Genomic DNA, 61,139 nt, shown 5'->3' on the forward strand with positions numbered 1-61,139 from the left:
CATCAAAATCCCAGTTTCTCACTTTGCCAGTTTATCTCAATTTGTTGGCTTTGATCTTCCTTTCACAGAGAAAGCCCTTGTTTAAAAAGCACTTCGGAATACTCCTCATGAAATGACACAATGCAGTGTTATATCAAAACAAAACTAACTCCACACAATCGTATTTGTCAAAGTGAAAATATCTTGGAGTGGGTTTACACCAATGGGTGGAATCCCATCTAAAGATTTCTTCCTTTCAGTTACATATATAGATATAAACAGATTTGCCCAGTTTCTCAGAGGTGCTGTTATCAAAACATGTTCACACAGAGTGGCCACCATCTCACCATCCAAGGACCCAAACACTTCTTGGACTCACTTTTTTCACACATCAATCCACCAATCAGTCCTCTCGCATGATCTCAAGCTTCCTGTCACTTCTCATTTCAATAATTCAACTTGTTCGTGCTCAGATCTTTCTGACCTTGGCCTGTTACACTGTTCCAATCAAACTCAATGCAATTCAAGGAACACCCTCACCTTCTGACTTAACACTCACTGGTTTCTGATTTAACACTGAGATTAACCATTTTCGATAATTACTTTGGCCCCTTGTTCTAAATTGTGATCGTTTCTGGTGCCTTGTTTTGGTTCTTTCTTTTTCTCTTCATGTACCCAGAGGGCTGCTATGAAGCCATTCACACCTCATCCAACTCACCTTTTATTACTTTGCTACACTCAGAGCCACATAACTTGTGCCAATCTATTCTCTCCTACCCTCCTCCCCATTGCAGACTTGCACATTTTTCCTTTGTGCCTGCTCTTCCAATTCAACTGACTCTGAATCAATTGCACTTCCATCTACCATTCTGCTGAAAGATTATTGATCTGAAAATTACCTCCCCCACCCCAGTGCTGCCTCACCTACTGAGTATTTTCAGCATTTTCTGCATTGATCTCAAACATCTCACAGCCAGAGTACTTTGTACTTTGCGCACCATGGTTACTGGTGCAATATAGGAAATATAGGAACTTAATAAAGGAGCAGGCTATTTAGCCCTGAAGTGTGATTGTCTATATGGGATCTTTGCCCAATATCCCTAACCATCTTTGGCTAAAAACAAGCTGTCAATCTCAGATTTGAAATTAACAAGTGACTGAACAGTAACTGCCATTTCTGGGGTAGACATGTTTCCGAATTTCACATCTAAAAAGACCTGGTTTTAATTTTTAGGCAATGCCCTTTGTCGTGGACATAGAAAGATTGGAGTTGGGTTAGTCCATTTGGCCCCTCAAGACTGCTCTGCCATTCAATATGATACTGGCTGCTCATTGAGCTCAGTACCCTGATCCTACCCTTCCCCTGTATCCCTTGATCCCTTTAGTCACAAGAAGTATAGCTACCTCCTTCTTGAAAACACATGATGTTTAGCCTCAACCACTTTCTGTGATCATGAATTCCATAGGCTCATCACTCTCTGGGTGAAGAAATTTCTCCTCATCTGTCCTAAAAGGTTTACCCCTTATCCTCAAACTGTGATCCCGGTTCTGGATTTCCCTACCATCAGGAATATCCTTCTTGCATCTAACCTGTCTAGTCCTGTTAGCATTTTATGTTTCTGTGAGATCGAACCTAGCACCCCCACTCCACTCCCCACCCCACCCCCCGCACCCCCATTCTCCTGAACACCCAGTGAATACAATCCTAACTGATTCAATCTCTCCTCAAACGTTAGTCCTGCTATCCCAGGAATCAATTTAGTAAACTTTCGCTGCACTCCCTCTATAGCATCTAAGAACATCTTTCCTCAGGTAAATAAAGCAAAGCTAGATACAATATTTCAGGTGTGGCCCTGTACAATTGCAGCAAGATATCCTTGTTCCTGTACTCAAGTCCTCTCACTATGAAAGTCAACATACAGTTTATCTTCTTTATTGCCTGTGCACCTGCACACTTGCTGTCAGCAACTAGTGCACAAACACACTCCAGCCATGTTGAACATTCCCCTCTCTCAATTAATAGCCATTCAGATAATAATCTGCCTTCCTGGTTTTTGCTATCAAAGTGGATAACCTCACAGTTCTCCACATTAAACTATCTGTCATGATAGTAACTGGCAGAAATAATCTAATCTCTCTCTCTCTACTCCCACAATTCCCATTACTGTATTGAAAACCTCAATTCTACCATCTTCTAAATTCCATGGAATTTAATCTTAGTTTGCATGATCGCTTCGAGTGTTCAGGAGAAAGCAGCCTAAAGTAACATCAGATTTAAAGCACAGAAACGGGTCCCTCAGGGTAATTCATCTATTTCCCTGGTTCCTTTCCACAGAGGGATTTTGACACAAGCATTATTTAACTTTCTTTTAAATCAGTGTTGTCTCTAAAAGGAGTATCTTAATGAACATATTGAGGTTCTATACATTAATAATATACATGTCATTTCTGAGCTGCAAGTTGTAGAGTGTGGGAGACAGAGAACGTTTGATAGCCTCTGTCTTCGGGCTTCATTGAAGTCAATTGAGCTTGATGAAATTACAATTGTGAAGTGCTCAAATCAGAATTAATAACTAACCAATCACCACTGCCAAGATCCTCACCCCCTCCTTCTAGATTACCAGCAGTGCCGGAGTGCTCTCAGGGTTTTCTGAGAACAAGTTGTGTTTGATTAGCAATAAAGGCTTGACCTGTTGCTGTGTGGTGAAGAGCAGGTCAGCTGAACAGCTTAACCATTGACTGAGAGAAGACAATAAGATTTAGATTTAGATTTAGATTACTTACAGTGTGGAAACAGGCCCTTCGGCCCAACAAGTCCACACCGCCCCGCCGAAGCGTAACCCACCCATACCCCTACATGTACATCTACATCTACCCCTTACCTAACACTACGGGCAATTTAGCATGGCCAATTCACCTGACCTGCACATCTTTGGAGTGTGGGAGGAAACCGGAGCACCCGGAGGAAACCCACGCAGACACGGGGAGAACATGCAAACTCCACACAGTCAGTCGCCTGAGGCGGGAATAAGAGGTCTTTCAGAACTTCAGTGCTTCGAATGCTTCAGACAAAGGTTTAAGCTGCAGTCAGGAGCATTGCTATAACTCTTTGATTTATTTCCGAGAATCATTACCAAGTGAGTAAAAGCAGCGAAATATTGATTTCCAAATGATATTCAACCCCTGTTTGATATCAAAAGCCAACCCTAGTTTAACCTGCCCTCTAGGTGTCTTCTTTATTGCTGCAATATGTTTTAATGGACAGTTCCCCCAAGGATTAATAGATATCAAAGGGAACAATTCCTTGGTAATAAAGTTGTGAGCTGTACAACATATTAAAATTAGAAGGTGCAGATGTGCAGTGGAAAAAAAAATCAAATTATGACTTTTTAAAATTTGTTGCAATGGACTATATAAAAGAAATTATATCTGCCAGACCTTTAAAACAAACAGTTTATATTCTGGTACTTTAACTTCAAATCTAATGTTTTGACAGCACTGTCTGTCAGGGAGTCCAAATGACTCTTAAACGCAAAAGTTGATTTTCAACCAAGCAGAATAACGAATCAGATCAATGAATGTGTTTGATCTAAGCCCAAATTTGAGGCATCAGCTGTCTGCAGGCACATTTTTTTAGCTGAATGTTGCGTGGAAGGATGTGGCAAAGGTTTGCTTTGCCAAGAGGAATTCCAAAAAAATCAGTAAAATGTAAACTTCATTCGGGTACCATCAGCACATAGATATTAATATTTCTTTACAAGTTAGTGAGAAAAATCACTTTTGCAGAGACACCTGGGTGAATATGTGCACATGTCATTAAAGATACATCTTAATAAGGGGTACAGTAACCTAGACTTCATAAGACCATAAGACATAGGAGTGGAAATAAGGCCGGTCGGCCCATCGAGTCCACTCCACCATTTAATCATGGCTGATGGGAATTTTGGGGGTATAGAGTACAAGGGCAGAAAGCTTACAACTAACACATAGAAGACACTGGTTAACTTAAACTGGAGTACAGTGTACAAGTCCTGGACACCACACTATCGAAAGAATGTGAACACATTGGAGAGAATGCAGAAGAGGTTTACCAGAACTGTTTCAGCGATGAGGGAATATTGGACAAGTTGGGACTGTTTCCCTTGGAGAGGAGAAGGCTGACAGGAAATTGAATGTAAGTTTTCAAAATCATGAGGACTCTGGACAGAGGAGATTGTGAGAAACTGTTCCCACTTGTAAATGGATCAAGAACCAGAGTTTCAGTTTTAATGTCTTTTGCTGAAGAAACAAATGAATAGTTAGGGAGCTAGAACATATGACCGAGGAGTCTGGTAGAGATGGGTTCAAACGGGCATTAAGTGGATTATATAAATAGAAACCATGTACAGGATTAACAGTAAGTAGTAAGACAGGAGATTTGCACAAAGTTAAAATGTTCAGAGGGTCAGTGCAGACACAACAGGCTGAATGGCACTTTAAGAATTCTCTGATTCTGTGATTTCTGTAATGGAGGAAACGTAGCAGCCAATTTGTGCACAGAAAGTGCACACAAGCAACAAAATGATAATGGTCAGCAAATCAGTTTGTTTAGTCATACTGATTGAGGGATACATTTTGGCCAAGACACTGAGATGCTCTTCTTCACAATAATGCTGTGGGATCTGTTATATCCACCTGAGAGGGCAAATGAGACTTCAAGCTTAATGTTTCATTCAAAGGATTGCACTTCAAACAGTGCAACACACTTTCAGCACTGCACTGGGGTTTCAATTGCGATTATTATTCTCAGGTCCTCGAGTTAAATTTGAAACCAGAACCTTCTACCTCATAAGTGAGAGTGGAACCCACTCAGCCATTTCTGCCAAGGTTCATTTTGAGGTGTAGTTGGAACATCACCACCTACAAATTCCCCTCCAAACCACCTACCATCGTAACCTGGAAATGTATCACCGTTCCTTCACTGTCACTGGGTCGGAATCCTGGAACTTCCTCCCTCAGGGTATTTTAGGTGACCCTACTTTCCACAGACTGCAGCCATTCAAGAATACAGTCAAGAGTGTGGTGCTGGAAAAGCACAGTAGGTCAGGCAGCATCCGAGGAGCAGGAAAATCGACGTTTCAGGTAAAAGCCCTTCATCAGGAAATTCAAGAATGCAGTTCACTACCAACTTCTCAGTAGCAATTTGGGCTGGGCAATGAAGTTGTCCTCACCAGCTTTATTCAAATCTCAAGAACAAACAAAAGTAACTCACTGTTAGAATGTAGGAAAAATCGACAGCCATTTTGTACGGTATGTTGCCACAAACAGCCGTGTGATAAAGACAGGATTTTTTATCTACCATAATGTCATTTGAGGTACATACAAGGGATCTTAAGGTACAGTTGGCAGTTTCCCTGTCTGAGTCGGAAACTATGAATTTTTTTCCCCATTCCAGGATAAATTGGCCAATGAAGGTGCAATCAGAACAAAGCCAAATAAATCAATTGTCAGCCAGCAAATCTTCCCGCACATTTGAGTGGCTGACAGTAAAAGGGAGGATATTCCTGGTCAGCCATGTGATGAATAGAATGCTGGATCCTCCACCATCATTATCTACAGCTCCAGGCCACACAACATACATGTAAAAGAGTGTGTTACCATAGCAATTAAGACTCTTTGATAGGACTTGTTGACTGGACTGGTGGTGTGGGTCAGATTAGTGATCAGATAAGATTGGAGTCAAGTCCCAGTCTGGCTGGGATGGATACAGGTTCTTTGTACTACCCCAGGTGGAGAATGTGACATTATGGGTAGGTCCTGTGTGTTTTGGCTGCAATTTGAGGGATGGAGATTGTCCAGGGCACCGGGGAGAGGCCTGATACTCTGTCAGGGTTGAGTTGGATCTAAAGTCCACTTGGGAAAACAGGTCAGGCCTCCATTTTGCCTCTCATCTGAAAGATGGCACCTCTGACAGTATAACAGTCCCACTGAGATCCCAAACATTCTCTACCGACATTAAAATTTCAGTGGAATTGTGTGCTTTGTAAATAAATCAAAACATGATATTGTCCAATTAAAGTTTTTCTTAATTCACATCACCATTTGTAAAGGGAGGGGGAGACAGTGGTGTTGTGTTGTGGTAATGGCACTGCATTAGCAATCCAAAGGCCAAAGCTAACATTCTGAGAACGTGGTTCAAATCCCACCATAGCAGATGTTAGAATTTAAAACTCAGTTCATAAATGTTGACTTTAAAGGTATTCTCCTTATTAGTAACCCATCAAACTACGATTTATTGCCATAAAAACCTATCTATCTCACCCATGACCCTTCAAGAAGGAATCTGCCATTCTTACTCACTACCTTCTACATGTGACTGCAGACCCACAGCAATAGGGTAAAAACAATGACTGCAGATGCTGGAAACCAGAGTTTAGATTAGAGTGGTGCTGGAAAAGCACAGTAGTTCAGGCAGCATCCGAGAAGCAGGAAAATCGATGTTTCGGGCAAAAGCCCTTCATCCCTTCAGGCACTCTGCCTTTATTTCTGATGATGGGCTTTTGCCTGAAACATCGATTTTCCTCCTCCTTGGATGCTGCCTGACCTGCTGTGCTAGACCCACAGCAACGTCAACTATTAACATTTTGACAGAATGCACCTTAGAAATTAAACAAAACCTTATTGTAAATGTTATATCTGATTTTTTTTTCAACTTTAAGACTAAGAGCTGGTTGCCCTAATTGTACAGAGACCATAGGTCTTGCTGTTACTGTCCAAGCAGGGTTTATTTTTTATTCAATGGAGGAATATGGATGTCACTAAGTGGGTCAATATTTCTTGCCTGTTCTTAATTGCCTTTGAGAAGTTAGTGGTGGGCTGCCTTCTTAAACTGCTGCAGTCCCACAATGCCCTTGAGGGAAGGATTTCCAGGATTTTGATGGAAGTAACACTCTTACCAAATCAGGATGGTGATTGACTTGGAGGGGAATAGACAGATGGCAGTTCCGATGTATCTGCTATCCTTGTCCTTCGGGATAGCAGTGATCAGGGGTTGAGAAGGTGTGGCCTAAGGATTCTCGGTGAACTTCTGTAGTGCATCTTGCAAGTGGTACACTCTGCTGCTACTGTGCACCAGTGATGGATGGAGCGAATGTTTATGGATGTGGTGCCACATTTTGGCTGAATAGAATACAGACATTAATGTACAAGCACAAATAATAGCATTTCTTGTGAAGTAAGTTAAGAGAGCCTCTATACTTCACTCATCTCCTTAAGATGGTTCTTAAAATGTTGCTTACTTGTCCTAATATCTCTTTATGTGACATTTTAGCTGATTATATTCCTGTGAAGTGACTTGAAATTTAAAGGCACAACATGAATGCAAGTTAATGTTGTTGTGAGCACTAGGGATTTGTCTAATGTAATTTTCATCTGTAAAAGTAAGGTTGATAGGCAATTGAACATTGTCCCCAGTGGATACAGAGGCTGACAAATGATAATTGTGTACTCTCCAGCCTGAATTCAAGTGGTTCAATGGCTCTGGTAGGCCAAGGACTCTTCATATTTCTAGGAGACCATAAGCTATAGACATGCTTCGGATCATCCATCATACACCTCTACATTATATCATATGGAATACTCCCTTTGATCACACATTAATCTCAATTAAAACATATAACATTTCCTGTGATTAACACTTGTGAAATGTAAATTGAATTAACTGGTTCTTATATCATGTCCCTTTAAATGTCCCTTTAAAGTCAATGAAGTCTGTTAATAGCTGTAGTCAGTGTTACTCTATAGGCAGCTACTGTATTAATAGCAGACACACTGTTTCAGTAAGGGGCAAATAGGATCAGCACACCAGGAAGAAAACCTCTGTTGTTCCAATCATGCCATGAGATCATTCACATCCACCTGGAAAAGCAGACAGGGCCTCAGGTTAATGTAACAGCCAGGAGATCCAACCCCTCAGTCATGTCAGCTGTGGCTGAGTTAGGAGTGAGGGATTGTGGGTTTATTGTTCTTCTCCAGGATGTGAGGAACATAGTAGTCCAGGCTAATGCTCCAGTACATACTGGGCATGTGCTATGATATGGTCTTCTCTATGTCAACACAGACATTCATGTTCTTACTGACACGGGTATTTACACTAATCAGACTTGCATATACAGTCTGGATTATATGCTTACTTGGATTTCTATTACATTTTATACAGACTTGGCTGACTGACTGACTATCTGACGGGCTGTCTATCCAAATAACTAATTAACAGACTGGCTGTACAGACAGGAAGATTTATAATTTGTAATAAATTATCTTTAATCTGAGGCCATCATGATGTCAGCAAGCTGTCTTCAAGATATAGTGCATTTCCCAGATCTGTGTAACAATACAAATTGTTGCAATGTCTGAGGGGCTTTGACAAGGGATGTTAAAACTTGTCTAGTCTCTTAAGCATATGTTAAAGATCCCATGACACCAGAAGAGTTGGCCCTCGCATTCTGGTGAATATCTATTCCTCAATCAACATCACAAAAATAGATTATCTGGTCATTATCATATTGCTTACAGTGAGCAAATTTGATACCACTCTTCCCACATGACAGTGACTACGCTCAAAAAAGTAAACTATTGGTTATAAAACACTTTGGGATATGAAAGGTGTTCTATATCTACAAATGCTTCTTTTCTAATAACTGCTTTGGGAACAGCAGAGTAATCTAGATACCCACGTCTCTGCAGCAAGATTTGAAACCACAACCTTCTTGGTAAATCATTTTCAGCTTCATTAGTTATTTCAGACTTGCACCTCTCACAGTTCTCCTTTTCATGCATTTCGTTATATTTAGCTACAGGTAATTAGTAAGCAGAAGTGTTCACTGTGGAACTTCCATTTAATCTGCTTGGGAACAGTGTTAATGGATAGAGTCAGTAGTTATCGTATTGTTCATGCCAAACCTGCATTATCATGCAACAGCAGGTTAAATTACTCACTGCTTTACTAAAGCACAGATGTGTTATATCCAGCTACAGGCTTCCAATATTAATTGTATCTTTGGAACAGAGAAACTAAAATTCAAACATCTGGTTATTCATTAATCATTTAACTTGATTTTTCTCGACTCCCCCGTCAACGCTAAAAGTTATGGGAAGATGAATTAGTGTCATAAAACAGATACCCAAAAACTAATAATGGCAGCTACTGAAATTCTGCAGTCGAATGTGTGAAATATTCCCTTTTTAAAAGATGTTTTTGGGCTTCAGTGAATAAAGGGAGATTGACTTGATGTCACTGAGCTGGTTAGCATATTGCAGTGACTTCAGCACAGTGCAAGACCGCCATCTAGTGAAAAAGCACCAGCCATGCAGCATTAATACCAAAAACAACTATTGTGTTTAAATGCCATAACCTCCCAGACAATTTAGCTTTATTTCTTGGCTAACTTCTCTCCATTGGTAGAAGGGCAGCAGATGTTCTTTTCCACCTGGGTCACTACACCATGAGACTGAAGCTGGGAAGGTATCCAGATATTGTGATTTGCATAAGTTCCACCAGACAGAGCCAGCAGAACAGCACAGAAGAGGAGTGTGCAATCCCGCCCATTCTGTGGCTGCTTGCTGTTTCAACAAAACACAAAAACTGCCACAAACCTGCAGGCAGACAGGATACAGAGTCAGTCGGCTTTACACTGGGCACTGTCTATAGTCCCACAATGACCAAAATATCCAGGGAGGGTTAGTTCCTTCATGTGATGTGGGCCTTACAGGCAATCCAGCATTCAATGGTCATCCCTAATTGGCCGTGTGGAGTTGGTGGTGAGCCACCTTAGTCATTCCAAAGGGCAGCTAACAGTCAACCTCACTAGTCTGCGTCTGAAGCCTGACCAGTTAAGGAGGGCAGATTTCCTGCTGAAAAGAATGGACATCAATAAACAAGATAGTTTCTTTAAACAAATTTCACGGTCATCTTTTCAAGCAGAAGCCTAAAATTCCAAATGTCTTAATTAACTAAATTTCAAGTCTCTGCTTCTGAAGTCAGGCTTCTGAATTATTATTCCAGCAGCATAGGATCCTTTAATTAAATCATGGTTTTATCTTTACCCCATCGACCCACCATAGTTCCATTAATACACTATCCTCATAAAAATCTCTGGTTTCGCATTTTAATTTGACACCTCCCCGCCACCACCCCACGTCAATGCAGTACAGTATAAACAACCACAGTGCAAAACAGTTACATCATTAAATGAACATGGAACGGGAAAAGACTACAACTGAGTAATCTTCCAACATAGCTGTATCCTCCAAAGATTCAAAAGAGAAGCAGCAGTCTGCCAAGAAAGAGAAAATTATAATCCCTAAAGTTACTACTTTATTTCACAGCTGGTGCCTTACACTTGAAGCTTGACAATTTAATATTCCACAAACAACTATTGGTTGCACTGTTTGCAAAGTAATAAATTACAGAGAATTTACCAAATGGAAACTGGCCAGTCAGTGGAACAGATCAATATTGGTGTTTGTGCTTCACACAATCCATCTCCTGTACTTCTTCACTTCCCCTTATCAATATGTTTTTGTATTTCTTCCTCCTTCAAATATGTACCTAAACACGCTTAAAAATACATCTATTTCCTATGGAATCAAGAAGAATAATCCAAAATAAGAGGCCGCCATTTGGCCCATCATGCCTCTGCTTGCATTTCAAAGGAGTCAACCAATTTGTCCCACTCCTCCACGTCATTACCCATAGTCTTGCAAACCTGATAGTAAGAACACTGGCTAGTCAACTATATTTTTGGAAGTCATACATTCACTGAATAAAGAATATTGTGCAGTAGTTCAGAAAGGGTTTGGGATGTTATGCTATGTCTCGGGGGAGTTGATGGCCTAGTGATATTATCGCTAAACTATTAATCCAGAAACCTAATATTCTGGGGACCTGGGTTCAAATCCCACCATGGCAAATGGTGGAATTTGAATTCAATAAATATCTAGAATTAAGAATCTTACAACTACTATAAATCCATTGCCGATTGTTGATAAACCCCCATCTAATTCACTAATGTCCTTCAGGGAATGAACTCTGCCATCGTTACCCAGTCTGGCTGACATGTGATTCCAGACCCACAGCAATGTGGTTGACTCTCAACTGCCCTCTGGGCAATTAGAATGGGCAATAAATGCTGCCTTGCACCTTCATCCAATGAATGAATAAAGATCTCACCATCAGTATGCCAATATATCTTTCAGAGAAGTGCTCATAACATCATCACTTTACTGTAGCACATACCCTGAGGACATAAAGGTCTCACACTCCATCTTACCTCAAATGGAAACATGCTCCTCTGTTGTAACATTGTAGTTCAATATTAGCCCAGACCCTTATGTACCCGAGGCATACAATAGTTAGTTATAATCGATGTCTTGGATTCTGCAGTACCATGAAATCCACCTCTAGTTTCTTTTACTGTGGCCAATATCATAAGCATTACCATATCAGGTAAACACACTTTGGAGACAAATACACACAGCAGAGTGGGAGGATAACCCTTTTAGTCTGCACTTGTAGTAGGGCTCTTCAATCAGTGGAAGAGATTCAGGCACATACTCTCTGTGGTTTTCTGACAAGACTCATATTTAAAAGGAGCTGCACGTTGTGGCCCCTCTTCCACCAGACATAATTTCACTGATTATCAACAGTGATCCTCAAGCCCATGCCAGTTCCCCGAACAGCACAGCTTTTTACTCCACAGTGAGGAGGCATTAAAGTCAGAGAAATTAGTTTTTATTTTCACAAGGCTTTGCCTTGAAGCAGGATGTGACAGGAAGGTCACAATCCGAAAGACGGTCATGGCATACGGTGGTATCACATGAAATTGCACAAAGTGTGATTATCAAAATGGAGATGAGGTTTAAATTATCATTGAATTGCCACAGCACCAAGGGATCCAATGTCACTTTGTATTGTTGGATGAATTCCATATGAGTCACCTCTGGCAAAACAAGCCCAAATCGTAGTCAGTGAAATGTTAGAACTCAAGTAATGAAATTTGTATTTAGGGACCATTGTTTGTCATCTCTACTCTTTGCTCAGTGACTAACTGCACTGTCTCATGTGATAATAAGTTCCTAAAGCCAGGGCTCAATAGTTTAACCTGCCTATGATCATGTTGGGAAGGATCCCAACCACTCTCCATTAGAATTATGAACTGTCAGAATAAAACAAATTAAACTCCAAGTCAGCAATCAGCAGCAAGCTGACCAGATCCACATGTACATCTACTCTACTAAGCACATATAATGTTTTTACAAAGTTAACAGAACAAACATTTCTAAACCCATATAATCCATTAACAGGAAGTGCAAATTGATGGAATTCTGAATCATTTAGAGTCATAGCGATGTACAGCATGGAAACAGACCCTTCAGTCCAACTTGTCCATACCGACCAGATATCCTAACCTAATCTAGTCCCATTTTTAAGCACCTGGCCCATATCCCTCTAAACCCTTCCTATTCATATACCCATCCAAATGCATCTTAAATGCTGTAATTGTACCAGATACCACCACTTCCTCTGGCAGCTCATTCCATACACACACCACCCTCTGCATGAAATATTTGCCCCTTAGGTCCCTTTTAATCTTCCCCCTCTCACCCTAAACGTATGCCCTCTAATTTTGGACTCCCCCACCCTGGGGAAAGGACCGTGTCTATTTATCCTATCCATGCCGCTCATGATTTTATAAACCTCTATAAGGTCACCCCTCAGCTTCCAATGCTCCAGGGAAAATAGCCCCAGCCTATTCAGCCTCTCCCTGTAGCTCAAATCCTCCAACCCTGACAACATCCTTGTAAATCTTTTCTGAACCCTTTCAAGTTTCACAACATACTTCCTATAGCAGGGAGACCAGAATTGCATGCAGTATTCCAAAATGGCACAACCAATGTCCTTTACAGTGGCAACATGACCTCCCAATTTATACTCAATACTCTGACCAATAAAGGCCAGTATACCCAATATTTTCTTCAGTACCCCAACTACCACCATTCCACTTTCAAGGAACCATGAACCCGCACTCCAAGGTCTCTTTGCCTGGCAACATTCCCCAGGAGTGGAGCTGGAAAAAGCACAACAGGTCAAGCAGCAGAGGACAAGGGGAATCAATGTTTCAGGTTGGAACTTTAAGGCTTCTCCTCTCACACTGCTTGACCTGTTGTGCTTTTTCCAGCACCACTCTTTATCCACTCTGAATCTCCTGCATCTGCAGTTCTCACTATTCCCCAACACTCCCCAGGGCCTGACCATTAAGTATAGAAGTCTGTCCTGATTTGCCTTTCCAAAATGCAACACCTCACATTTATCTAAATTAAACTCCATCTGCCACTCCTCAGCCCATTGGCCCATCTGATCAAGATCCCATTGTACTCTGAGATAACATTCTTCCCTCTGAATGTTTTAGCATTGCGAATGTGGGATCTGCAAAATTAGGGACCACCGATCGTTTAAAGAAACACAAACAAATTAGGCCAAATGGCTTCCTTCCGTGCTACAAATTTTTGTGGTTTCCTGAAATTAATTTATTTAGTTGAAGCTTTGGAGACTATGTTTCCTTAGGAACATAAGAAAGCCATTGAACACATCAAACTGATCTGGCAATTCAATTAGAGCATACCTGATTTATGTTTAACCCCATTTTAAATCTTCTTAAATTCCATTCACTTGTAATTCCTTTGCAGAATCCCAGTTTTGTATTCTGACTGTAAACTTCAACAGCTCTCTAGAAGGTGGGAATATAAGGATTTGCTGCCCTCTATGAGAAGAGGTGTTTCCTCATGTCAACCTCGCATAGCCTGGTTCTAAGTTCCACTGAATCATGGGATTGTTATGATGGAGAAGAAGACTGCGTCCTGTCTACATCACGTCTCACTGAATGAGAATTATGCCTCAGTGTCATTCTCCTGCCTTTTTCCTGTAACTTTTCACCATACCCTCTCCTCGCCAAGCCCCAATGGAGAAATCAGCTTCTGTCTAATAACCCTGTCAATGCCATCTTAAACACATCGATTGGATCACCCCGTAATCTTCAATCTTTGAAGGAAGGCAAGCCTAACCTGTGGAACCTGTTAACCCTTTTAACACCAGTATCTTCCTGGTGAATCTGCACTGCTCTAAAGTCAAAATGTTGTTACTGGGAGAGAACGGACTAGACACTTGAAAAAAGCCCTGGTTACTAACTTACAAAGTCAGAAATCACATGACACCAAGTTATACTCCAACAGATTTATTTGAATCACAAGTTTTCAGAGCACTAATCCTTCGTTGGGTGAAGACACTATACTGTTTGGGGACAGGAGAAAATGAGGACTGCTGGAGAGTCAGAGTCGAAACACGTGGCTGGAAAAGCACAGCTGGTCAGGCAGCATCTTAGGGGCTTATGCCCGAAACGTTGACTCTCCTGTTCCTCGGATGCTGCCTGGACCTGCTGTGCTTTTCCAGCACCACACTCTCGACTCTGACTGGGGACAGACGAATGAGTGGGGATCTGAATGAAAGATGTAAGATTCCAAGGGGACTTAACGGGGTAGATGTTTTCCCTCGTGGGAGAGACCAGGACATGGAAGCACTGATTCAAAATGAGGGCTTTCCTATTTAAGATGGCGGTGAAAAGAAATTTCTTCCCTTGGAGGGATGTTAGTTTGGAATTCTCTTCACAAGGGATCATAAGAGGCTGGCCCAATACATATTTTCAAAACTTTCAAAGATTTCTGACCAAAAAGGAACAAAAGGTTATGGAGGGTGCGGGGGCAAGCAGGAGAGTGGAATTAAGACCATAATTAGATCAAAGATGATCTTATCAACGGACTGAATGGGCTCATCGTGCTCTTATTTCTTATGTTTTCATTACATAATATTTATAAATGACTGAAGGACAGAGATTGGCATCAGGATTTTGAAGGTACTAAGAAAAAGTGACTTGGAATCAGAACCAGCCAGTGAGGGCCAGGAAAGTTGAAAAGGATTTCAAAGATACTGGTGGATAAGGTGACTGTAAACTCATGGAGGGGGAGGGAGAGAAAGAGAAAGGGAGACAACAACAACTTGCATGTCAGTAAAACCTTTACAATAGTAAGATATCCCAAGGTGCTTTAAGAGAGCCATTATCAAACAAAATTTGGAACCATGCTACAGAAAGAGAACTTGTCATTGTCCAGTGGGGGAGCACCACAGTAGGGTGGCATGGTGGCTCAGTGGTTAGCACTGCTGCCTCACAGAACCAGGGTCCCAGGTTCGATTCCAGCCTTGGGCGACTGTCTGTGTGGAGTTTGCACATTCTCTCCGTGCCTGTGTGGGCTTCCTTCCACAATCCAAAGATACGCAGATCAGGTGAATCAGCCGTGCTAAACTACCCACAGTGTTAGGTTCATCAGTCAGAGGGAAATGGGTCTGGATGGGTTACTCTTCGGAGGGTTGGGACTGGTTGGGCTGAAGGGCCTGTTTCCATGCTGTAGGGAATCTAACCTAATTAAAGTAAATGAAAAATAACCCAAACAAAGAAACAGGTTTTAAGGAGCAACCTAAAAGAGGAGACAGAGGTTCAGTGAGGGAATTCCAGACCTTGGAATTTAGACGGCTGAAAGCTCAGCCATCAATGAAAGGGCAATTACTTCCTTCCACAATCACGGAATATCCTTCACAGAAGGTTCACATCACTGGCTAGGCCAGCATTCATTGCCCATCCCCAATTGTGCAGGGGGCAGTTGAGAGACAACCAAACTGCTGTGGGTCTGGAGCAAGTCAAGATGACAGTTTCCTTCCTTATAGGACATTATTGAACCAGATGGGTTTTTCCTAACAATGGTTTCATAGTCAGCAATAGACTTTTAATTCCAAGTATTTAATGAATTCAAATTCCACCATCTGCCATGGCGGGATTTGAACCAGGTCCGCAGAACATTACCTTGATCACCAGATTAATAGTCTAGCAATAATCCCACCACCTCCCCAACTAAAGGCTGGGAAGCACAAGAGACCAGAATTAGAGCAGAACAGAGGTTCCAGATGGTAGTTGGCTGTGAGGAGATAGGAAGAAGCAAGACCATGGAGAATAATGAGAACACATAGGAGATCCTTAGGATCAGGTAAGATCAGAGGGGTGGAATCTTGTGAAAAAGAATGATCATATGAAGGATCTGAGAATTACAGAGGTGGTAACAGGGTGATCATAAATGGTCTCACCTGTGATTCAGAAGGAAATGTGTTCAGGTCTCACCAAAAGACTCCAGAACAAAAATACAGAGCAGGTGCTGAAGGCGTCATCTGTCAAATAAGCCATTGAGTTGAGATTGCACCTGCCTTCTCAAGTTGACATCAAGGATTTTGAAGGAAGGTAAGGGAGTTTTGGAGCTGGTGTCCTGGATAACAGCTATTGCTCAAGCAAAACAGATGAACTGGCCATTATGAAATTGCTGGATGTGGGATCTTGCTGTGCAATGACGGACTGCTGCATTTCCTGCTTCAGAAGAACTGCATTGGCCATAAAGTATTTTGGAACATTGCAAAAAAGAAGGGCAATTTTTTACATACTTAAAATGAAATATATCAATGATTAATGCTCCATTTGTTCCTGTGACAAAGCCTTAAGGGAGATATCGCTCCACTGTTACCTCCTGCCTCCCCCAACCCCACCATTCTAAAATCCTCTGACATAAATCAGTTTCACGAAACAAGAAACAATAAATTATACTCATGTTCGTTTTACTTGCATTTATCTTGTCAAATGGCTTCTTAATTATCTGCCAGTTACTATGAGAATTCCTAGTTCAAACACAATCACGGAAAAATAAACTTGATGTCAGTAAAAATATCAGGGAGTTAAAGAAGAACTTGCTTCACTCCAATGTCAATTTACTCAGTTACTGCAGCTCACCTTCTAAATTCACGTCAAGTTGCACAGGGAGCAAATTTATGTCCAAGCGAGGTAAACTCTAATGCTGCTTAGTGACACTTTATAGACATAAATTTGACTGTGGTATTTGTTTATTTCAATAATTTATGTGTACACTTTGTACCCGCATAACTGTAATTGCATTCAGATGACCGTGGGTATAATTAAACATACAGAACTTGTCAATTGTAAAGCTGTAACTAAAATAATCTGTCACAGTCTTGAAGATGTGCTTTCTCCCATTAGTCACAAATGATTAGCTCTCAAAGTATTGATGATTAATGCACAGAAAATTAATGTATCAGTTGTCCAATGGTTCTGCACATAGAACCTTCCATACAATGCATCCTAAGTTCAATTCCTCGTCTGTGTCAAGTCAGATGATTTATTTATGAAGACAGAACAATTGCCCTCTGCACTTCTTGGCTAAACAAATGAGGAAAAATGCTTCTTATTCCTGATTGTTATCATATAATCCCTACTGTGCAGTAAGAAACCATCCAGCCCAATGTGTCCAGACTGACCCTCCAAGGTGCAGCCCACCCAATCCCACCAGCCCCCCCCACCCTATCCCTGTAACCCTACATTAAATATGGATAATCCACCTAGCCTACACATCCTTGGACACTAGAGACAATTTATCATAGCCAATCCACCTAACAGGCACATCTTTGGACAGTGGGAGGAAACCAGAGCACCAAATGGAAACCCACATAGACACGGGAGGGAACTCCATACAGACAGTCACCCAAGGCTGGAATCGAATGCAGGTAACTGGCACTGTGAGGTACCCACTGTGCCAATAGCTAGAAATCAAATGAAGTAATTTAATTATTCCAAAAAACTAGGTAAGAGATTGCTAAGCCTCTTGGTGAGATACATGTAACATCAATAGCCATGGGTGAGGTGCCAGAAGACTGGAGGGTGAGGAATGTGGTGCCATTATTTAAGAAAGGTAGTAAGGAAAAGGCAGGAAACTATAGACTGGTGAGCCTGGCGTTAGTAGTGGATAATTTGTTGGAGATGATCCTGAGGGACAGGATTTACATGTATTTGATGAGGAACAGTCAGCATATCTTTGTGCGTGGGGAATCATGCCTCACTAATTTTATGACTCTGGCTGAGAGGCAGGGCATTACCTATTGTGTTGCAAGTGCTCCTCAAAGTAATATTGCGACTGGAAAGAAAATATTATGACATTGAAACAACTGATCTTCCCACCCAGATTTGTAGTTTGAAAGGAACAGTCAGACATTGAGTCCTACAATGTGGACAAATTTAGAGGAGATATTGTAACATATGGCTGGCGAAAGAATTTAAGATGATAATGCAGTACAAAGAAAGACTTGAATACATATAGCTGTTTAGGACCTCCCAAAACTGCTTTACAGCTAATGAATGGCTTTTTGAAGTTGATTCACAGTTGCATTGTGAAGGAGCTGTAGCCAATCTGCACTCAGCAAGCTCCCATAAACAGCAATATAATGGATAAACCATCTATATTTTTGTGGCATTGATCAGGAATAAATATTACACAGGGATGATTCCTCTATTGTCCACTATATGAATTGAACGCTGGAATAGATCATCAGGCTCCTTGAGTCTGCTCTATCATTCAATAAAACCATGGCTTAGTTAATTGTGGCCTCAACTCCACATTCCCACTCGCTCGAAATCCTTTGTCTCCCTATTAAACCAAATAAGTTCCAATGACACAGTAGAGCCGCGCTTCACAGGAGGATCCACAGCACTGAGGATGTCACCCAGACAGGGGATGAAATGTCTGTAACACAATTTCCCAGCTCGACGAACAAACCCACAAGTACAACCATCACCCAAGCTGCAAATCTTCACACAAATCTTGAGCAGTATTAAGAAAATGAAGACTGTGCATCACACTGGCTGCAATGGCAAAAAAATGGTGGCAGCACAAAAGCAATCCCAGTGATCATGGCTTGACATAAATCTGAAATCTGATCACCAACCCGTCAAGATCGTGTGGACAATTCTGGTGTCCGAAGGTTCACATGTTAGCCAAAGTCACACACCTCTGTCTACCAGAGTATATTTATCAAGTCCTGTGGCAATACCAAATTGGCAACAGAGTAACCTAGGAGTCCCACATCAAGAATATTTACACAAACAGCAGACATTCATTGGACATTCATGTGCTTTTATAATGTGCCATACACATTGATTGTTAATATGCAAATCCTTCCAAAACAGACAGGCAGTAAGAATGGGAGATACTCCCAGTTAACCATTCTTGATGCAGAGACGTGCAGCTTGAACTTTAGCCACTGACTTCAAGTTAGCTCCAAGGAAAGAACAACAAGCTATGGAAGCAGATGTAAGCATGGGCCCCATCTGACTCATGTATTCCTAGGTCTGAGAAACCTCAGAAAAAAATATTATTTCATGACTCTCAGATTCCATTTGTTTTAATTAGGGAAAATAATAGTTCACTTGTTTCATTCAAGATCAGTGTCTTCCCAATGTTTAGGATGGTTTATTAGAGCTGGCCTAATTACAATTGTAATCAGAGAATGAGATGAGACCAATTCGTTGCTTTAACCAGTCAGAGACGACAGACAACTCCATCTCAAACTCCACAGATGCTGCCACTAAATCCATTTAGCGGCAGACCTGGTATAATAATTTAAATTGAGCTGATAAATTGAAAACACAGACGTTACAGAGCTTGGTTGGACCCACATCGTAGTGCAATGCATAATTCTGCTGTGCACAGTACAAAAGTAATTCAGTGTAAAAAACCTTTATCACAATAATACTGAGGTGATGTAACCATCATGGGAAGAATGCTGAGGGGTAACCAGACATAAGTATTTAAGAACATGAAAGTTTTTGATAGTGAAAATCTAGATAAGACAATCCCACACGTGGACCAGAACTAAGAGGCATCTTATTCACTGTCATTCAGGAATCATTACTGGGACCCTTGTTGTTTGTAATAGATATAAATGATCTGGAGGAAAATGGAGGTGGTCTGATTAGTACGTTTGCGGGAGACACCAAAATTGGCGGAATTGCAGACAGTGAGGAAGATACAATGGGATTATAGATAGATGCAGATTTAGGCAGATGGAATTAAACGGACTAATGTGAGGTGATGGATTTGGAAGGATCAAATTCAGGTGCAAACTACGCAATAAATGGCAGAACCCTACATTGACATAGAGGGATCTGGGCATACAGGTCCACAGATCCCTGAAAGTGGCAGCACACATGGATACGGTGGTCAGGTTGGCATACAGCATTGGATGGGATATCGAATGTAACACTTAGCAAGTTATGTTGCAGCTGTATTGAACTTTGGTTCGGCCACATTTGGAATATTTCATACGGTTCTGGTTGCCACACTACCAGAAGGACATGGATGCTTTGGAGAGGGTGCAGAGAAGGTCTATCAGGATGTTGCCCAGACTGGAGGGTTTTACTTATGAGGAGAAGTTGGATAAATTCGGATTGTTTTCACTGGAAAGCTGGAGGCTGAGGGGCAACCTGATAGAGATCTACAAAACAATTAGAGGTATAGATAACATGGATAGGCAGAGGTTTTTTCCCAGGGTGGAAAGTTCAACTACAAGAGGGCACACCTTCAAGATGAGAGAGGAAAAGTTTAGGAGAGAAGTGTGGGAAAAATCTTTCACTCAGAGGGTGGTGAGTGTGGAGGACATGGAAGCAACGTTTAAGCATATGTTGATAGACACATGAACAGAAGGCGATCACAGGGATAGAAACCACGCCTGGGCAATAAGTAGTGGGTCTAAATAAGGACTAGGATTCAGCAGAGGCTTGGTGGGCTGAAGAGCCTGTTCCTGTATTGTGCTGTTCTTTGTTCTAATAAATCCAACCAGGAATTCAGATAAAATACATTTACCCAGACAGTAGTGAGAATCTGGAATTTGCTACCACAGAGATTTGTGGAGATGAATACCATAAAATCACTTAAGAGAAAACAGAACAAACACAAAGGGATAAATGAAGAGAGGTTTATGTTGAAGGGGGCAAATGAAAAGGAGTTGCATGGGAGGAGCAGTTTGATGGGGAGCTCAAATACTCACATTGGCTAGTTAGGCTGAAAGATCTGTTTCTATGCTCAGTGTTTAAGTAAGTTAAACACCTGCCAAATATCACTCATTTCTTCCTTTTGCCATCCTAAACTCACATTAAAATTCAGCAACTTACGAAGTAACAGCAGGCTTAAATAAGTAAAGTCCTATTGCTGTCTTTTTTAATAATTTTATTAACCTTCAGATTGATTTTGTGCACCATCACATACAAGAGATTAATTAAATTATTCTTCCTGTCTTCATCTCTTCTAATTGAGGTGGTTTTTAATTCACTCTTCCCTTTGAAAAAATGATGGCACGTTTTCCCAAAATTGCTTGTAACCAAATTCCTTAAAATCAGATTTTCATTACTTACAGTGTGGAAACAGGCCCTTCGGCCCAAACAGTCCACACTGACCTGCCAAAGCGCAACCCACCCATACATTTACCTCTTCACCTAACACTACAGGCAATTTAGCATGGCCAATTCACCTGGCCTGCACATCTTTGGACTGTAGGAGGAAACCGGAGCACCCGGAGGAAACCCACGCAGACACAGGGAGAATGACTGTGTGGAGTTTGCACAGTCACCAGAGGCGGGATTTGAACCCAGGTCTCTGGCGCGGTGAGGCAGCAGTGCTAACCACTGTGCCACCGTGCTGCCAAACTGGAATTGGTTTATGTGGATTACTGTCCAATAAGTCAATGTGTAGTTGAGGCTCTTTCAGATGGATGTACCCAAAAGACAGCTTTCATAGGAGCTTAGAGGCAGTCAAATTGCTAATGAAGGGCTTTTACCGGAAACGTCGATTTTCCTGCTCCTCGGATGCTGCCTGATCTGCTGTGCTTTTCCAGCACCACTCGAATCTAAACTTTGGTTTCCAGCATCTGCAGTTCTTACTTTTGCCTAAATTGCTAATGAAGGTCTAGTTGTTGTGAGCTGAGAAGCTATTCACTTTACAAGTGAGACAAAGGTTTTTATAAAAGATGTTTTAGCATTTCGATAAGCCTGGAGCTCCTTAATCTTCTGGTGTTATAAACATACTCAAACAACAGTCAATGCAAAGTAATTAAAGCTGGTGTAAACCAGCAGTTTTAGTCGTACAGCTAGGACTTTGGATTGAGACATTCATTGATCAAAACCACTCTAATGATCCCTCTTCAGAAACCATTGTGTTTCTGTGTAAATGAGTGAAGTCATGCCAGAATGGATTTTAATGGTCTTCTTTGTTCAGAACTGCTGGACTTCAGAACTTCATTTTGGGTTGGATGGAATGTACATGTTCAGGACATCATATTCCAAGAGGTAATGAATTCACTTTTGTCCTGATAATTGCTGGACATTTCTGGAAAAAAATTGCTCCTTCTGTGTTCAGTAGCAGCCATTCTAAAATCCAGCAAGTGTCCATTAAAGAAAAATTAAACAAGATAACATAGTATTTTTCTTTAAAGTAGGATCTTCCATTTTCTGAACTCTGGGTATAACTGTATGCTTAAATAACATGACAGCAATTAAAAGGAGTTACTTTTTCCATCACTATATTTCATATTCTGGTCTAATGAAGGAAATGTATGCATCTGCCCTCAAATATTTTGCCAATGGAGATAGGAGGAAAAATATTTTCATGCAGCAAGTGGCTGGGATCTGGAACGTACTGCTCGGGACATTGATGAAGGCAAATTCAATTCCTTCAAGAGGAAATTGGATCATTAACGGAACAGGAAGAATGTGCAAGAGCATAAGGGGAAAGGAGAGGAGCAGCAGTTGGTGAATTGCCCCTTTGAAGAGCTGACACAGTCACAATGGGTTGGATGACTTCTTTCTGTGCAGTAACTATTCTGTGATATTGGGAAGTTGGCAATAGGTTGGAATCGGTGGAAAACTCGATCTTCCACTTGCCATCATTTTACCCTTTAATACTCCATTCTATCCCTAAACTCTTAAGCCTCCTGTACAGTTTCATTGATGGTCAAGAAACAGTAGCTCAAAAGACTATAGCATACAGGAGCAGAATTAGGCCATTCACCTTATTGAATCTTCTCTACCATTTGGTCATGGCTAATATGTTTCTCAACCCCTTTCTCCTACCTTTTCCCCATAACCCTTAACGTGCTTACAAATAAAATCATTAGATCTACCACTTTATAGTCTTATGCCTTCAATATTTGAACTCAACACGACTAGATTTTAATGACTCATTTTCACACAGACATTGTATAATCATTTGTATCTCCTCTGGACCCAACTCCTGTTTTCTTATATCTCAGGTTAGCACCTTCCTTTAACTGGATCTGTACATGTTTAAACCCTGCTCAATCTCTAGCTTCTAAGGTCATAAACTTGGGACATTAGTTTTGTCCCTCTGTTCACAGGTGCTGCTGATTTTTTTTCCAGCATTTTTTGCTTTTATTTCCAATTCCCAGCATTCACAATAGTTTGTTCTGGTCTCAAAAACAAAGCATGTTGTCAAGGTTTGGTGGTTAACTGCTCCCTGGTACTTTCTCCATGGAAACATCTCTATAAATCAGAGCTCACTTGCCAACCAAGAAGCACATTATTCTCAAATAGAATGAGCAGCATACTGGCTCAGTGGTTAGCACTACTATCTCACAGCGCCAGAAACCTAGGTTCAATTCCAGACTCACCCAACTGTTTAGGGTTTGCACATTCTCCCCGTGTCTGCGTGGGCTTCCTCTGGGCACTCCAGTTACTTGCTGCAATCCAAAGATACGCAGGTTAGGGGAATTGGCCATAGTGGTTGGGGATGTGTAGGTTAGGGGAATTGGCTATAGTGGTTGGGGATGTGTAGGTGAGGCGAATTGGCTATAGTGGTTGGGCATGTGCAGGTTAGGTGAATTGGCCATAGTGGTTGGGGATGTGTAGGTTAGGTGAATTGGCTATAGTGGTTGGGGATGTGTAGGTGAGGCGAATTGGCTATAGTGGTTGGGCATGTGCAGGTTAGGTGAATTGGCCATAGTGGTTGGGGATGTGTAGGTTAGGTGAATTGGCTATAGTGGTTGGGGATGTGTAGGTGAGGTGAATTGGCTATAGTGGTTGGGGATGTGTAGGTGAGGTGAATTGGCTATAGTGGTTGGGCATGTGCAGGTTAGGTGCATTAGTCAGGGGTAAATATCGAGTAAGGGTAGGGGAAATGGGTGGGTTACTCTTCAGAGGGTCGATTTGGGCTGAAGAGCCTGTTTCCACATTGTAGGGATTCTATGAGCATGGGTTCTGGTTTTTGTTGAGATTAGAAATTCTTGAGAATCTGGCCTGATGAGTCACACAGAAAGCTTTAACAGTGTATCTCTTTTCTCAACAATGCCCAACTTTAATCATTAAGCCACTAGCTTATATTAATATGGCTAACTTTGTGAAAGCATCTTGATTGGATCATGGAACTTTATAAAATAATAAGGGATCATTCAGTCCATCATGCCTGTGCCAGCCCTTTGAAAGAGCTACCCAATTATACCCATTCCACTGTTTATTGCCCCACTGCATTCTAATGAAGTTGGCAAATGGGATGTAGAGTCATAGAAATGTACAACACAAAACAGACCCTTCAGTCCAACCTGTCCATGCTGACCAAATATCCTAAATAAATCTAGTCCCATTTGCCAGCACTTGCCCATATCTATGCAAACCCTTCCTACTCCTATGCCCATCCAGATGCCTTTTAAATAATGGAGTTGTACCAACCTCCATCACTTCCTCTGGCAGCTCATCCATACAAGCGCCACCCTCTACGTGAAAAGGTAGCCCCTTTGGTCCCTTTTGAATCTTTTTCTCCTCACCTTAAACCTAAGCCCTCTAGTTTTGGATTCCTCCATCCTGAGAAAAGGACTTTGGTTATTCACCCCATCCATGCCCCTCATGATTTTATAAACCGTTAAGGTCACCCCTTAGCCCCCTATGCTCTAGGGAAAATAGCCCTGCCCTATTCAGCCTCTCCTACAGCTTAAACCCTCCAACATCCTTGTAAATCTTTTCTCAACTCTTTCAAGTTTAACATCTAACCTATTGAGACCAGAATTGCACACAGTATTCTAACAGTGGCCTAACCAATGTCCTGTACAGCTGCAACATGACCTCCCCACTCCTGTACTTAATGCACTGACCAGTTAAGGTAAGTGCACCAAACACCTTCTTCGCTATCCTGTCTGTCTGTGCCTCCATCTTCAAGGAACTGTGAACCTGCACCCCAAGGTCTCTTTGTTCAATACTAATGGGGCAAAATGTAAAGTTATTCACTTTGGAAAGGAAAACAAAAGAACAGAGTGTATTTAAATGGGGAAATACTGCAGAAAGCTGCAACACAAAGGAATTCGGACATACTCTTGTGCATGAAACTCAGAAGGCGAGCAAACAGCTTGAGCAGGTAATCAGGAAGGCTAATGGAATGTTGGCCCTTATAATGCATTCTGGTATAACGGGGCAGTTGTGTTCCTTTGCAACCTCATGCTATAGAAAATCACACTATGGAAAACCATGATAGAAAATCACGCTATGGAAAACCGCTATAGAAAATCACATTGCAGATCACAATAGAAAATTGCTATACTCATTCAGTGGAAAGTTTGTGTTATCCAAACAGCGTCCACAATTCATCAATCGCATTATAGCCAATTAACATTGATGAAATGCACGTTATACCAGAACGACCTATATTTGAAGGGGTTAGAGTATAAGATAAAGGAAGTCTTTCTGCAACTGTACAAGGTGCTGGTGAGACCACATCTGGAGGACAGAGAGCAGTTTTGGCCCCTTATTTAAGAAAAAAAAAGTTATTTAATTGGAAGCCTTTCAGAGAAGATTCACCAAGATGATACTTGGTGTTGAGGCATTGCCTTATGAACAAAGGTTAAACAGGTTGGGACTCTACTCATTGGAGTTTAAAAAAAAAGAGGTGATTCTTAAGGAGCTTGACAGGATAAGTGCTGAGAGGATGCTTCCTCTTATGGCAGAGTCTACGACCAGAGAGCTTTATCTCAGAATAAAGGGGCACCAATGTAAGACAGAAATGACAAAGAATTTCTTCATTCAATGGTTGAGAGTCTTTGGAACTCCTTGTCAAAGAGAGCTATTGACCAGAGTATAGTTAAGGTTGAGGTGGACTGATTCAATTCAATTCAAACAGTTTTTTTGTCACATGTACTGGAGTACAGTGAAACGTTTATACGTCGCCACTAACATTGCTATCTCAGGTACAAAAGATACCTGGGTACAGCTTCCTCAGTTACTTGATCATAGAAAATAGAGAAATAAAATGTCAGCATTGCAGAAATGAAAGTTTAGAATAGCGGCCTTCTACCAGGACCACAAAGGCACCTAGACTCCAGTCCACACCAGGCCTCGGATCCAGACCACACCAGGCTTCACCTTGGGAAATTGTTCTGGACTCACCTCAAGACCCGAAGACCAAACTGAGGCCACATCAGGCCTAAAGACGGCCACACCAGGCCGAGAGGATGCCATGTCACTAGGCCGCCATCCCATGCCAGAAGGCTACCACAGTATGCCAGGGGATTGCCACAGGAAGCCACTACACTAGGCTGAGAGGCTGCTCCTCATTGTGTCTGCACTGAGGCTGGGGGTCGAAGGCCTGGAGTCATCCCAGAAGCTGGGATTCGAGCCAGAGGCCAGGAGTTGCCAGAGGCTGGGAATCAACCAAAACCAGCAATTGTTGGAGGCCAGGAGAGAAAAAAAACACACAAAGAGGGGACAAAAGGAGGAGAGAGGAAAGGAAGAGCAGAGCGGACAGGCTCCGGCTGAATCATCCCACTCCGCCGCCATATTGATGCATTAGTGCTTGATCAGTAGAAACTTCAGGGTTATGGGGAAAGAGGGAGTGAAGAGTGTCAGATTAAACATAATCCTATTGAATGGTGCAGCAGGCTCGAGGGGCCAAATGGCCTACTCCTGCTTGTATTTCTTTTGGTTTTATGGAAGGCTCTAAACTTAAACTATTCACCTGCTTTTTCTCCCTTTAGAAACTGTCAAAACCACTACAAAAGTCTGAAAAATGGACAGAAAATACTGGACATACTCAGTAGATCATGCAGCACCTGTAGAGAGGGGGAAATGGAGTTAACATTTCAGGAGAATGTTTACTTGTCATATAAAGATCTACTGTACATTTTTAATGTTCTGTTTTCATACCATTTGGTTGTGTCTGTATCATATCAAAACTCTACCACCAGATGGTAGTGTTCACTTTATAACTGATGTATTCACCTCTTTACAAAGCTCAAGAGTGCCACCTGCTGCCAGAAACTCTTATAGCATGAACGTGCATCACTTCTGAAAGAGCTAATACCTTATCACCATATGGGAACCCAAGTGTAAGTTGTTATTGGACTGAAATATTGTCCTTACTCAACCAAAATAAAGATGAACCACTTAACTACAGCCACTTTAGTCTCACATGAGTCATGAGTAAATGCTTGGAAGTTTAAACAGACTTTTTGAGCAGCTAGTAGAGATTTCATACAAGCAATGTCAGTGTTTGGTCGTTTTTCTTTTAAAGGGTTGTTGATTTTTTTACATAGAAGTAAAGTTGTGCATTTACTGTATGTGAATTTTCGGTAGGTATTTGGATAATCGGATAGAAGCTTATTTGAAGAAAGTGGGTATGTGTGATATAAATGAGAATGCACTTGCATGGATAGAAAGCTGGGTAATAGACAGCAGGACAGAATTAAGAGTAATAAATGCTGCTTAGTTCAGGAAATGCCTGCAAATAAGGATCATTACTGAGTCTTCCATGGTTAGTCTACACTCATGTAGAGGGAGCACAGTCTAACTGAAATAAATTATTTTAGTTAAATTGAGGCAGGTAGCACACAATATTCCTGTATTCCCTTGTGTAAAAATGATTAGGGTATGATCTAAGTGAGAAATTTAAGCTGATGAAAAGATTCAAAAGGGTTGATAGAGAGACACCAGCAGTGTGGGGAGAAGAAGATGGGAGAATGTTCAAATTAGAGCCAGGCTTTCAGGCATCATCAGGAAGCACCTCTCCATACAATGGGATTGGAAATCTGGAACTCCATACCCTCAAGCAGCTATCAAGGCTGGGGGGTCAATTGAATATTTGAAAAATGAGGTTGAAAGTTAAGGTTTTAGGGTTATGGAGGTGGGGCCAAGACACAAATCAACCATGATCTGAATAAATGGAAGAACATCATCATGGGGCTGTTTCCTGTCCCTATGGGATTTTCTACCCCGTTTACACACCTTTGCATTTTCTTGCTAGAGCCCTAATGGGTTGGGTTTTTGAAATGCAGCAGCATTTCAGTGCTTTTTTTTTGTCCTTCACAGGATCAAGAGGAGGTCTGTTAGACCCTGGAGCTTATTCTGCAATTTGTGACTGCTCTGCTACCCTATCCCTAAATGTTTCGGGCTGCCAAAGTCTACCAATCTCAAATATAAAATTAGCAGTTGATCTAACATCAATTGCTGTTTACGCAAGAGTGTTCCAAATTTCTGCCACTCTTTGTGGAATGTACAAACCTGTGTGATCCTGCAAGCACCAAGAACATGTAGTTCAGGCCAATTGAATATTCCAGAAATTCTTGCCTTTAACCTCACAACCTTCCTTAACCAGCTTCTTAGTCACATGATATAACCATTCAGTTCATCCAATAACCTCATTGAAGTTTGAGGTTTCAGAGAATCCAACTTTACAATTCTGATTATAAAGTACTTGCCATCTTTGAGAGTCAGGCTGTACCAAAACAGTCACAGAGTCGTACAGCATGGAAACAGACCCTTCGGCCCAACTCATCCATGCCAACCAGGTTTTCCAAATTGAAACAGTCTCATTTGCCAGCATTTGTCCATATTCCTCTGAATCTTTCCTTTCCATTTACCTGTCCAAATGTCTTCTAAATGTTGCAATTGTACTCACCTTTACCACTTCCTCAAGCAGCTTATTCCATATACATTGTTGAAAGAGATGAGCTAAATCAGTCTGTGTGAAGGAGATCATCAGTCTGAGTCCAGAAATTCCAATGAAAGATACATCCTGGTTATTACAGTGCCAATAGCACAAATGTTACTGTTATTAAACATTGTTGAAGAGACAGGCACATTACCAAGTCTTTTCTTAACATAGAAAATAGCTGCCGGAGTAGGCCATTCAGCCCTTTGAGCCTGTACCACCATTCAATATGATCATTGCTGATCATGCAATCTCAGTATCCCATTCACACCCTCTCCTCATACCCCTCAATCCCTTTAGCCACAAGGGCAACATCCAACTCCCTCTTGAATATATCTAATAAATTAGCCCCAACAGCTTTCTTTGGGAAAGAATTCCACAGGTTTCACAACTTGTTGAGTGAAGGGCTTCTTCCTCATCTCAGCCCTGAATAGCTTACCCTTTATTCTTAGACCATGACCCCTTGTTTTGGACTTCCTCAAAACTGGGAATATTCTTCCTGCATCTAGCCTGTCCAGTCCTATCAGGATTTTGTATGTTTCTATGAGGGTCCCCCTCATTCTCCTAAATTCCAGCAAATCCAAGCCCAATCAATCCAGTCTTTCATCATATGTTAGTCCTGTTATTCCAAGAATCAGTCTGATGAACCTTCACTGGACTCCCTCAATAAAAAAGTTCTTCCTCAGACTAAGAGACCAAAACTGCACACAATACTCAAGGCGTGGCCTCACCAAGGCCCTGTATAACTGCAACAAGACATCATTACTCCAATACTTGCAATTAAGAACATGCTGTTATCTTTCCTCGCCACCTGCTACACCTACATGGCAACCTTCAGTGGCTGTTCCACCATGACACCGCCATTGCACCTCACCTTGTCCTAAACTGCCACCATTCAGATAATAATCTGACTTCCCATTTTTGTGACCAAAGTGGATAACCTCACATTTACCCACACAATATTGCATTTGCCAAGTATCTAACCACTCAGTCAGTCTGTGCAAGTCACCTGCAGCCTCTCAGCATCCTCCTCACAGCACACATTGTCACCCAGCTTAGAGTCATCTGCAAATTTGGAGATACTGCATTCAATTCCTTCTTCCAGCATCCATCAAGATAAATGCATTTTTTCAATCCCTCAGCCAGAGCTGACTTTCCAGCATCTTTTTCCTCCTAAAGTAATATTCTGACTGTTTAAAATTTGGCAGGTTTTTTCCTAAATGAGTGCAAGATGAAAAACTTCACCTATCTCACTTCTCAGCAATATTAAAGTCTGTACTCCCAATGTAAATATTCACTAAATACACTTCTAAAAGCTCTGGACCAATATACAGCCTAGTTTGCTTGACTTTTGTGGTGAGAACATTGCTGGAGTCATTCATAAAGGAGATAATTGAACACTTGGAAAAACAAAGCTCAATTCACCAGTCTCAGCACAGTTCCATGAAGGGAAAGTCATGCTTGACAAACTTACTGGAGTTCTTTGAGGATGTAACCAGCAAAGTGAATAATGGGGATCTGGTAGACGTGGTATATCTAGACTTCTGGAAGGCATTTGACTAGATGCGGCATAAAAAGCTGATCCAGAAGGTTACATCCTAGGGGGTTAAGGGTAGACTATTAACTTGGATAGGGGATTGGCTGGCTGATAGAAAGCAGAGGCTTGGGACAAATAGGTCCTTCTCAGATGGCAAACTGTAATTAGTGGGGTACTACAGGGTTCAGCTCTCAGACCTCAATCATTTGCAATCCATGTAAAAGATCTGCAGGCAAGGAAAGATTGTAACATAGCAAGGTTCATGGATAATACTAAAACAGATGGGAAAACAGGAAGTTATGAGGAGTTAAAGAGTTTACAGATTGATATTGATAGGAGAAAAGGCCAGAATCTGACAGATGGAATTCAGTATGAATAAGTGTGAGATTGGCCATTTTGGCCAGAAAAATAAAAGAGCAAATTATTATTTAAGGAGTGGATTCAAATTGTATCAGTGCAGTGGACATCTTTGTGCATGAATTGCAGAAAGTGAGTATGCAGCATTGCATATAATAAGATAAGCAAATGGAACCTGGCATTTATTGCAAAAGGACTGAATTATAAACATAAAGAAGTGTTGTTATAATTATGTAAGGTGGAATGTTGTGGTTTCCTTACTTGATTGTGGCACTAGAAGCAGAAGGAGCACCAGATTAATTCCAGGGATGAAAGGGCAGCCATATAAGAAGCAGTTGAATAGCTGGGTTTATACTCAATGGCGCTGAGAAGACTGAGGGGGAAGCTGACTGAAGTACATAAAATGCAAAAGACATTGAGAAGATGGTGATGGAACAGACGTTCCCCCTCTGTCTTAAACAAGAGGGCATGGATATAGAGTGCATAGAGGTAGAACTACTCTCAGATGATCATAAATCTGTGGAACTCACTATCCAAGAGTGCAGTGGAGAGGCAGTATCAATCAATAGATTCAAGAATGAATTTTGTTTCCAAAGAAAAGAAAGATAAAGGACTAGGGGAGCCAGCAGAAAAGTGGAACTGAGACCAGGACAAGATCAGCTACATTCACGTTGAATGGCGGAGAGGGCTCAAAGCACTGAATTGCCGACTCCAGCTCTCAATTCCTATGTTCCTACATCTCCAATTTTTGTACTATGGTCCCTGGTTCTTCATTCGCCCAAACAGAAATTGTTTCAACTTAATTTCCCAGCTTTTTGGCTGCTAGTCCAATGTATAACTAGCAATTATCATAGCCTAGTTATGCCTTGGTATCTGGCTATCCTTCTACATTGTGCATCAGCATCTGTATTGGCAAAGAAGTTAACAACAAACAGAGTGTGTCTATGATGAAAACAATTTTACTGCATCAGAGCTTAATGTTGAATGAAGCTTATCTAGTGATAATAGAACCATTGAAACTATATGGCACAAATAAGGAAGCCAATTAGTGCATCCCTTAAGAGCTGAATTGAGGTTTTAAAATCTGGAGTGATGGGCATTCTGTTAATGAGCAATTGCAGAGGTCAGAATAGATACTTGATGCTGCTTCCAGATAGTAAGCATCTGAAGTGTTTTAGATATTTTAATTCAAATAATTGATTCATTTCTCAACACCTTTTTTTAAATGTCAATCGAGCCTTCCCTTCCCCCGACACAACACATTTCTAGGTGAACATCTCAAGCTCCTGTGGGCTCGTTAAATGAGCTGTTAAAAACTGCATTCATTGTAAACTTTGTATAATATTAAACGTAGCAGAATACATTACAGAGCTACATAGGCTTTCAATCAATATTTCTATAACAGATGGCAAAAGTTCAAGTCTTAACATTTAAATTACTGCCTTTCAGACATCAGACATGCACCTCCATGTCAATAAAATACATTGCATTTTTTTTTAGCTATTAATTCATCTACGCTTGGTTTATATTGAGTACAAATTAGTCTTGTTTTTCTGGGCTTCAAGATAAACAATGTTCAAGATAAACAATGCATACTCAAATTACACAATTATATTGATTACCTAATTAAACATTATGGATATTAGCTGTGAAAAATAACATCTTTCCTAGTGTTAACTTCGGCCCATAGCCAGCGCAAGGGCGACTATTCAGCCAAATGATGAATCGGTTTTGATGTTGTATAATGCTGTGATAAGAAAAAGGCTGGTAGTTATACAACAGCACTGTACAGCTAATAAAATACCTTTGAAGTGTTGGAACTACAACTGGGAGGAGTGTGTGCAGGAGTTCAGCGTCACTGTGAAACACACTGGGAGGAGTGTGCAGAGAAGCGCAGCAGGTCAGGCAGCATCCAGGGAGCAGGAGAATCGACATCTCGGGCATGAGCCCTTCTTCAGGAATAAGGGCCTGAATTCCTGAAGGGCTCATGCCCGAAACGTCGATTCTCCTGCTCCTTGGATGCTGCCTGACCTCCAGCACTTTTCCAGCAACACATTTTCAGCTCTGATCTCCAGCATCTGCAGACCTCACTTTCTCCTCGGAGTGTGCAGAGGGTCAGTGTCACTGTGAAACACTCTGGGAGGAGTGTGTAATGAGTCAGTGTCACTGTGAAACACTCTGGGAGGAGTGTGCAGAGGGTCAATTCACTAAGAAACACTTGGAGGAGTGTGCAGTGAGTCAGCATCACTGTGAAACAGACTGGAAGGAGTACGCAGCGGGTCAGTGTCACTGTGAAACACACTGGGAGGAGTGTGCAGTGAGTCAGCGTCACTGTGAAACAGACTGGAAGGAGTGCGCAGCGGGTCAGTGTCACTATGAAACACACTGGGAAGAGTGTGCAGTGAGTCAGCGTCACTGAAACACTGGGAGGAGTGTGCAGTGAGTCAGCGTCACTGTGAAACAGACTGGAAGGAGTGCGCAGCGGGTCAGTGTCACTATGAAACACACTGGGAAGAGTGTGCAGTGAGTCAGCATCACTGAAACACTGGAAGGAGTGTGCAGCGGGTCAGTGTCACTATGAAAGACTGGGAGGAGTGCGCAGTGAGTCAGCATGACTGTGAAACACTGGGGAGGAGTCTGCAGTGAGTCAGCGTCACTGAAACACTGGGAGGAGTGTGCAGCTGGTCAGCGTCACTGTGAAACACACTGGGAGGAGTGTGCAGCGGGTCAGCATTACTCGAGCAGATGGGGGTAGCAGGATCTATAGGAGAGGGGCAGTGGTGGTGTGAAATAAAAAAAACATTGGCAGAGAGTCTGTACTGGATTAGTGGTGCTGGAAGAGCACAGCAGTTCAGGCAGCATCCAACGAGCAGTGAAATCAACGTTTCGGGCAAAAGCCCTTCATCAGGAATAAAGGCAGTGAGCCTGAAGCATGGAGAGATAAGCTAGAGGAGGGTGGGGGTGGGGAGAGAGTAGCATAGAGTACAATGGGTGAGTGGGGGAGGGGATGAAGGTGATAGGTCAAGGAGGAGAGGGTGGAGTGGATAGGTGGAAAAGAAGATAGGCAGGTCGGACAAGTCAAGGAGACAGTAACTGAGCTGGAAGCTTGAAACTAGGGTGAGGTGGAGGAAGGGGAAATGAGGAAACTGTTGAAGTCCACATTGATGCCCTGGGGTTGAAGTGTTCCGAGGCGGAAGATGAGGCGTTCTTCCTCCAGGCGTCTGGTGGTGAGGGAGCGGCGGTGAAGGAGGCCCAGGACCTCCATGTCCTCGGCAGAGTGGGAGGGGGAGTTGAAATGTTGGGCCACGGGGTGGTTTGGTTGATTGGTGCGGGTGTCTCGGAGATGTTCCCTAAAGCGCTCTGCTAGGAGGCGCCCAGTCTCCCCAATGTAGAGGAGACCACATCGGGAGCAACGGATACAATAAATGATATTGGTGGATGTGCAGGTGAAACTTTGATGGATGTGGAAGGCTCCTTTAGGGCCTTGGATAGAGGTGAGGGAGGAGGTGTGGGCACAGGTTTTACAGTTCCTGCGGTTTACCTTCGAGAGTCTGTACCTATCTGACCATAGTATGATGTGATAGGAAAACAGGTATGTGATTCGTGGGCATTTTTTCCACATCTTGTTTGATTGGCCCAGTGGTTAAACTCAGGAGCTGCTAAGAGTGAAGAACAGACCACTTCAATGAATTATATATTAGGTGTGTGATCAGCAGACAGGAAGGTGAGACAGTTCATCAGACAAATAATAGGAACCAGAATTTAGCTCCTGGAAGAAACAGCAACCAATTTTCACACAGCAAGACTGATAATAGCAAAATAATTCATTGCTTGCTACTAGCTGAAATTAAACGATGACCAACCAGTACATCACCGGCATCCAGAAACTATTTTTCACTCTGATGACTGGAGTGTGCTAAATGCAAACACAAAAAAGATGACATTGTCTGGATGATGTCCTTGAATGAGACCAGCTCTCAGCAAAAAGCAACTTTAATTACCAGCTGCAATGAACGAAGACCTGCTGTTAACTATACTTGGCTAGACCTATAAATTATAGCAAATTGACACATTTACTGTCATTCTCATTTAGTGATGTCAGGTTGGGGAGCTGTACTGAATACACGAACGGTGTAATTAGGTCCAAGCCTCCTACTGTTTCTAATCTATATAAGTGATCTGGATTTGACACAAATAACAGCTGTTACTGAATTTGCAGGTGAAATTAAACTGAAGCATGGAAAGGGACTAGTCGAGTCTAATGATGAAGTAGCTAAGGAACTATGGAATGGACTTCAATAAAAGTTTTTAAATTGAGCAGAGCTACGATGGTTGGACTTCCACTGCGGAAGCTAAAAGTTGCGATGTATATTAGAAAACAAAGAGAGATTTACTCTTTATGAGTAAATTGAAGCAGATGTGAGCATAATCTGCGATGGGTGGTAAACTCAATTTGACAAAGTCCAGTCATTGCAGAGAAGGTAAAATGTGTATAAACAAACACTTGTGAGCTGCATTTCAAATAGGTAGATCAGAAGCTGTCGATGGTGGAGCTGACAATGATCTTATCAGGCTACTTACTTATTGCTGCATTCAGGTCTCATTGATAAGGCAGACCAGTTAGCTTTACAGCTGGCGAGCTGGCCGCAATGATCATTCTGAAGACGATTACGTTCGAGGACAGCTTTTAATCTTTAAGCCCGAAAGAACCATTGAATCATACAGTAGAGAGGAAACCCTTCAGTTCATTAAGCCTGTACTGCTAAAAATATACTATCACCTACACTAGTGGAACTTTTCTGCATTAGGTCCATAACCTTGAATGTTATGACACTTCAAGCTCTCATTCATGTACTGGCTAAACATCTCAACTACTCAGGTAAAAACAATGACTGCAGATGCTGGAAACCAGATTCTGGATTAGTGGTGCTGGAAGTGCACAGCAGTTCAGGCAGCATTCAAGGAGCAGCGAAGTTGACGTTTCGGGCAAAAGTCCTTCATCAGGAATAAAGGCAGGGAGCCTGAAGCGTGGAGAGATAAGCTAGAGAAGGGTGGGGGTGGGGAGAAAGTAGCATAGAGTACAATGGGTGAGTGGGGGAGGGGATGAAGGTGATAGGTCAAGGAGGAGAGGGTGGAGTGGATAGGTGGAAAAGGAGATAGGCAGGTAGGACAAGTCATGGGGACAGTGCTGAGCTGGAAGTTTGGAACGAGGGGGAGGTGGGGGAAGGGGAAATGAGGAAACTGTTGAAGTCCACATTGATGCCCTGGGGTTGAAGTGTTCCAAGTTGGAAGATGAGGCGTTCTTCCTCCAGGCGTCTGGTGGTGAGGGAGCGGCAGTGAAGGAGGCCCAGGACCTCCATGTCCTCGGCAGAGTGGGAGGGGGGAGTTGAAATGTTGGGCCACGGGGCAGTGTGGCTGATTGGTGCGGGTGTCCCAGAGATGTTCCCTAAAGCGCTTTGCTAGAAGGCGCCCAGTCTCCCCAATGTAAAGGAGACCACATCGGGAGCAACGGAGACAATAAATGATATTAGTAGATGTGCAAGTGAAACTTTGATGGATGTGAAAGGCTCCTTTAGGGCCTTGGATAGAGGTGAGGGAGGTGGTGTGGGCGCAGGTTTTTACAGTTCCTGTGGTGGCAGGGGAAAGTGCCAGAATGGGCAGGTGGGTTGTAGGGGGGGCGTGGATCTGACCAGGTAGTCACGGAGGGAACGGTCTTTGCGGAAGGCGGAAAGGGGTGGTGAGGTCTTTTTGAAGGTGGCGGAAATGTCGGCGGATGATTTGGTTTATGCGAAGGTTGGTCGGGTAGAAGGTGAGCACCAGGGGCGTTCTGTCCTTGTTATGGTTGGAGGGGTGGGGTCTGAGGGCGGAGGTGCGGGATATGGACGAGATGCGTTGGAGGGCATCTTTAACCACGTGGGAAGGGAAATTGTGGTCTCTAAGGAAGGAGGCCATCTGGTGTGTTGTGGTGGAACTGGTCCTCCTGGGAGCAGATACGGCGGAGGTGGAGGAATTGGGAATACGGGATGGCATTTTTGCAAGAGGTAGGGTGGGAGGAGGTATAATCCAGGTAGCTGTGGGAGTCGGTGCGTTTGTAAAAAATGTCAGTGTCAAGTCGGTCGTCATTAATGGAGTTGGAGAGGTCCAGGAAGGGGAGGGAGGAGTCAGAGATGGTCCAGGTAAATTTAAGGTCAGGGTGGAATGTGTTGGTCGCACACCTCTGCCCTCAGACCCCACCCGTCCAACCGTAACAAGGACAGAACACCCCTGGTGCTCACCTTCCACCCTGCCAACCTTCGCATAAACCAAATTATCCGCCGACCTTTCCGCCACCTCCAAAAAGACCCCAGCACCAGGAATATATTTCCCTTCCACACCCCTTTCCACCTTCTGCAAAGACCGTTCCCTCCGTGACTACCTGGTCAGGTCCACACCCCCCCTACGACCCACCCTCCCATCCTGGCACTTTCCCCTGCCACCACAGGAACTGTAAAAACCTGCACCCACACCTCCTCCCTCACCTCTATCCAAGGCCCTAAAGGAGCCTTCCACATCCATCAAAGTTTCACTTGCACATCCACTAATATCATTTATTGTCTCCGTTGCTCCCGATGCGGTCTCCTCTACATTGGGGAGACTGGGCGCCTCCTAGCAGAGCGTTTTAGGGAACATTTCCGGGACACCCGCACCAATCAACCACACCGCCCGTGGCCCAACATTTCAACTCCCCCTCCCACTCTGCCGAGGACATGGAGGTCCTGGGCCTCCTTCACTGCCGCTCTCTCACCACAGCTACCTGGAGGAAGAACGCCTCATCTTCTGCCTCGGAACACTTCAACCCCAGGGCATCAATGTGGACTTCAACAGTTTCCTCATTTCCCCTTCCCCCACCTCACCCTAGTTCCAAACTTCCAGCTCAGCACTGTCCCCATGACTTGTCCGGACTTGTCCTACCTGCCTATCTCCTTTTCCAACTACCCACTCCACCCTCTCCTCCCTGACCTTTCACCTTCATCCCCTCCCCCACTCACCCATTATACTCTATGCTACTTTCTCCCCACCTCTAGCTTATCTCTCCACGCTTCAGGCTCCCTGCCTTTATTTCTGATGAAGGGCTTTTGCCCGAAACGTCGACTTCACTGCTCCTTGGATGCTGCCTGAACTGCTGTGCACTTCCAGCACCACTAATCCAGAATCTCAACTACTCACCCAGGCAATGCGTTCCAGACCCCCACCAGCTTCTGGATGAAAATGCTTTTCCTCAAGTGCCCCCAAACCTCTGCTTTTCACTTTAAAATTATGCCCCTTGTGATTGATCCTTCAATTAAGAGGTACACAGTCACTTCCTATTCACCCTGTCCATGACCCTCAATCTTACATATCTCTATCAAGTCCCCTCTCAACATGCTTTATCCCAAAAAAAAATCCTGAGTTTATCCAGACTGACTTCATAGGTGAAATGCTCCATTCGAGGCAACATCCTGGTGGGTCTCCCCCATTGCAATCACATTATTCCCACAGTGTGATGACCAGAATTACACACACAACTCCAGTTGTGGCATAACCAAAGTCCAGTACATTTCTAACATGACCTCCCTGCTCTTATTGTCACTGACATGATTGATAGAGGCAAGCACACTGTACATCTTCATTAACTACTGTATTAACCTCTCCTGCCACTTTCAAGGATCTGTGAACAAGCACCCAACATCGATTTTTCTCTTTGAGTTTCCTAGTGTCCTGCCATTCGAGTACTCCCTTGTCCTGTTCCTCCTTCCAAAGTACATCAACTCAATTCACAATTATCAGGGTTAAATGCCCTCTGCCATTGATCTTCCCATCTAACCAATCTGTTTCTAGCTTCCCAAGATAATACCTTCACCCTCACAGTCAACCATCTAGTAATCTTCACGTCATCTGCAAACTTAGTTATCATCCCTCACACAATCTCATCTACATCATTTATGAATGTCACAAACAATAAGGCACCCAGTAAACCACTGCACGCTGGGCTCCAGTCACACAAAGCTTTCCTCCACTGCCCTCTGTCTCCTATTATTGAGCCAATTTTGGATCCAGCTTGCCAAATTACCCAAGATACCCTATCCAAGTCAAAGGTGCAGCCTCCTGGCTGCTAAAACACAGATTGTTAACTTGGCCAAAAGCAAGGGATACTGGTTACATTGACTAATTAAAACTCATAAGTCATAAAATCCAGAAACCAGACACAAACAGCAACTAGGTACTAAACATATTAGCAGAGTGAAAAGGACACATCCTCTCAACAGCCATTCTAGACAAATGTACCTCAAGAACTAAATGAAGGAGGGTTGCATATTAGTAACCAAGAACTAAAGGTTCAAGCCTAAAACAATGGAACAAAACATTAACAGGACATTTAGAGATTAACAAAACCATCCAAACCATTGGTAGCCATTAAACAGGATCTCCTGATTAGCTAAAGCTATAGAAAGATCCAGACACTAGGGGGAAAAAAGATATAAAACTAGGATTTATCTGTAGATTGAGGAGGAGACTGGTTTGGCAAGAGGCAGAGAGACACAGCTGCTTTGCATTCCCATGGAGACACAGAGAGAAAGCGACTGTGTAAATCTTTAAGAGACTTGCAAAGTATTGTTAGCTTATGGAGGCCAAAAGGATTTGAGACGGTATTGTTTAGCATTTGAGGTTATTGTAGCTAGTTTGTTTTTATATAAATATTTTTATTGAAAAGCTTTTTAAATCTTTTACAAAACATTTATATACAAAGAAAAACAAAACACCATCAAAACAGAAAAAAAGTACAAAGAAGGCCTTAATATAGTATGATTGTTACTGAACAACCCACTATTCTACCAAAACAAACCTAACTAAAACTAAACTACAAACATATTGAAAAAAATACTAGTTTAAATTACATTAAAGTTATTTAAATTAAATAATGTTTTACTACTTTATTCTATCTTACTCATCACACTGAGGCTCCCATCCCTAAGTTTACCCCTGACAGTACACATTCTTTTCCTTCCAGTCTCCTCTTCTCAGGGCCTCACGGGTATCCATAAAGATTCCCACAGCTATACCACCACAGCCTTGACTAACATTGACGACAAGTCAGTTTCAATATAATTTTAAAAAGGCCGCCACGTTCTATAAAACTGTTACGTTTTGTGGGGCACCATATTTGTGAGGTAATCTTGGGGGACATGCTCTATCACCCCATAAGACCTGGTGGTTTTTCTGACTTCCAATTTAGTAAAATGTTCTTCCACGCACAGTCTTTTCCCATGTTCCGTCAGAGGGGGCAAATTTGGCAGCCCCAAAAGAAGAATTACTGCATCCATGTTAATTTCAATCCCCAGAATGTCCTTTAACTCCCTTACTATAGCACTCCATAACTTGTTAATAAAGCAAGTAGTAAAGTTGAGGCTGTTTGCATTGATACCAGCTGGTGTTCATAGTGATTGGCCATTTTGGTATTGTGGGACACATGGGAAAATTTATTAACACTGGTTGGATGTTATTTAACCTGTTTAAGATGGGACTAGACAACATCTGGTATCCATGGATGGGCTATAAGAAATGACGATCATGTCCTCCAAAGTCAAACCCACCAGTTTGTTATCTTCAGAATTCAGCCTGAGCTGTAATTAAGAGGGTAACTATCCTACATGAGAGTCAGGATTCAAGTGAGTAATTCAGGAAATAGGCAACGGATCAGAAACTGGCCCTTCAGCCTTGGTGTTCTACAGGCACAGCTAGCAAAGTACAAGCTGGAAGAAGGTAGCAGGATATAGAGAGATTGAGAAAGTCTGCCCTATTGGGAGAGAGGGGTGGCAGTCAGGTGTTTCCTCTTGTGTGGAAACCCAAGAGATGTTGGCAGCTGTCAACACCCCTACATATTCCACTACCCCAAAACGACTGCCAGGTGCTGAAAAAGTACCTGGAACAAGCACCAGATGTTGGGGTCAGCAAACCAGGGATAGCCATAATACACAGGTCTAGGAAACTCTAGCACCTTCTAGTGGCCTGACTGTAAAGTGTTAGAAGTCACCATGCTCTAGTTCAGCATGTCTTCGAGAGGCTGCAACAAGAATTTAACTGAAGCCTTACCCCAAATATGGACACTTCTCATCCCTTAGTAACATGGGAGGGAAATCCAGTAAAGGACCCAACAATATGCTCACTGGCAAAGTGGAATGAATGCCCCCTCAACCAACATTAGGACACTTTCAGACAATACCCAAATAGACAGAATTCTGTGGCAACCCAGATTGGCCCTGGATCATGGGTTTCATGACCAAAGGCATATGACATGAAATACATAAATTAGGAAAGAATGCCACTAAAAGAATGCCTCAAAAATAACCACAGCTACAGTGATAGCAGGCATTCTAGAAGAATCCCGTGTCAGCTCGCTGAAATTAGATCACTGCAGAAGCAATTAGAAATCACTGCTGACAAACTGGAAAAGTTAAAACTTGTAGTTAAGAGCAGGACACCAGAATACAAGAAAGCCTAATCCACGAGTCAAGTCCATTCCCAATATGAAAAGGGAATCAGGAACCAGAAAGCAGCCCGGGCCAACATTGATAGGTTACAACAGTAATGTAAGGAATTGCAGGCAGTAGTAACAGCGCTGCACAATTGTAATACAGGAAAAGTCGAAACTGTTACTACTGGAAAACACACAAAGTACCAAAAAAGGATTAGTTGATCGAGAGAACCAGCTATTGGCCTGTAATGGCTTAAGATGTGCCTTTGGGGTAGTGTCAAACATGGGAGACAGTGAGGGATCAATACAGGTCCCATATACATCCACCAGGAACATATTACAGGGACTCCTTCTGCTTTTCCCCAAAGCTGCAGACCCATCAGCCCCCTGCCCTCTCCCAGAACCCATGCACCCCAGCACAGAAGTGACCAAAACCAGGTTATCCAGTTGGTCAGTATTGCTAAGATGGTCGCTGTTTTTGATGTTACATCTGACCCATACTCCTTCTTTGATGAAACTTATCAGCAAGGGATATGATGAGGAGGAACAAACCAGGCTTGTCATTATATACCTTAGTACATTCAGCTCTGCCATTTCCACATAATACTGACAGCAGAATGGAATGAACAATGCTAACAGAATTAGCTGCCATCGGCCACCATCGATGGGGAAATCCATAGCTGGCTTGCATAAGTGCCAACAGAAGTAGGGAACGTCCCATTTCTTTTGCCTGCCAGCTGTAGCTCCAATTCACTTGCATATTCAGGGATATGGACCAATCCCAACTCACTAAATCAACGAGTAAATTGGGTACATGCTATTATTACAAATGTTACTGACAGCAGAGACCATGCACGTGAGGCATTTGACCCATAATACTGATGCCTGGGCTCTGAAAACTAGTCCTGTGTGGGAGAGGGACATTAACGAACAGGACAATGTGAAGCAAACAGTCTGCCTAAGTGCCCTTAACACAGCCAGCTTCCCATCTCCAGCCTAGAAGAACAAGGGATGATGTAGAAATACAGGAGACCAAAGAATAACCTCCCTCCATACATGTCTCTTGCCTCAGAAAACAGCACTCCCACAAATAAACCCCAAGCCCAATACAAGCTATAACTGGCCAAACTGGCCATTTCGTTTGGGACTGCCAAACATCTAAGATTCCAACCTGACAATGGGAAGATGGGCCAATACCCAGTGTACTATCTGGCAGCAATAGTTAGAGTGAAAACAGGCTGTGTCTTATATGTTGACGATCATAAAGGCAATAATGGAAATAGCTTTCAAGCTCCCCAGCCACAAGTGCACAAGCCACTGAGCTTGCTGTAGTCACTTAGGTGGTAGCTAATCAGGAACAGCTCCTGCCACCACTAAACATCCATTCTGAAAGCATGTACATTTCCAACAGCCTCACAGATTTCCTTCCACTCTGGGGAAAATGGGGTTTCATCTCTGCAGATGGAAAGCCCCACCCATAAGGCTACATAAATGAGCACAGAAATAAAAATTGGCACAAAACACAGTCATGCCTATTTCGACTGCAAGGTTCACCCTTCCAAATACAAGGTAAGGCAACAAGTTACAGTAGTGCCTCGATATACAAACGACCCCATTCACGAACAAACCAGTTTGTGAACAGGATTGTATGTAAAATTTTGCTTCAACGTACGTACGAAATTCAAGGTATGAACGAAGGTACAAACGCAAAAAGCCCGTGGTTTCATTGTCATTGTTCTGCTTTGCTATGCGCGCTTTGAACACAAAAGCTCTCGGGCCCCGCGTGATCTCATTCAGTTCATCTTTGGCGCACGCGCTGTGAGCATCATTCTTTGCTACGTCCAAGCATTCTTACACTTTTTTTTGTTTTTTGCATTAAATTAGCCATCATTATGGCTCCCAAGAAAGTGAAAAGTGGTAGCAATAGTGGTGTTAAGAAGCCTAAACGTATTACTGTGGAAACGAAGAAGGAAATAATAGCTAAACACGAGAATGGTGCTCGCGTATCTGATCTCGCTATGCAGCACGACATGGCGAAATCGACTATCTGTACTTTCCTAAAGAACAAAGAGGCACTAAAAGGTAGCTAACGTAGCTAAAGGAGTGACTGTTTTAACGAAGCAAAGGCCTAAATTGTTCAACGAGGTTGAAAAATTATTAGTTTGGATAAATCAAAAAGAACTTACTGGAGATAGCGTTACCAAGACTATAATCTGTGAGAAGGCTCTACACATACACCGTTATTTGTTGGCGAAATTACCAAGTACAAGTACTGCTAGCATTGAAGAATTTAAAGCCAGCAGAGGCTGGTTTGATAAATTTCGTCGACAAACTGGAATCCGTAGTGTAATAAGGCATGGAGAAGTGGCTAGTTCGGACAAAAAGGCAGCGGAGGACATTGTGAAGGAATTCAATAAGTTTGTCGAAGATGAAGGTTATGTCTCACATCAAGTTTTTAAACTGCGATGAAACTGGACTTTTCTGGAAAAGAAAAATGCCCAAAAGGACCTACATAACCCAAGAGGAGAAGGCACTACCAGGCCGCAAACCAATGAAGGACAGGTTAACGCTTTTATTGTACGTGAATGCAAATGGGGATTGCAAGGTTAAGCCTCTGTTAGTCTACCACTCTGAAAATCCTCACGTTTTTAAACGCAGTGTGTTGAAGGCTACATTCTCGATAATGTGGAGGGCAAATAGCAAGGCTTGGGTCACACGAATGATTTTTATGGAATGGTTGACTGAAGTTTTTGCACCAGCTGTCAAGGAATATCTTTAAAAAATTAATTTGCCACTTAAGTGTCTTCTAGTAATGGACAATGCTCCTGCCCATCCTCCAAATTTGAAAGAAGACTTGGACATTGAATACAACTTCATAAAAGTAAAGTTCCTTCCTCTCAACACCACTCCCCTCATCCAACCCACAGACCAGCAGGTCATTGCAAGTTCAAAAAAATTATATACGAAGGCTCTGTTCACCAGGCGTTTCCAGGTCACCAACGACACAGATTTGACCCTTCGTCAGTACTGGAAGGACCACTTCAATATCCTCCACTGCATAAGCCTTATTGATAAGGCATGGAACAAGGTCTCTTTCCGTACGTTGCAGTCGGCCTGGAGGAAACTTTGGCCAGCTTGTGTACCTGAGAGAGGCTTAGAGGGTTTTGAGGAGAAGACATCAGTAAATGTAGTGAATGAGATTGTGACCCTGAGCCAAAATATGGGCTTGGAGGTCGACAAGGATGATGTGGCGGAGCTGGTGGAGGACCACAGACAAGAACTCAGCACAGAAGATCCTGTTACAATTCAACAAGAGCAGGTGAAGGTTATGCAGCAGGAGCATTCTGGACAGGAGGAAGAAGAGAGGGAAGATGTATCAAGTGTTCAAATCAAAGACATTTGTCGCAAACGGAGTGAAGTGCAGGCTTTTGTTGAGAGGCATCACCCTAACAAAACTGTGACCAACAGAAGAGTGGACATTTTAAATGACAATGCGATGTCCCATGTTCAGAAAATTCTGCAACAAAGAAAAAAAAAGGTTTCTCTGGATTGTTTTCTTGTGGCATCACCAACCTCCAAGAGACAAAAAAAAGAGAGAAAAGACTCCAGAAATAGCTGAACAATGGGAAAATTGATTCAGTTCACGAACCGAGTCCTGGAACGGATTAAGTTCGTAAATCGAGGTGCTACTGTATAATCCAAGTTTACAAGCCCTATGCGTTTCTAGCCCCCAGAGTTTCAGCCCACAATCTATTGTGAATAAAGTTAGCCCTCAGAATATGAATGGTTGCTGGGCTCAGGTGAATTGGACTGGTACCATGTAAATCAAATTAATTCCTATTCTGCCCAAAATAACTCCCACCACTTTCACAGTATGCTCAGGGGAAATAGTTTGCAGTACCAGCCTATGCAAGAAGGTCCCAGTAAAGCCCCAGGATTCTCCACCCAGAGGCAGACCACAGCACCACAGACAGATATATAACTAACTGCAAGAAAATTTTAAAACTAAAAAAGAATAATCACACACGAGGGGTAATATCGACACTGGCGAGTGCATGCCACCAATCTTTGGGAGATGCTGACAAGAGACCCAGTTGTTCCAAATACTGCCAAGAATTAGGACTCATGGTTTGCCTCTTTCAGGATAGGAGGTATATGTTTCTTTACTTCACAGGTGACATGTTGTTCCTGCTACAAACAGCCTCAGGCACCTAAGTCCCATAATTTTGAGGGAAGGTGGGCTGCATATATTACCAGTGGTGAGGAAACTATTGTCCCTCAGAATTCCTTCCAATAAAGGTGCTCTTGGAGCAAGAATAGCTAGCATGGATCATTAAACAGATTGCATGCCTGATCAACTGGATTGAAATTTTTGGTGACCAGGTGCGAGATGAGAGCAATGATTTAACGTAATCTATTTGGATTTCAAGGCTTTTGAAAGGTCCTGCATGAGACACTGATAGTGAAGTTAAAAGCCCATGGACATTTGGCAAATTGGATCCATAATTGACTGAACACCAGGAAGCAAAGGGTGATGACTGGAAGCCTGTATTCAGTGGGGTCATTTGCTGTTAATAGTATACAGTATATAAATGATTTATACAAATGTAGGTTCGTGTGTGCGTATGTGTGTGTGTAGGAGGATTGATCAGTGAGTTTGCAAACAAAATGCAAAGTGTTGGGGTACAAAATATTGAGAGGAATAGCCTTGGATTACAGGAGGATACAGATGGTCTGTTCAGGTGAGCTGATGAGTGGCAAATTCAATTTTGGATAAGTGAAAAATAATGCATTTGGGCAGAACAAATAAGGCAAAGGAATTCATGGTGAATGGTAGCACACTGAGGAGCACTCAGATCAGACAGACCTTGGTAAGCATGCCCATTGGTCCCTTAAAGTAGCAAGGCAGATAGGTAAAATGGTCAAGGTCGCATATGGGAGACTTGCTTTTATTAGCTAAGACAGAGTTTAAGAACACAGGAGATTACACCGAATCGGTATAAAATCTTGCTTAGACCATGGCCAAAGTATCATGTGCAGTTCTAGAAACCACATTCTTTATTGCACTGGAATGGGTGCAGACGAGATTTACCAGGATGTTGTCTGGCTTGGAGAGTTATGTAGAGATTACTGTAGTTGCTTTCCTTGGAGCAGAGCAGACTCAAGAGGGTCATCATTAAGATGCATAAAATTATGAGTGGCATAGATATGGCAGACAGGCAGAAACTTTTCCATTTGATGGAAGGATCAATGAACTGGGGCATAGATTTAAGGGGCAGGCAGTTTAAATGGGATGCAAGGAAAAATATTTTCACCCAGAGGGTAGTCAGAATCTGGAACTAACTGCCTAACAGGTTGGTAGTGACAGAAACTCAACATTTTACTAGTTAAAAGAGCCCTTGCAATGCCAAGGCATACAAAGCTATGGGCCAAGTGTTGGAAAAAAGGATTAAAATAGTTAGGTGCTTGTTTATAGCCAGCATAGACTCAATGGGCTGAAGAACCTTTTTCTGTGTTGTAGACCTCTATGACCTGACATGAAAATCTCAATAGCTTACCACTGACAGCACATTTCCTGTATGGGTGCTCCTACTGCAGCCAGCACAACCCCTTGATGACAAAATGTAGCACATTGAAGGAAATGGCTCTGAGGCATGTTCACAGAACAGTGGATAGATCAGTTTAAATTAGATGCATTCTTGTTCCAGCAATGAGCAAATCTCAGGTACCACTGTTGTGCACAAAAGCAGATTTTTCTCTTCCAAGTGGCTTCAAACTTACACTTTTATTTATGGAAGTTTGTAACCTACCCTCCTAATAGCAGTAAAATCTAATACCCAAAATCATGCTTGCCCACCACAATCCAGAGCACTGTTCATTATCTGGTCATCAGGGTTGGTCAATGCAATGAAGTGTGGGGCCAGCTAAGCAGAATTTTTGCAAAGAACTGCTACAATATCTTAACAGTTATATTGATCTGGAACAGTCAAGCAACAGGAAAACCTTTATATTGGTAAGCAAAGCTGATTCTGTGGGTGAAACTCCAACACGATTTCTGGATATATTTGGAATCTCTAAACTTTGTTCTTAACTATTTTAGACTTGCCAAAATCCAGTGCGGTCTCAGGGGACACCACCCACCCCACCTGACCATATTCTACATTTCCCAATTAGAAATATGGAAAAAGAACTTTTTTTTAAAGCTTACATTTTTCAGATCACTTAACTGTTTTGAACTCCAGGGAAAACAGGCCTAGAGTACACAATCTCTATTCAGGACAATCCCCTCATCCAAGAATCAATCCAGTGGATCTTTGTTACATTTGCTTGAATGCAGGCCCATCTTTCCTTCAATAGTTCAAACAGAAGAACTGCACATGTGGGCTCATACCAGGTCAGGGTGTCAGGCTCCTTCTTTGCCCAGTTTGGCCAATGAAATTTCAAACCTGCAATGAGTCAGTCCTGCAACTGTGCTTTGAAATGACCTACCAAGCACTTAGTTGTACAAAACACAGCAGTTCAACACCATCTCACAGCTAGTTATAACAGGCCCCTCAAGTCTGCTCTGCCATTTCTGGGATTACGGCTGATCCACCATTTCACACATCTACTTTCCTGCCCTTCTCCCATAACCCCAAATGCCCCTACTGATCAAGAATCTATGTTTCTCAGCTTTGCATATACACAAGGCTGCAGTCACAGCTCTCTTTGGCAAGGACTTCCAAAGACTATCAACCCTCGGAATCCTCCTCCTCTGTTTTGAATTGGCACCCTGATATTGACCATGTTTTTTGGTCCTAGACTCTTCCTAGAAGGGGAAACATCCTCTCAGCATTCACGCTTAAGAATACATTTCAATGAGATCATATTTCATTCTTCTAAAGATCATTGAATAGAGTTCCAAGCTGTTTAGCCTTTGCCCATATCAGTACACCAGAAACAAACAGCTTGAAGATCCAGAACTTAGACTACCATGTGGTTCTAAACTTCAATTTTAGAGGTTTCCATCAAATATGAATATTTAGCAGGTACCACCTGATTAGGTGCATATTGCATTTAGGTAAAACAAACAAGGGGACGACTTATACAATGAAAGGAAGGGCCTTAGATAGTGTTGTAAAACAGAGAATTAGGAGTTCAGGTACATAATTCTTTGAAGTTTACATCACCTATAAACAGGGTGATTAAGGCAGTACTTAGTACACTTGCATTCATTATACAGACCTCTGAGAATAGGAGTCGCGACATTATGTTGAGGCCTCTTCTGGAGTACTATGTCCAGTTCTGGTCGCCCTGTTATAGGAAGGATGTATTTAAGCTGGAGGGGATTCAGAAGAGATTCACCAGGATGTAGAGTTATTTAACATTGTCTTTTGTACCCAGGTGCAGTGAAAAAGTGAATGATGTTGCCACATTCCAACACCATCTTGGATAATAAAGTACCGAATAAAATTGTATAAATGGCAAAGTACTGAAAAAAAATTAATATTAATTTAATATTAATTAAACTGAAATAGCTTCAAAATTTCATCTTTCCTCTCTCTGTAGGCTTCATGCTCTCTGCTCCTCCAGTCGCCATTGTCCGACATCGCCCCTGGGGCCCTGACAACTCCTTTTCTGCTGCCATCAGCACCATTGCTTCTGCCGCCTCAGAGCTGGAGACTATCATGCTGCACCTCCTCCGACACTGGACATCAACTGATTAGTCTTCTGGTGCCACAACCAGAGATGGTGATACATGGGGCTTCAGTGTCCCACAGGAGGACACCCCATGCAACCAAAATAAAGAAAAATGTTACCCAGCTTGCCAGGAATGGAGGGTTTGCATGATAAGGAAAGGCTGGGTAGACAGACTTTTTCCCCACTGCAATGTAGAAGTTTATAAAATCATGAGGGCGGGGAATTAAGACTAGTGGACATATTTTTAAAGTGAGAGGAGAAAGATTTTAAAAAAGACTAAAGGCAATTTTCTTTTAAACTGTGGCGTGTGTGTGTATAGAATGAACTTCCACAGGAAGTGATGGAGGCAGGTACAGTTACAATGTTACAAAATAATTAGAAAAGTACATGAATAAGAAATGTTTGGAGGGATATGGGCCTAGCAGAGCGAGGTGAGACTACTTTAGTTTGGGATTATGGTCTGCACAGACTAATTGGACGAAAGGGTCTCTTTCCATTCTGTCAGACTCTAGTTTATGGCATTCTTTTGACCTAAGAGTGTTACATTTGCTGGCAAAAGTCACTGCATTTCAAATAAATTAGTTTCATACAAGTATAATCTGAAATTTGCTTCAATAAATTAAAAATATTGATTAACATTAAAATCCATCATAACATATTCCAAGGCACAAAAACACCTTGGTCTATTGATAAGTTTCACATACCAGTTAGAATCATAATGTAACCATTTTCTATTCCAAGTGCTAGCAGTAAAAACATGGAGAAGCGATTTGAGCTACTTTAAAGAAACCATTTTAAAACCAGATCTGGAAAATTAGGAGATGGTGGTTTTATTGCACACAACTCTTTTTTAAAAACAAACTAAGGATTTAATCCTTAGCTGTTAAGACCTGTGAAAAAAAGCAATCACCAGAGATCAGAGAGATGTACAGCACAGAAACAGACCCTATGGTCCAACTCGTCTATGCTGGCCAGATATCCCAACCCAAATTAGTCCCACCTGCCAGCACCTGGCCAATAGCCCGCCATGATGCTTTGTGAAGTGGAATTAGAGGGGTAGAACCAGCCAGCCCTTGGGAATGGGTAAAGGGGGCAGCAGGACCAGCTATCAGTGCTTTTTTTCATTCTCCTCGCTGACCTTGCTGTGTCTCTAGACACACACCCTTTGGGGTTGAAGGCATCGACCCTGTCTGCAACCTCACCCAAGGCAGAGAGATACCTCCACCAGACAAGCAACAATTCCCTCTGGAGTAATTGGTTAGGCATTTTGGCAGGGGGAGGGGGAGAAACACACGTGGAGGAGAATGGTTGTGTAATTCTTCAAGTACAAGTACCCTATAAATTGTTTCAGGGTAAAGATTTACAGTGTCCACTCCAGTTTTCTTATATTTTATATCATAGCATAGAGCTTATGTTGCAAAGTATTGTACAGATTGGGCAAGTGATTGTTTTTTCTGTAATAAAGTTCAAAATTACCAGGGAACTCATATCTGAGTCCGTCTGATCTTTCTTTTTCGGTCTTGGGGATACTGCCAAATGTGTAGGTACCAGGTGGCCATTGTCCCACCAACAAGAGGGAATCCCCCAGGCATTTGTGGTGGTCACAATTACTGTGTGGAGATACGTTCCAACTCGCTGGTCAGGCTATGAACAGTTAGTTCAGTTCAGCACCCTCTCTCCAATGGAGTTGCTCTAGTGCAGCAGTCTGGGTCTTTGAAGTTTCAGAGCCTACTGGACAGAGCCCACCATAGTAATCGGCAAACCCCAGACACCGACCGGAGTGTGAAATAAAGCAAAGAGGTCCTTCCACTCATGGCAAACAGTGGAATTCGAATTCAATCAAAACAAAAATATGGAATTAATAGTCTAATGACAACCATGAACCCATTGCCATTTCACTAAATGCCCTTACCTGGTCTGGACTATAGGTGACACCAGACCCATGGCAAAATGTTTGACTCTTCACTACCCTCAAGGGTCAACATCCTCATCCAGTGAGGAAGTTTTTTTAAAAAAATGTGTTATGTTAAATTCCAACACTTAACCCACTCTTTACAAGGTATCCGAATCACAGCTGCTAAATTCTTCCAAAGTACTTGGAAGAAATTTTTTTAAAAAAAGAGTCAGTTTTTACAACAGGGGATAAAAAGACCCTTCAGCTCATTCTGTCTGCGTCAGTCAGGGTGCGTCTCTTTATTCCAATCCGTTTTCCAGGTCTTGGCTCATAACCCTGTATGCTATGGTGCTTTGTTAACAGTTATTTGCTCTTGAAATCAAAACTTATTTTTTCTAATTCATATCAATATCTGTATCCTGTGACACGAGGCAATGTAAACACTCTTCCAGCATGTACACTTCAGTCACTTTGCCTTGATTCAACACTTCACAGCGAAGAAGTGTTCATCCATTTCCCTATGGATTCCACCTCGAGGTTTTGTCTTTGAGAACCAAACCCTCGATGTCAATTTCCTGAAACCTGTTCAGGGTTGGTGCAAAGTGCACCTCAATTTGCGAGTCAGCCACAGTGGGCTTTCCTGAAGGACAGGGTGACGATGCATCTCTGGAGGCCGTCGTCGATCACTTTTACTGTCTGAATGTCAAAGACCTCCTTCTGCTTGACGAAGCTCTCGAACAGGTGGGTGCCGCCGCCCACCCCGAAGTAATGGGACTTGGTGGCCAGGTAGACCAGCCCGTCCTGGGACAGCAAGCTGGACAGGGCGTCGTGCAGCTCTCCGTAGCTGTCCGGGTTGTACAGGGTCTCCGAGCTCAGGACAAGGTCGTACTTGAAGGAGCCGCCGTGGACGTTGCCGAACCGGGACCAGCCTCCCGAGAAGAAGCGGCAGCGGGAGAGCGGCCTGGGCTCCGGGCCCTGGGCTCTCCGCCTTTTCGCGGGCCGTTCCTCCTCCTCCTCCTCGTCGTCGTTCAGGGCCACGTTGGGGAGGGTCACCCCTTCGATCACGGAGCCGTTGTAGTCCTGGAAGTGGACCTCGGCCGCCCCCCGCCTCAGGGCGACGATGCCCAGGAGCCCCGCCCCGCAGCCCAGGTCCAGGACCCGCCGGCCCTCCAGCTCGACACCGGACAGGTGCTCGATCAGGTCGAAGGTGCACTGCCAGATCTTCAGGCCTCCCTCGTAGACGCCGGGCACGAGGTCAGAGCGGCGGGCGATGGCGCCGGAGACGCCGGCCTCCCCGCGGTCCTCCAGGCTCAGCGCCCGCTCCACCGCCCAGACGTTCAGGTGCCTGAGGCACAGCGGCTCTGGCGCCGCCGCCACCTCCACTTCCTCCACGACCGCATCCTCCAGGATCCCCTCCAGCTCTTCCCAGAGCACCCCGTGTTCCTTCACGGCCTCCGAGCCCCTCTCCGGCTGTGTAGGAAACCGCTCAGCCTCTCCAGTCCCGGGCGGCTCCGCCGGCCCCAGCTCGAAGTTAAATTTGAATTCCATGCTCGAGCCGCCCGTTAACCGACGGCCTCGAGCCCGCTCATGACGGGACACCGTCCTCCCCGCCCCTCTTTTCCTTTCGGCCAATCATATCCCGCGCCCACGGCCTCACGCCCCGCCTCTCAGCCTATCCGCGGAAGGTGCCCGGCCAATCGCCCTTTCAGACGATCACCTCGCCCCCTGCCTTCACGTCCCCATCCGCCCGCCAATCAGTGACGACCCCGCATTGACGGCACCGCACAAAGGTAGCCCAACCCTTTCCCGCTTGAAACAATCGGCTCGAGCCGCCGACGGGGTCACTCGCTTTCCGCGCCCCCTCCTTCTCCAACCGGTTCACCGTCAGCCAATGGGTGGAGAGCCATGCGCTCCGCAGGACGAGTTCTGTCCACTAGGGGCCGCTGGTTGGAGATGTGGAAGCTGGCTTATATGTTTGTGGCCGCACTGAGAGGTTCTGTCCAAATGGCATGTTGAATTTACACTCTGGCCTCAAATAATGCGGATCTTGCTAAGGTTGATCTCTAGTACGCCCTATGCAATGTTAGCTGTATGCCTCCGTCTGCACCTTTTATTCAGTACATCCTTGCTTACTATGATCGGCCTATACTGCTCATAAACAAAGCTTTTCTCTTTGGTACATGTGACAATGAAACAATCAGTCATTGGCTGGTGACCTGTGGAGGTGCTGTTGGAATGAGTGGTACTCACTTTAACTCTACCAAGATGAAGCTTGCACTAAATGATGGGTCTTTCCTCTAAGATCAGGATATAATAATCTCCATTGTGGAAACCAAATGGTGTAAAACAAAACCTCCTTGGCACCAGCCTCCTCATGCTGACCACTCTTCTTCATCTTCCCATTCTCCTGATTTCTGCCCAACTTCCTCATCCCCCAGACGTTTGTTTGGGCCAATTCAGGTCCTTGAACTCCCTCCAAGTTCCTTACCATCTTCTCACCACCCCACCCTTTCCATAATTCCCAAACTCCACACCCTGATCCCAAAGGTCATTGCTGGCTCAGGGTACCCCCTGCGGGCCTGTAATTGGCCTCCCTTCTCCCATCCCACACACACACACAACATAGATTTGGGAAAAGCATTCAAGGTCCAATCACTGAACTCAGCCATTCACGCATAGAGTACATTCCCAAATTTCTGGAGTATTGTTTCATTTTTCAGACTGAAGTTAAATCAGTGTAATTGTAGAAAAAATATCAAATGTTTTACTCTAAAATGAAAAGACAAATGAATCGTGAATAATGTACCAATGAAAATGCTGAACTTGCACATTCAGCCATGATTTTGTTCAATGGAGCAGCAGGTTTCAGGACTTCTTTCTCTAATCCCACCTGAAGATGCTGAATCATCAACTGAACATCGCGAGCTTAACATTACTGTGAAACCACCAATTTTATTTAACTTGCACATAAGGATGGGAGAAAAGTCAAAAAATTGGCTGCAGTGACATTAGATCAGTACATCTCCAGCTACTTAAACTTCAAATGTGAAATCTTGGTGCGGCAATTCAGTACTCGTCATTATCTTTGGAACTCAGATTCAAAGTTGTTACCTGGGTTAATTGAATATGTACTCATGTCTGACATCTGAGTAATTTCTGTCATGTTTGAACATTTTAGAGCTAAGATTTTTTAGAAGTTAAGAATGAAGTGGATTTGAATTGGTTTTAAATGGAAGATACATGGAGAAGTATGAAAACACTCCCATGAAGGTCAGCTACTTAGAATATTTATGGGAGTAACTGACACCACTGAATACAAGAAAGTACATGTAACAGATGTGTAATCACACCAGGATTATATGTGAAATGAGCGTAGACAATACAAATGCAAGATTATATTCTCAAAGGGTGTAAGCCGGCAATGTAAATCTGCTCCCAGTTGCCAACACAGAGCAATGGTATATTTGGAAAAAGCAGAGATTTGCAAACTGCACACCGTGGGGGAGCAATAGATGCTCTCTGAGATCGTACCTGAGCCACATTTTTGGGCGCAGAATAAAGGTGGCTCTGCTTTGCTGCTGACCATAATGTAACTGACTTGACACTAGGGTTCTTCTGGTGCAGTGGTATCTACCTCTTAACCAGGAGACCTGGGTTTAAGTCCCACCTACTCCAGAGTTATGTACCAACATATCTGAACAAGTTGATTATGGTTAAAAAAGAACAGACTTGACACTGGCCATGTGCTTTTTAATATATTTTTAATCTGAGCCAACACTTTAAGTAGTTTGGTTTTAAATTTTGTTAACCCAGTATAAAATGTTTCAACCTGTCCTTCCAAATTTTGGTTACAATAGATATTCCTGCAGTTTGTTTCTTTCTTTTGGTTTTGCTATTTTTGCTTCCATTTTTTATTCACTCTGGTGAATATGTATTTTAAAACACATATGTATTTTAAAACTCTGCTTCAAATCCCTACTGTTGATCTTTCATTTGAATGATTCCATGAGACAATGTTCCCAGTGGGAAGAAATACTTGTAGAGACAATTCTTGCAAGTTGACAGACGGCGATTTTATGTGAGTGCCAGATTTCAGAATTATCCCTGGCATTCCTACTCAATCACAGTGACCATATTGCTACTAAACCTGTTTTGATCTAACCAGAATTTTTATAATAAGCTTCCAAAGTCTTTATTAGTTGTCCTAATCATTACTGTGCTCCAACCCTCATTGTTTTAATCTTTCATACAACTCATCATAATCTAATCTTTTCAAGTCCAAAATTGTGTGATTTTTTCACCCAGTGTATTTTTGCTTGTATCATTTATTTCAGAATATATTCAGATCACTTAGCATTGATTTTAACTTAGTCAGTTTGGTGTCCAGAAAAGGTTAACACCCCAGGCTTACCATGCCATTAAGAGTAAAAGCCCGTTTTGTATTTTATAGCACTTTTTTATGATCACTGGATGATTTGGCAGACTTTAGACAGGAAATGAAAAAGTCATAGAGACGTACAGCACAGAAACGGACCCTCTGGTCCAACTTGTCCATGCCGACTAGATATCCTAAATCTCGTCCCATTTGCCAGCACTTGGCCCATATCCCTCTAAACCCTTCATATGCACATCGAGATATCTTTTAAATGTTGTAATAGTACCAGCATCCACCACTTCCTCTGGCAGCTCATTCCATGCACGCGCCACCCTCTGCATGAAAAGCTTGCCCCTTTTCTCCCTTTTAAATCTTTCCCCTCTCACCTTAAACCTATGCCCTCTAGTTTTGGACTCTCCTATGCTGGGATTTTAAAACCCTGGCTATTCCCCCTATCTATGTCCTTTATGATTTTATAAACCTTATAAGGTCCCCCTCATCCTCCGATGCTCCAGGGAAAAAGACCCAGGACTATTCAGCCTCTCCCTCCAATTCCGCCAACATTCTTGTTAATCTTCTCTGAACCCTTTCAAGTTTATCAACATCTTTCCTATAGCAGGGAGTCAACAATCTGAAACATTAACTCTTTTTCTTTCCATACAGATGCTGCCTGACCTGCTGAGATTTTTATTTGCAGAACATTTTCTGTTTTTATTTTAGATTTCCAGCATCCATGGCTTTCGATAGTTTCTCAAAATACTGTTGTCTGCCAGTAGAGTTTTTGCAAATTTTCTTTCCTTCAAAATTGACAATGAACTGCACATTATGAAACCTCTAATTTTTTTTTTAATCTGAGGCTACATTTCAGTGGCTTGAAATCACAGTCTCAAAGATAGCTAAATATTTGCATCTCTATATGTTCTGCATTCTGAAACTATTCCAAAAAAACCTACACAACCACTTGATACTAACACGGTTAACGAGGTGTAGTATGGTGGTGTATCTGGTATCACTTTTTATAAGATTTTCTGCATCGAACAGCTTTCAACATCTTAACATTCCAGATCAAAACACTGCTCTCCCTGGGAAAGGCAAACACAAGTTTAGTTATGTAAATGCTGAACTGCAGTGCCAAGCTTAAGTATGTGAATTGTAATTTAGCCAGTGGGATGGCTATCTAATATTGTTAATTTATCCAATATTTAAGGAGTTTAGTCCAAAGTAAATCTTGCCTCACCAATCTGTTCCCATTCTTTCCCAGGACTCCATGTTTAAATCCTTCCAATCAGGTTTCCGAGCCTGCCACAAAACCAAAACAACTTTTATCAACTTCACAAGTGACAACTTCTGTGACTGTGACAAAAGTAAATTTTCTGTCCTCATTGTTCTCAATCTGTCTGTAACCTTTTACAAGACTTTGACAAATCACAATCCAAAGTCTCTGCACTATTGTCCTGTGTCGGACTGCATTCACGTGATTCCAATCTTTTCTATCTAACTGTAGCTTGATGATACTCTGCAATGGCTTCTGTACCTAGTCCTGCTCAGTTATCTTTATGTTACCCAAGGATCTATCCTTGGTTGGCTCCCTCCTACTCCTCATTTATATTCTCCCCTTGAAGATACCAAATATATGTTTCATTAACACCTTTGGAGTGATGCCCCTTTACAAGCTCAACATGCAAATCGGTCACGTACTCAGAAATTGTCACATGACCACAGGCTCTCTGCATTTAAGCACTTCAGGCACAGGCTGTGTTTGGAGTTTATTCTTTTGTATACATGATTTTAACTGTTAAGTAAAGTAGAAATCTCCAAGTGAACAGAATCCATGCACCTCATTTGTGTTATATTTAGGTAACACAAGAATAACATTAGATGGCTTGCAACTGAGATATTTTCCTTCAAGTAAAAACAGAAGAAACCAGTCTCACAAGCTTTGAGACCAAGGGGAGCAACAGTAAACAAAATATCACAGCAACCCAAAGTTCCCAAAGTATCTTACACAAAAGAACACAAGTTTACTTCCCAAGCTGAACCTCTGCAAGTTGGTCAAATTCACATAGGCAGCCAGCACAAACCCATCCTATCTAAACTGTAAAATGTGTTGCTGGAAAAGCGCAGCAGGTCAGGCAGCATCCAAGGAGCAGGAGAATCGACGTTTCGGGCATGAGCCCTTCTTCAGGAAGAAGGGTCCTGAAGAGGGGCTTATGCCCGAAACGTCGATTCTCCTGCTCCTTGGATGCTGCCTGACCTGCTGCGCTTTTCCAGCAACACATTTTTCAGCTCTGATCTCCAGCATCTGCAGTCCTCACTTTCTCCATCCTATCTAAAGGCTATTTAAAATTTGAGTCGCTGTTGGGAATCATCTCACTTAAAAAGGAGAAAGGCACCCAAATTCAAACTTCGGAAAAAAATGTGAACTGTATTCAGGAAACTTGCAGAGCTATCAAAACAAACTCTCAAACAAATTTCAAGTTAACAAAATAGAAAGGAAAGCTAAGTACAGTACTGAAACCTCAGAGGTGTACACAAAGTTAAACATAAAGTGATAACACATAAGAGCAACAGAATGAGGTATACCAAATTCCTTACCATGAACTGAAAAGCCACAGATCTCCTATTTGAGTTCAAACTTTTTAAGTAAAAGATGCAGCTATGTTTCATAGACCAAGCAGTTGCAGAACTAGTTAAACAAAAAGAAGGATTATACCTGAAAAGGTAACTTCTCCACCTCCTAATGCTGCCTGGCTTGCTGTGTTCTTCCAGTCTCCCGCTTATCTACCGTGAAGATACTGATAGCAGTTGGCAATGAATGGTTACACAGTATCAATATTTCAGGCCTACCCGAAATATACCAGAAAGATCCCATGGATACTATAAGTGCAATAAGATCAACTGCAAGTGTCAATTTTAGAATTTTTCATATAGAATTGATGTCCTGCAAGCAAAGGTTACAGGATACCATGTCAGTAGGTACTGTAAGAAGGGCAAGCAATGTGTTTTGCAAAGACTGAATTCTCCAAATAAATAGTAGAGTTGGTGATTGCCTCAACTCCCATTGAAGCATTCTGAAAATATCTCTTGGGAAAAGAGGAAGGTCAAAGCATTAATTCACTGCCAGCAGATGGCAGAAAATATGTTGTAGGTGGATAAGAGAACCTGTAACCTTTAAATGCAGTGCTGTAATGACACTGTAGCCAGGACACAAACGGTAAAGAAGCTGTTTAGCTAATGTGGTTTATTGCACTACTGTGAAGATGTTCTATACTCCAATATTCATGCAGCAGGGTGAGGTACAAAAAGACATTGATCTCACTATACAAAGAATTTGAATCCAATGATGCTGCCAGAAGCTAGAAAAGAGCTCACCCAAACAGAGAGGGGGATCAACATTGCATCAGCAACAAGCTGTGTGTCAGAGACCTGCACATAAGCCAATACATGAAGATCATAGTAAGACAGAACCAAGTCAAGACCTAGAATGGTACAACTTCCAACGGCTGAAAAGGCTTTCCACATTGTGGATGCAAGACATTATGTGGACAAAATTAAACAACTAAAAGTATTTGCAAATTAGCACACACACACTCTAAACAAGATTGACACAGGAGTTCATGCAAACTGAGTTCTGAAGCATGTGTACCAAGATTGTTGGAATTCAATAGTATGATTTGCAGGCTTGAATTAAATGCTTTGGCATGCTAACAATGCAATTCAGCCATGGCAATTTGACAAGAAACCTATAATTTATGTCCTGGTAAGCAGATCAGCAAGGGGTAGGTCTACTAGCATATATGGCTCTCATCACTAACTATCCATGAGATCACCAAGGTACCTGTGATGGTAGAGGGGACCAAGAATGATCGGTGCTGGGTCCTCTATTTTTTGTTATTTACATAAATGATTTGGATGCGAGCATAAGAGGTACAGTTAGTAAGTTTGCAGATGACACCAAAATTGGAGGTGTAGTGGACAGCAAAGAGGATTACCTCAGATTACAACAGGGTCTTGATCAGATGGGCCAATTGGCTGAGAAGTGGCAGATAGAGTTTAATTCAGATAAATGCGAGGTGTTGCATTTTGAGAAAGCAAATCTTAGCAGGACTTATACACTTAATTGTAAGGTCCTAGGGAGTGTTGCTGAACAAAGAGACATTGGAGTGCAGGTTCATAGCTCCTTGAAAGTGGAGTCACAGATAGATAGGATAGTGAAGAAGGTGTTTGGTATGCTTTCCTTTATTGGTCAGAGTATTGAGTACAGGAGTTGGGAGGTCATGTTGTGGCTGTACAGGACATTGGTTAGGCCACTGTTGGAATATTGCGTGCAATTCTGGTCTCCTTCCTATTGGAAAGATGTTGTGAAACTTGAAAGGGTTCAGCAAAGATTTACAAGGATGTTGCCAGAGTTGGAGGATTTGAGCTATAAGGAGAGGCTGAACAGGCTGGGGCTGTTTTCCCTGGAGTTTTGGAGGCTGAGGGGTAATCTTATAGAGGTTTACAAAATTATGAGGGGCATGGATAGGGTAAATAGGCAAAGTCTTTTCCCTGGGGTCAGGGAGTCCAGAACTAGAGTGCATAGGTTTAGGGTGAGAGGGGAAAGATATAAAAGAGACCTAAGGGGCAACTTTTTCACACAGAGGGTGGTACAGGTATGGAATGAGCTGCCAGAGGAAGTCGGGGGGGGGGGCGCTGGTACAATTGCAACATTTAAGAGGCATTTGGATGGGTATATGAATAGGAAGGGTTTGGAGGGATATGGGCCAAGTGCTGGCAGGTGGGACTAGATTGGGTTGGGATATCTGGTTGGCATGGACAGGTTGGACCGACGGGTATGTTCCCATGCTGTACATCTCTATGACTCTCTGTGGCTCTACTCAGCTTGAGTCAGTTCAGGATTTATAACAATTGTACGCAGATACATTTAACACCATTGAAAGTTTTGAATATGATCCCATATTGCAACTCAAGAGAAGAAACACTTCTGTCAATTAACCCTCCAATAAAGTGGTGTTCACAAAGAAGAAAAGTTTAATGGTGAGCTGAATGACATGGAATGTAGTGACATCATCCATCATGTGGGTTACCATGTAGACCAATGAAGTTCAATTACATGCCTACAAAAGAAGAACTATGCAGTCAGGGTATATTTAGATCTGACGTGTCTAGATCTCTCCATGAAGAGATACCACATAAGACACTAGAAAAATTGAATTCCAAATTCAAAGGAGCAGAATTCTTCTCAAGCTGACACCAAACATGGTTATTAATCAGTACACATAGGGAATCTCAGGAAGCCACTACCTTCAGAACATAATTTGTAAGATATTGATTCCAGCAACTGCCTACCCTCAGTCAAGACCTGTACCTGCAACATATGGAAAGAAAATATGTCTGAATGAGTATGCATTGCTGATGATCATTTTTAAAAAAGTACGATTACAATATTCACTAACTAATGGCAGTAGCTCACCACAAAGAGCTGGTTTCAACAGTAAAATGTACCAGTAAGTCAGATTAATCCTTTTGACTCTATATATTAAAGTTGTCGAATCCTGTCCTGATGCAGGCAAACATGTAAAACAAATGCCTATCCCTCAACAACGAAGACAAATAGAGATGCCTTGAATTCTTTTCAGCACTATACACTTCAAACTTTTCTGACAAAGCATCATCATTGAGAGAGCACCGAAAGAAAGATGTTCCATTCGTATGGCAGGAGGACCATCAAAATACATAGTCTCTCAAACAAGCAATGTCAGCAAAAGAACCAAACCCTGTAGTACTACAACTTAAGGCAGGAGGCAGAAAGCTTTACAAAAAGGGTTAGGAGATGCATCATGCAAGATGGCAAATGTATTGCATTTCTATCCAA

General features: G+C 42.5%; 1 protein-coding gene across 1 annotated transcript; it reads right to left on the reverse strand.

The window, feature by feature from the left end:
* Nucleotides 1–48,787: 48,787 nt before the first annotated feature.
* Nucleotides 48,788–52,505, reverse strand: mettl18 (methyltransferase 18, RPL3 N3-histidine). Its single transcript, XM_072578003.1, has one exon. The coding sequence runs from the start codon at nucleotides 52,435–52,437 to the stop codon at nucleotides 51,511–51,513; it is 927 nt and encodes a 308-aa protein (XP_072434104.1). The 5' UTR covers nucleotides 52,438–52,505; the 3' UTR covers nucleotides 48,788–51,510.
* Between the last annotated feature and the right edge of the window lie 8,634 nt (nucleotides 52,506–61,139).

This window comes from Chiloscyllium punctatum, chromosome 9 (assembly GCF_047496795.1).
Source record: "Chiloscyllium punctatum isolate Juve2018m chromosome 9, sChiPun1.3, whole genome shotgun sequence".
NCBI classification, from domain to species: domain Eukaryota; kingdom Metazoa; phylum Chordata; class Chondrichthyes; order Orectolobiformes; family Hemiscylliidae; genus Chiloscyllium; species Chiloscyllium punctatum.

Bases quoted from the DNA above. Each gene is read 5' to 3' on its own strand.
- mettl18 (XM_072578003.1), bottom strand. From the start codon at position 52,437: ATGGAATTCAAATTTAACTTCGAGCTGGGGCCGGCGGAGCCGCCCGGG.